General features: G+C 47.8%; 2 protein-coding genes across 5 annotated transcripts in view; one reads left to right on the top strand and one right to left on the bottom strand.

Moving 5' to 3' along the window:
- Positions 1-8,994: 8,994 nt before the first annotated feature.
- On the bottom strand, positions 8,995-42,836 carry Grid2ip (Grid2 interacting protein). 3 transcript variants are annotated; one of them, XM_004629618.1, is made up of 22 exons: positions 42,441-42,836; positions 35,127-35,281; positions 26,868-27,116; positions 26,567-26,652; positions 25,691-25,760; positions 25,101-25,195; positions 24,687-24,870; positions 21,812-21,966; positions 20,071-20,220; positions 19,253-19,350; positions 18,939-19,056; positions 17,894-18,249; positions 16,745-17,161; positions 14,560-14,647; positions 13,692-13,769; positions 12,925-13,121; positions 12,240-12,395; positions 12,002-12,088; positions 11,347-11,476; positions 11,149-11,267; positions 9,446-9,610; positions 8,995-9,066 (listed from the first exon to the last, which is right to left on the bottom strand). In XM_004629618.1, the coding sequence occupies exons 1-22, from the start codon at positions 42,834-42,836 to the stop codon at positions 8,995-8,997; spliced, it is 3,621 nt and encodes a 1,206-aa protein (XP_004629675.1). The 3 variants fall into 3 exon arrangements, with proteins under 3 accessions (XP_004629675.1, XP_004629676.1, XP_023569283.1); XM_004629619.1 differs by lacking the exons at positions 35,127-35,281; positions 42,441-42,836 and adding an exon at positions 34,098-34,111; XM_023713515.1 differs by lacking the exons at positions 35,127-35,281; positions 42,441-42,836 and adding an exon at positions 29,659-29,693.
- Positions 42,837-64,003: 21,167 nt separating this feature from the next.
- Zdhhc4 (zinc finger DHHC-type containing 4) overlaps positions 64,004-67,065 on the top strand; it is an 18,157-nt gene continuing 15,095 nt past the window's right edge. Inside the window, exons 1-4 of one of the 2 annotated variants that reach the window (XM_004629617.2) lie at positions 64,004-64,083; positions 64,893-65,078; positions 65,676-65,800; positions 66,796-66,869. In XM_004629617.2, coding sequence (XP_004629674.1) covers positions 65,684-65,800; positions 66,796-66,869 — 191 coding nt within the window. In that variant the 5' untranslated portion in view covers positions 64,004-64,083; positions 64,893-65,078; positions 65,676-65,683. Of the gene's footprint in view, positions 64,084-64,892; positions 65,079-65,675; positions 65,801-66,795; positions 66,870-67,065 lie in introns of those variants that run through there. The other variant, XM_023713553.1, reaches the window with a different exon arrangement.

The following is a 67,065-nucleotide window of genomic DNA, read 5'->3' as shown; positions in this document are numbered from 1 at the left end:
AGAGACAGAGAGAGACAGAGACAGAGAGAGACAGAGAGACAGAGAGACAGAGAGACAGAGACAGAGAGAGAATTCGTGAGATCCTGTCTCATAGTTTGATCTATAGAACATCAAAACTGTCTGTATTCATTTCAATCTGCCATGTAATGTGGGGATATAAAATGATATCTTTTTTCTCTTTTCATTTCATTTTGTGAAATAGGCTGCTGCTAAAGTGTAAGCCTCTGAATTTCTATGAGGTTTTACCTAAGATTACTTCACATATGTTGAACATATACTATCTTCAGAAGGACTGAGCACTATTTTTTGCATGTATTTATACATACACATTTCTGGAATAATATTCAATTATTTGAAAAGAATATTCTGGGGTGTCCTTCATCAACCAGAATCAAATTGGTGATTGCTGAAAGACTCATGACAAATTGAGATTAATTTTCTTGGGAATCAGAGTAAAAGGCTGGGAGCAGATACACAGAAATGGCAAGGCAAGGACAGATGAAATGGCACCAGCCTCAGTCTTGTCAGTCACCCTGGAATCTGATTTCCCTACCTCTCAAGTCTAATTAGCAAGGTCTCATGTCTTCTAACCCAGACAACAGCCACAGCAAGGCTGAAATTTCTAGGTATTTACTTAAAATTGAATCAGAAGGGATTCTGATTGGCTCAGCTTAGGTCAGGGACCTCTTCAGTGTTAAAGCTGGGCTAGATGAGCTGGGGCACTTTGTTCTAAAAGATAGAGTCTCCATATGTAGTTCAGGCTGTCCTTGAATTCACTATGGAGCCTAGGTTGGCCCCAAATTCATAGTGATCTTCCTTCCTCAGCTTCCCAGTTGCTGGGATTACAGGCATCACCATATCCGGCAGGGAGGGAGGCACATTTTTGGAAACAACTGCTGATAGTCTGTGTGGACTGGGAGGCATGATATTGTTTTGTTATCACCCTTCATATGTTTATAGTTCTTGTTAGGTCTCTGTAGAGTTTAAGTTCGCAACCCTGTTTTAAGAGCTTTGGGTATAGCTGAGTGTGTAATCCCAGCACTCTGAGAGGCTGAGGCAGGAAGATCACAAGTTCAAGTAAAATTTAAAAGGGCTGAGGACATAGTTCAGTGCAAACCCCCTGAGTTCACTCCCCAGTACTGGGCTGGATATTTCAACTACACATTTCCAAAGTATTTTGTAGCTTGCTTGTTATTTTCTTGAGTGACTTGGTAGCCTTGTATCTTGACGCTAATTTGGATTGACCTAATTGGCAATTATCGAGCTCTTGCTGTATGCAGTACCCAGAATGGGAATGAAGGCCAACGGGAATGAAGCTGACAGGGTTATCAGAGGGGAAATACCAGGTGGCTGAGCCCTGGGTGTGTGTGAATTTGCCAAGGGAGGGTAAACAGTGCCCAAGTGTAAAGGTCAGGAAAGATAAGGCCAACAAACTCCCTGTGGCTTCCTATCGTTGGCCACAGAAAAGTAGAGGATAGAGACAATGGCTGCAAAAGTTTTGGCTGGGTTAGTGGGAGGGCAGTAGCCAGTAGAGCCTAGTACTGTTTTGAGGGTGTGGAGGCAAGGCTGAAAGAGCCGGTGAATGTGGTCCTGACAACTGAGAGACACGTGAATGGTACAGAGAGAGAAGTTGCTCTGCATTGGAGGAGGGAAGGAAGGGCCTGAATGCCATGGGACAGACAGATGCGTAGAAACTTGCAGAAGTTGAGGAGGGGGGTCCTGCCTGGTAGACTACTTTCTCCATGAAGCAGCAGGTTATTCAGAGTCTTTGAGGCCTCACTAGGACCAGGACAATTATCTCCTTGGTTCCTGGTCAGGGAGTTCGTGGGAGTGAACTGTGCCCTCCTCTCCTCAGTTCAGATGTTGAAAACTAACCCTCTCTACTCCAGACTGTGAGAGTATTTGGAGACAGGGTCTTCAAAGAGGTAAAGAAGGAGCCTGGGCATGGTGACATGCACCTGTAATCTCAGCACTCTTAGAGGCTGAGGTAGGTGAGCTGCAAAATGAACCCCAGTCTGAGCAATTTAATGATTTATTGAGCTCCTGTCCCAAAAATTAAAAATTAATGGCTTGAGATGTTACTTTATGTGAAAGACCTAGGTTCAGCCCCAAGTACTGTTAAAAAATATATAATGTTAAATGAGGTCTAATGGGTGGGGCCCTAATCCTACCCATGTGACTGGCAGGCATCCTTACCAGAAGAGGAAGAGAATTGAGAAGGTGGGAAGAAGATGAACCTCTTCAAGTCTGGAGAAACTCGACCTGCTAATGTATCCTATTACGGTGGACTAGTAGGCTAATACAAGGAGGAGCAGGAGGAGGTAAAGGAAGAGGGAAGAGCTTCAGGTCCATATGACCAGCTTCTACAGCTTTTAGAATGCATATCTCTATCTATCTATCTATCTATCTATCTATCTATCTATCTATTTATCGTTGTTAGTAAAGCAATTTCCACTCAGTGGACAGGCTATAGATTTATACAAGCTTGAGTTTTAGATCCAGAAAGTCACATATCCTTCCTGAGTGGGCTTTTGGGAAAGGAAAATGAAATGACACAGGTAAACATGTTGAGCATACTGCTCAGAAGACATCAACTGATATCACTATTTGGAAAGGAGCCACATGACCAAGCTTTATTATTCAGTAGTATCACTGAGATATAAATAAGCTTCTGGGAGAGGGAGATGAGAGAGAAAATGAAAAGAAAATCAAGATGTGTTATGGCAAAACACATCTATGTCTAAGATGTTTTATATTCAGATAGATAGATTAAGCTCAACTGCCTATGTTATAGGGCAATAATATCATTAAGCTTCTCTTCTGGAGAGTTAACAACTTAAGTTTGCAGACCAAAAAATTAGAGAAAAAGAAAGGCTGCAAAGACAGCCAACATTTTGGCTCTAGCCATTCAAGGTCAGTGAGGACTCAGGACAGAAGAAAACCTGTACTGTAACATCCTGTAACTCACTGGTGTCCCAAATTTTCTGATCAAGGAGATTATGGGGCCACAGAGGAAAGTGATTGATAATGCATAATGTGCTTAAGGAGAGTCACATGGAGAGAAAACATTCTCTCAGGCTTTCACAGAGAGCAATTGATCAAGCAATGGTCGTGACTCATCCACAGGGCTGACACTGAGGAAGGATCTACAAACTGCGGTACAAGGCTTCAGGGTACATCCTGAGGGGATTTGACTGACATTGTCATACATAAAAGTTACATTTCTTGTTATATAGGTCTTGCTTTATCTTGGTCTTGACCATCCAGCAGAAAAGTATAAAAACAAGGTATAAAAAGTAAAGCTATATTGATATGCTGAGCTGTAAAAGGCTCAAGTCAATAATCTCTGACACTGTCAGTCCTACAGATAACCCACTACTATTATGGACTACTGAACTATATTGGATTATTTTGCTGAATTCACACACCTACAATATTTAAATGACAATGGAATTCCCATATATTAGTTAGGATAGGGGCTGGGGAGATGGCTCAGTAGAATAAGCACTTCCCTGGCAAGCGCAAAGGCCTGAGTTCAATCCCCGGTTCCACAAAAAAAAAAAAAAAAAAGTTAGGATAGATATACAGCTACTTTCTTTTAATTCACTGAGAAGGAAGATTTGAACTAATAGTGTTTGGACAGGATATCATGTCTGCATCTTGTACTATGAATAACTACTACGAAGACAACAATATGCAGTGTATTAATTATTGTAACTGTCTTACTAAACTGTTTTGAAACCATTCATTGCTATTTGTTTCTCAATAAAATTAATAGAAAAGCAAAAAAAAGATGTGTTATGTACACGCACCAAGTCCCTACAATGAATGCAATCATTATGTACTAATGATCTATTAGTACATACATGTACTAGTAGAAATAAAGGATACCTTTAAAAAAAGGTAAATTCCAGGTAGCCCCAAGGGTCTGCATTCACACTTATCATTTGGTGAAGAATCAGAGGAAGGGGAGACAAACTGGTTCACAAATAAGACTGCACTGATCTGGGGTAGAACTACCCTAGCAAGCAGAAAACTAAATGTAGAGATGCTAACCTGTAAGATTTTGGCACCCAGCACTGAGCCTGGCACACATCAGAGGTACTGGTGTGCTGGGTGTGGTAGCACACATCATAATGTGACCCCAGCATGCTGGCAGGCTGAGACAGGAGGATCCCAAGTTTAAGTTGAGCCCAAGCAATTTAGGAAGCCCCTTTCTCAAAATAAAACATAAAAAGGTGTTGGAGGTATAATTCAATGTAAAGGCGCTGGGTTCAATCCCCAGTACTATTAAAAACATATACTGGTGACAGGGGCTGGGGGTTTGATCCCTGGGCCGCAGTGCCAGCCCTACCCCTGGGGTGCGCTGAGTTGGTGATTGAGACTAGGCATGGTGGCACATGCCCGTAAGCCCTGCACTTGGGAGGCTGTAAGCAGGAGAATCACTACAAGTCCCATCTAGTAGTGAGACCCTGAACACCTTGTAGATCCTTCCCTAAAATACAGAAAAAAAAAAACAAACCACCATACACTGGTGAATGCAGGTATGAATAAAAAGAGATCCATGAGCATCCTCAAGGCTGAACATTTATGAGCTTTGGTTGATGGATGTGTTAACCAACCCACTTAGGGCTATGAATGACAGAAACCAAAACAGCCTAAACCAGGAAATTAAAATCAAATTTTAAAATTTTAAATGAAGGCCAACTAGATAGCTCAGCAGACTAAGCATCTGCTTAGGCAAGCACAGGGGCCAGGGTTCTATCCCTTGTACCACATGCCACGCTGGCCCCATCCTCGGGTGTGATGAGCTGGTAACTGAGTCCAGAAGTCAACTTCAGGTCTGACTGCATCCAGGGACAGAGTTGTACATGGTGATCTTTTCTCTGTTCTTGACTTCACAGGAGACAGCTCCTTCCAGGTTTCCTCCAGCTACATGGAGCAATTCCAGGAGATGGAGCTTCTCTTTTCCAACAGTCCTGACTTGTGTCTTAGATGAACTCTGAACTGGCCAGCCAGACACAAGATCATCTGTATCCGGCCAGCACAGCTCCAGGGGCTGAGAGTAGGGGAGGGATACTCTTCCAAAAGAAAAATGGAATTTTTCTCCAAAGGATGGGACAGATTGCTAGGCAGGCAGAGCCCATTGCAATGTCTCAGGAAAGGAGTCAGATAACACACAGGTGACTAGGCGAGGGAAAGGTGCTACCTGGAGGACACATGGGTAACCTGTGTGGTGCTGGGTCCAGGTAGGACCAGGGCTTAAGGGTCTAGGATCTGTACCTGAGTGCCTGGCCAAGGAGATATATATAATCACATGCAAAAATGGCCTTGATTCTTTACACATCACTGAATCCACACCATGTTCAATGTGATTTTTGTAGTATCTCTTATTAAGAATGGTATCTCCACTGTAGGGGTCTCAGGTCAACAATTTCTGACATTGCCAGTGAAGCGGAAGACCCAATACTGTTATGGACTACTGGACTCTTTTAGAATACTTTGCTGAGTTAACACACCTATAATATTCAAATAATGGAACTAAAAAAAAAGGGCATACAGATGAATGTCCATTTTGTATTTGTGTATTAAAATGGCTAGAATAGATATATAGTTACATTCTCTTAATGAATAGAGGGATTTGTTCTAATGGTGTTTGTAAATAGGATATCAAGTCCTCACCTTGCACAGAAATTAACCACTAGGAAGAATGTATGCAATGTGTTAAAAATTGAAACTGTCCTACCAATTTGGTTTGAAACTGTCTCGTTGCTATTTGTTTCTCAATAAAATTGTGGGGAAAAAAACCCAAAAACAGAGGTTATCCACAAAAGATGAGCTTTTCTGGGTACTCTTTTTTTTTTTTTCAAAGTTTTATTGATAAACAGATAGCAATGAGACAGTTTCAAATGTAATCGGAAGTACAGTTTCAACAAATAACACACTGCATATATTCTTCTCAGTGGTTAATTGCTGTACAAGAAGTGGACTTGTGATCCTATTTACAAACACCATTAGAACAAATCATTCTATTCATTAAGAGAATGCCACTATATCTATCCTAACCACTTTGAATACACAGATACAAAATGGACATTCATCGGTATACCCCATTTTTTCTAAGTTCCATTATTGAATATTATAGGTGTGTAAACTCAGCAAAATATTCTAAAAGAGTCCAGTAGCCCATTATAGCATTGGGTCTTCTGTTTAACTGGCAATGTCAGAAATTATTGACCTGAGTCCCCCACAGCTCAACATAACAGCATGGCTTTATTTCCTATATTTCGTCTTCATACTTTTCTACTGGATGGTTAAGACCAAGGTAAAGCAGGACCTATGCAACAAGAGTTGTAGCTTTTTGGTCTGAGAAGGTCTCTGGGTACTCTTAAAAGGAAGAAAGGAGTGCACAATCCCCACTAAGCACACAAAATTAAATTTGTTGTGACATTTTATATTTAAGTTTCTATAAAGAGGTCTGGATCCCATCAGAGGCCCCTAGGGGGAAAAAATCTGGGTGTCTTTGGGTCTTTCTCTCTCTCTCTTTTTTTTTTTTTTTTCCGGAACCAGGTATTGAACTCAGGCCCTTACGCTTGCCACGGAAGCATTTATTCCACTGAGCCATCTCCGCGGCCCCTGGGTCTTTCTCATTTGAGAGAAAGAGAATTTGACTTTTTAGACTCATAAAATACTAAGAATCAAACTGTCAGTGCAAAATTTACAAAATGTTTCCTAGATATAAACCAATTAGCATCTGTCTTAAAAAGAAAAGAAAAGAAAAGAAAAGAAAAGAAAAGAAAAGAAAAGAATGGTGTCTCCTTCCCTTTTCTTAGGACCTGAGGTGCTTCAGTTACTGGTGTTGACCAGAGAATGTGATGAAAGAGATGGTGAGAGTCCAGAGTCTAAGCTCAAGGGATCTTCAGTGGTATTGCTTGCATACTTTCTTGGACCCTGGCTATCCTAACAGGATGAGAGAGTGCATAGGGCTGTTCCAACTTACTTAACCAAGGCTCCAAATATGTGAGAGAGCCCCACACCATCAACACAGCTGCTTAACAGACCACAATGACTGCAGCTCAAATTAGAGTTTCTTTGTTGACTGGGCAGGGTGGCACATGCCTGTAATCCCAGCACTCAGGAGGTTGAGGTAGGAGGATCACTGTGAGTTCAAGGCTAGCCTTGGCTACATAGTGAGTCCAAGGCTAGCCTGAACTTCAAAGTGAAACCCTGTCTCTAAAAACAAACAAACAAAAAGAACTGCCTGCTTGACTCGTAGATTTGTGATTCATTTTAAGTTTGGGATGGTTTGTTATACAGCCCTGCTGGAGGAAATAAATAACAGATACAAGGCAATTTAGGAGAAGCCTTAGAGAGTCAGACTGAGTTTCCTGGAGAGGCATGTTTCTAACTTTCAGAAAAATGCCATTGGGTTTAGTTGGGCCTGGTGATCATGCCTACTGAAGTCTATATTTTCTACAGATCTCCCACAGGAATTTTAATAGACCTAACATGTTTCTCACAGATGTGGGCAGTAGGAACTTGAGGAAACCATCCAACATGAGCTGCTGGGGAGACATACATTTTGATGTCCAGATTTCTTTTTGAAGTATTATTTTCATTTAGAGGTTTTTACATGGGGCTGTGAGTAGGGAACAAAGAAGTACACACGTGGAGTCAAAAAGGAAGACTGTGGAAGGTGAGAAAGAACCCAATGGGTTCAAAGTTCTGCCCAGGAGCCACACTAATCATTCAACTGGGATGGGAGAAAAAGAAATCCAAGAGAAAACAACTTGGAAAACAAGTTGCTTGTGCTCCCTGCTCATTTCTCCGCTTGTTCCCGGCATCCAGGGCACACTTTTCTCTGTCTCCAGACACACAGACAGTAGCCTCTGAGAGTCTGCTCATATCCTAGATTGTGTTGTCTGTCCTGCTCACACAACCTGTTCCAGCTAAGAAACCTGGCAACCAGCTCCCCTGCCCCCCGTGCCACCTAAGCATCTTGCTCCCTCTGCCATTCACTGCCTTAAGGATCTCCTTCCTGTGCTAAGCCTCCCCTGATCCAATCACTACTAAAATGAATTTGAGTTCATCCATGGGATCAAAACCTCAATTCTGAGGTGCTGGGATGTAGCTCATTAGTATAGTGCTTGCCTGACATCTGCAAAGCCCTGAGTTCTAGCTCCAGCTTGGCAAAACAAAGCTGGACTTCCATCTTGCAGTCTGATATGAGAGTTCTACTCCAGTTTTTCCCTGGCTCTCTTGCTGATGGCTCTCCTCCTGACATCCTCCTCAGTTGCAGCCAAGGGAAGCTTCCAAGACCTAGGTCTGAAGCTAGGTGTGGTGACGAATGCCTGTAATCCCAGCATTTGGGAGGCTGAGGCAGGTAGATCACTGCAAATTTGAAGCCAGCCTGGTCTAATAGTGAGTTCAAGGCCAGCCTGAACTGTATAAGGACACCCTGTCTCTAAACAAAAACAAACTAAACAAAAAACCAAATGGGCTCAGTTTGGCGGTCCCAGGACACCAGACTGAAGGCTCTCCTGCCTTTTTCCTGGCTGGGCATGGGGCCTCCGGATGCTGGCTTGGTAGGGTGAGCATTTCCTGGCTCATCCGCTCGGGAACCACTCTAAGCAGGCTCAGAAAGCAGGTCCTAGCACCCCTGGGTTACAGTCCCTTAGCAACCAACTCCCCCGGGACACACAGTAGTACTTTATTCCACCTGCTGGGAGCGCACCGCAGAAGCCTGCAGGACAATGCAATGCTGGGGCTGTGGATCCCCCGGGCAGGCACCCCCAGCTTGTGCAACCCACAGACACACCAGGGCATGCAGAGGCCCTGGTGGCTGAGGTAGCTGGAGATGTGTGGGGCGACCAGCCCGCGGCCAGGCCTGTCGCTCTGTAGATCAGCACCCTGGACCTCGACGGCGTCCCCACCGCCCTCTCCGGCGGCATCTGCCTCTTCGCTTAGGCCGCAGAGGATGCGGCGTGGCTGCCGTCACCAGGCCAGGGGCGAGGTCATCCCAGAGCTGCGGGGACCCTCCCCGGCCTGCAGGTCGCTGAGTGCTCGCTGCAGGTGGGAGCACAGTGGGCAGTTAGTGTTCTAGGAGTGACCTCGGACCCCTGTCCTGCCTCCTTCTCCCACTCCTGGCTGCCAGCACAGAGGTCAATTATTGGGACCCTTTCTTTCTTTTTTTTTTTTTGTCTTTTTGAGGCAGGGTCTCGCTATGTAGTTCAGGCTGGCTTTGAGCTCACTTTGTAGCCCATGCTGGTCTCAAACTCATAATGATCCTCCTGCTTCAGCCTCCCAAGTGCTGAGATCTCAAGTATGAGCCATCAGGCCCAGCTCTGGGACCCTTTACAAGTCAGCTTCTAGGAGGATGCCCTTTGGAGACCTCTGGCCTTGACCTCCCTAAGAGGCTTTCCCCAAATCCTCCACTGTGGCTCACCTCGAACTTGCTCATGAACTCTGCAAAGATGCCGAAGAAAGCCTCAGAGGTGGTGGCCTTGGAATCCTCCCCGAAGAAGGCCAGTGCTTTGCCCAGCTCTTCCATAGCCTCGCGCTGCAGCCCATCCAGGGCCCGCAGTGCAGGCTGGGCTGTCTCCAGGAAGGACTGCAGGGCCTTGGTTAAGGAAAGGGCCAGCCTGCCTGGTGCCCTCCCATCCACCTTGTGTACATTTGTGCCCTCCCATCCACCTTGTGTACATTTGTGTCAGGGGAGGGTATTGGAGATTGAACCCATGACCTTCATACTAGGCTACATTTCCAGATCATTTTTCACTGAATTTTAAGATGAAGTCTTGCTAAATTGCCCAGGCTGGGACTGAATTTTGGATCTGTCTGTCTTAGCCTCTCAGAGGGTGGTGTGTAAGGCTAGGTGTGATGGCAAACACTTGTAATTCCAGCACTCAGGAGGCCAAGGCAGGAAGATTGCCACAAGATCAAGGCCAGCCTGGGTCACATAGTGAGTTCAAGGCCTGAGCTGCATAGTGAGATCCTATTTCAAGCCACCCACAAGAAACTAAACCAAACAAAACCCCCCAGAGAATGGTGTGCATGAGCATGCCCAGCCTGAGTCAGACTTTGAGCCCAGGCCTGTCTGATCTGTCAGCTCAAGTCCTTCTGCAGATGCAGCCCTTGAATGCTCATCCACTCTTTCTGAGGACCTCCATCTGAACCCATGGAAGCAGGGAGTCCTTTCTCATGCTACAAAGGGGTGCTACAAAGAAGACCCATATTTGAATAGGCATTATCTCCACATCTACAAAAATCTGGGTGTTATAGGGGAGGGCAGCAAGAAGCACCTTGTACAACCACAGTATTTGCTCAGTGATCATGTATAAGTGAGTAAGTAATCCCTCTTGGGTCTCTTGCTTGATAGGAAAGGGGAGGAATCCGATGTCAAATTCCTACTTTAAGTCAGGGGTGAAACTTGGTAGTAGAACCCTTCCCTAGCATTTAGAAAGCATTTGGTTCTATATGTAACACTGATGACAATAACAAAATCTGCCTTGAGTACTCAGCCTCTGCAAGTACTACACAATGATGTTAGGGATGCATGACAGGTGCTTTCCAGGTGGAGGACCTGGCCATACGTATAGTCCTCAGAGCCTTCCTCCTTGACTAGAGCTACCATCATCAGGAAAAATCTTGTCTTCTTCTCCAAGGGGTACTGGGGTCCCAGAGGGATACAGAGAGGAAGCGTCACATGCCCTTACTGCTATCCTCCCCGTCTGGATTAGTTTCCTCCTCTGGCCTTGATATTGGGTCACCCAAAAAGAGATCTGGCCTTAGTTACCCAGATTTGGCATAAGCATCAGAGTCTAAGTGACCCAGAATGGCTGGGCTTGGTGGTACATACTTATAATCACAACACTCTAGAAGGTTCAGGCAAGAGAACTGTAAGTTGGAGTCCAGACTGGGCAATTTAGTGACTTAGTAAGATCCTACCTCAAAATAGAAAAAGACCTGGGTTTAGCCTGCAGAAAAAGAAGACCCAGAATGGAAACATTTTTTTCAAGACTTCTGGACACACAACAGCCTGTTTCCAGAATCACTACTGGTGTCTTCAGTGGCCAATGGAGTCACAACCAGGTCTACTCAACCACCTATGGGTCCAGCATGAGGCTCAGCATGAGTATCAGAGGATACTGCCATGACCACAGCAAACCTGTCCTCACTGGAGGGGGACATGCTCTGGCAGGCAGCCTGTATCTCACTGATGGTACCATGGAGGTCAGCCAAGTCACCGGTCAGGGCACGTTGGTTCACTGTACAGAAGGAGAAGCCTCATGGGCCCACATTCCCAATCCAGGACATCCTGCCTCCCTACCCATCCACCTAGCTTACCTTTGGCAGCCAAGGGCACAGTGGGTAGGTCCTGAGCAAAGCCCAGGAGTTCAGGAAAGTGCTGGCTCAGTGATTTGGCAAGTATGTGAAGAAAGGTGGACTTCCCATCTACCGTCTTGGTGGAGTTCAACTGCAAGCGACCCCCAGCACACATCTTCAAGAATCCCAGACTCCTGAGTATATGGGCCCAGCCTCTCCTTCACTCTGGCACAAATTCCTGCCCTCCCCCACCCCACCCCTGGCATTACTTGGATGAACCCAGGACCTGAAACATTTCCCCAGTTCATTTTTAAGTTTTTATTTTGAGATTGGATCTCAAGTTGTTAAGTCACCCAGACTGGACTGGAACTGGCCTCAATCTCCCAGAATGCTAGGGTTACAGGTGCTACTACAATTTCTGGCCTTTAAAACTTTTCCAAATCTCCTCTTCCACTCTACTTTTTCAGAGTGTGAGGCTGACTTGAGAAGTCACCTTTGCCATCCTTATCCCCACCCTTGCTGTAGTCCATCCTAGCTTCTGTGCAGCCAGCTTTGCCCCTGGGAGGAGAGCCCTCTTAGTCACTTGTTTTTTTCTCCCCTCTATCACAGGTTGAGTTAGACTTGGCTTCCAAGCCTTAAGAAGACTGAATTCCTAGTTACCTCTGAATGTTCTCACCTCTGTCAGAAAATTGATCTTGAAGCCTGTGGTCTTGTTGGTTTTGGGCTGGCTGTCATTGAGATAGTTGCCCATGGCCAAAACAAACTGTGAGAAGGAAGGTGGGTGGATGGTGCCCAGGTGTTCATAGAGATCCCCCACCCACCCATCTCAACTCCGGTATTAGGGTGGGTCTCCAGGCTGGAAGCCCCAGGACAGAGGAACGGGTGAGGCAAACCGGGAAGTGATGTACCCTGACCTCCAGGATCTTGGCGAGTTTCCGGCTGTTCTTGAGCTCCAGGGATGCCTGGCGCAAACACTCCAGGCTGCCTCGGATCTCCTCTGTTTTCTCCTGGAGGGTGGCCTGGAAGTGGAGGCTTCGAAGACGGGTCTTGTATTCAGGGACTGACAGCATCTGCCACAAAGGCAGGATCAGGATTCATTCATCCCTCACCAGCCTGTCATGGGGCTCTGCTGGGTGCCTGGGGCTGGTACACTTTTAGGAAGAGTAAGCCTGGTCTTTGGGGGGATGATATCATCCCATCTACTTTGTCCTGGGTGGGACCTGATTATTTAACTTGTTAAACTAACTAGGTGCAGTGGCAAACATCTGTAATACCAGCACTCTGGTAAACTGAACCAGAAGATGGAGATTTTGAGCCCAGAGTGGGCAGTTTAGCTATTTAGTGAGACCCTGCCTCAAAAATAAAAGGTGGGGAAAGCAGTGAGGAAATAGCCCAGTGCCAAAGCCCTGGGTTCAATCCACGACACCGAAAAAAAATAACAAAAATAAACAAACAAATAAACAAAAAGAAAACAACAAATGTGTTAAATTGGAACTCGGGCCTGAGCGCGGTAGCGGTGCCGAGCCAAGGGAGCAAGAAACACAGGCAGCCGCGGCCACAGCGGGAGCCCTGACCGAGGCGGGGTCGCGGGCGCGGCACCTGCAGGACGAACTGGTCTGGCTCACTGAGGCGGCCAGGTGCCTCACGGAAGGCCTGGTAGCGCTGTTCCTCGTCGGCATCGGGCGCGAAGAGCAGCAGCTGAGCCAGATGTGCAGGTTCCAGGCGCCGCGACTCCATGCTCATCAACACCTGCCGCAGCTCGGCTGGGCTAAGCTTCAGGTGCGCGAGGAGGATAGCTGTGGGCGGGACCGCAAGTGAGCGGGACGGGGCCACTGGGCAGGGCCAGGGAGAGGGCGGGACTCGGGGCGGGGTTATTGGGAGGAACAAGGAGAGAGAGAATAGGAAGAGGAGGTGGGGTCTGTGATATTCTCAAAACCCTTCTAAGACTGATTAAGGGGGTCTTAACTTTTATTTGTGGTACTAGGAATTGAACCCAGGACCTTGGGCACGCAAGGCGAGAACTCTAGTACTGAGCCACATCCTTTAGAAAAAGAAGCTAGATGGAGCCAGAGCCTAGGAAGAGGTCTTGGAGAAGCAGAGGATGTGGTTGGAGGCAGGGCCAGAACTGGGGAAGATTGCAGAGGGCAGAGCCAAATGCAGGGTGGAGCCAAGGCTCACACCTGTGGCCCGGTGGGATTGAGGTAGTGTTGGGGTTAGGAGAGAGTTTTCAGCCAAGCAGGTGACAAGTGTCCAGGCCTCCACAGCCTAATGTCTGTCATCCACCCAGGTGAGTCTGAGGCTTTGTGCCTAGAGAGAAGAGGCACCACCCACCCCGTAGAAATCCCTAGGATTCTCTGGCCTCTTACAGGTGTTATAGGCCTTCTTGTGCGACAGGATCTCCACCACTTCCTTCTTCCTGAAGGGCTCTGGCCTGGGCACAGCCTCTGAAAGAAACCAGACAGGTTAGTGTGTAGGCTCGGGACCACCTTGACAGGGCCCAGGAGAGGTGTGGCCTCTACTGATGGCTGAGGTTCCCTTCTCCAAACACCACCTTGTCTAAAATCAGCTCTAGTGTCCAGACTCCCCTCATTCTTCGGCCTCCCACCTGTGCAGGCCTATTTCTAATCCAATGCACTTAGTGGGAGAGGGGTCCATGCCCCCATGGCCACCTCCTCAGAGGCTCTCTCTCCTCTGGCCCTAGAGACTGAGTTGGCAAAGTAATGAAAACCAACTATCTCTTGACTTTTTAGGCAACTCGTGAATGGACAAGCCTATCTCCTTTATAGTGAGACTACTGACCACATACAATAACCGTGGCTGCATGACATCCACCCAACCACTCTAGAGAGATACTCAGAAGGGGAAAGGGAGACCAGAAGAGGTATTTGTAGATGGCTTCTGGCTACCCTGTTCTGGTTGAGTGACTGTGAGCAAATCACCCAACTTCTCTTCGTTTCCTCATTAGGAAGTGGAAGTGATCTTGGAATCCTCTGGTAGAGTCCTCAAGGGATTAATTTGGGAGTGAGAGCATCTGGCATTTGGTGAACACACTAAACAACTGCCAGCCATTTTCACAATCTCCACTTTAAGATGTGAAAAACTAAGTGAGGGCTTAAAGGCTTGGAGACATATTAGGTAAACACTAGCCAGTGCAGCCCTTGGGACTGTTAGCGACAGGATGGCATGGACCTTGGTATCTGGACTTGCCCCAGAACCTGATATGAGGCCACTCACTGACAGGTTTCTGGGTGCCGAAGTGGAGCTCCAGGTCGAGGTATTTCACCATGTCACTCAGTTTATCATAGTCCGAGTCTTCCCCGAGCTATAGAGAACATGGGAAGCTCAGTCAGAGGAGCAACCACAGCTAAAGTGCCCTTTCCTGCCCAAAGCCCTTCTGAGGATTGTCTTGGGAGGTTCTGGAGAGAGGATACCCATCAAACCCAGGGATGAAGCCAAGAGCAGGAGGAGACTACAGGAGAAGCTAAGTCATTGAAGTTCTCAGGTGAGGGGCCAGCTTCTCCTGAGGTCAATAATGCAGTCAATCTTGGAGCCCTATCCATGCAGAAGCAGGCTGCAGAGCTGGGAAGGGGCTGGAGGCAACCAAAGGGGCCAAAGAGGGGTAGCTGAGGGGTCTAGCCCTGTGTGGAGGCTTCCTTTGCAGCCTGGGAGGGTAAGAATAGCCTGGGACAAAGAAAAGGCTGATCCAAGACCAGGTTGGTGGGGTGGCCTCAGGCAAAGGATGGGATCTTCTGTGAGCAGAGCTGGCATTGAAGGACTTGAAGCAGGAAAAGGCCAGGATCCAGACTCTGGATAGGTGGCTAAGATAGTCTAGGTGACAATCTAGAATGACTAACTAGGGCTTGGAGAAGGCTAAGGAACAGGAAATTCCCAAGGGAGAGATCCCAAAGGGAGAGAAGAGAGAGAAATGAAGTCTATGAACACGTCTGCAGGGCAGGGATGCACGATGTGGACTGGGGATATGGCCAGATGTGTGGCTAGTGTCTCTGTGTCTGGCAATGGGACCACTATACTGTGAAGCAACCCATGCAGACTCATCTAAATCTTGCAAGAGTGGGGTCTCAAGGATACCCAGGCTGTGGGTCCCTGTTCTTGGCCTTGATCTGCTAAGAATCTGTATTAGCAACACAGAAAAGTTCCTTCAGATACAGGTTGATACCATTTTATTGGGGATCAAACTCAGGACTTCACACTTATGCCACTGAGCTATCTCCCTGGAGTAGATATCATTTTATCTGGGAGAGAAGACAGAATTAGAACTTAGCAGTTGGCAACAAGGAAAAATGACAAGCACTCTCCCTTCCTCCACACAGTGTGGCCACATGAGAGTGTGACATTGGTCCTAAGATCAAGGGACTGAGGTTGAGGATGATGGTAGGCATGAACACTGGGGTAAGAGAACCCCAGAGCTAGAGGGATCCCAGGCCATATTAAAATGAATATAATGTCTAAGTCAAAGGAAGAGAGAACTCTGTTCTCTCTTAGCTAATCAAGTCCTACTTGGAATTCCCTTGGGGCTTGCTCTTTGACACAGACGTTGCCACTGGAGTATGGGGCTAGAAAACACATTCTAATGACCCAAAGAACTGGTATGGGTTGAATCTTCATTTTACAGATTGGCCAGTGGTGGATACATGAATATAGTTGTTCTGCTTGGTTTCAAGGGCAAGACAACAGGACATCTTAGGAAGACAAGACTTCAGAGCAATACAAAGAAAGATGGCTAAAGCTGTGCAGTGAGGGAAGGATCGGTTGAGATAGCTCAGCAGACTAAGTGCCTGCTTAGGGCCTGGGGTTCAATCCCTGGTACCAAATGCCACACCGGCCCTGCCCCCAGTGCGCTCAGTCAGCAACCAAGTCCAGGTGTGGTGGTGGGTGCCTGTAATCCCAGCACTGAGGAGGCTGATAATAGGAGGATCACTACAAGTCCAAGCTGCGTAGTGAGACCCTTTACCAAATAAATAAATTTTAAAAAATAATAATAAAAAGATAAAGTTGTGCAGTGAGGAATGGAAGGTCTTGACAGATAGTGAATTCCTTGTCTCTGAAGATACTCAAGCAATAGATGGGTACTACTGTGTGGGAAGAGACTCAGGCGTTGAAGTGGAAGCACGGGAACTGGTATGTAGTCTAGATCAGCTGGCCTTTTAACAGCCTAAAGAATTAATCTGACCCAGAGAATGTGGCATTTCCAGATGTCTCGAGTATCTTTGGGTTGGGATACGGATTGGCTTCAATGCCTAGATAGATCAGCCAGGGTGGGTGTGCGCTGGGGCTTGGCCCTCACTCCTTGTTACAGATAGAGGACCAGGGAATGTTCCAGCTGATGTTTTTGTCTTCAGTGCTGCTGCCCAGGCCACCCACTTAAGATCAGGGCCTTCATGGGCCCCAGGTCACTTACCTGCCCCCAGATGGTGCCTTCTGAGTTTTCTACTTGTTCCCATCGCAAGCGCTTGACACTCATGTGGCTGGTCTCACTGCGCCGGTGACCCAGGCCCCGGGATAGCATGGGGGGTGCGCAGGGCACAGGTGGGGGTAGGGGAGGTGGGGGTGGGGGTGGAACTGGGTGGCTAAGCTGGGTAAGGGGCTTAGCCAGGGCCTGGGCGGGTCCCCGGGGAGGGTCAGAGGTGCGGGAACTGGGTTTAGGGTCGTGGAAAGGCAGGGGCGGTGGAGGTGGGGGGCTGAGTGGTGGTGGTGGGATGTGGTCTGAGATGGAAGAGTAGGTCAGGGAACTGCCCTCTTCGCTGCTGCTGATACACTCGCTAGCGCTGCTCCGCTCGTTGGTGACGAAGCTGCCTTGGTCATCATGGAAGCTCATCTGGGAGAGAGCAAATGAACACAGGGCATGGCTGTGCCCAGAGAATCCAGAGCAGGCTGATGGGGGTGAGATGCTGGCAAGGGAGGGACAGCAGGATAGCCTGGATTTGGGGTAAGTCAGTTAGCCTGAAGCTGTAGGTAGCAGAGTTTGCGAAGGTAGAGCATAGCCTGGGACCAGGAATAGGCTGATCCAAGCCAGGCTGATGGGCTAGCCTCAGGCAAAGGGTGGGCTCATCAGAGAAAAGGGGCAGCAGAGCCTGGTAGCTTAGCTTGGAGTTGTGAGTGTGTAGCCTGGGATGAGGAAGGGGTCACTTGAGACACACCGTAGAGAGGAAACTTTAGGCAAAGGGCAGGACAGCCTCTAAAAGGAAAGGAGATATCCTGGAGGAAGGCTTTAGGTAGCTCCAGCCAGGGCCTGACACAAACTGTAGGATGAATGGGAGCATGTAGCGAATTAACACAAGGCAGATCGGGAGGGAAGAAGGCCCCTTGGGGGAGAGGGGGACTGAACTCAAATCCTTCACCCTGAGCTACATCCTCAGGTCTGTTTATTTTTTGTTTTGAAATAAGGCTAAGGCCCAGGTTGGGCTTCAGTGGGCCATCATCCTACCTCAGCCTCCCAGAGTGCTGGAATTACAGGTGTGCAGCCTCACACTCAGGTCTGCAGTAGACCTCTTACAGCAATGGCGATGCTACTCCCCTCACAGAGTCCCACTGCTGTGCACATGCTCACCTCTTCATAGTCATTCTCGGGTGTTAGGAAATCATCCACGATGGTGACCCGGGGGCCCAGTTGCTCGCTCAGCACATCCAGGAAGCGATCTGTGTCTCGGCTCCGCATAGGGTGCGCAAAGGTGAAGAGCTTCCTGCGGCTGGATGCCCGAGCTAGGTCCGGACTAGGGGGGCTGTCAGGGCAGGCAGGCCCAGGGCCTGGCTGAGGGGAAGGAGCCCTGCTGCTGTCCAGGCTGGCGTAAGGGTGAGATTCAGAGCTGCTGGGGGAGGCCAGGCCCCCTGAGCACAGCGGGTCGTAGCAGGGGGAGGGCAAGAGCCGCTCACTGGGCCATGAGATGTTGGACAGGGTCCTGGGCACTGCATGGGAGATGTGAGAGATGGGATGTGAGGTTCCCTCTTCAGCCAACACCTGGGTTCTTGGAGCAGGCTGGAGGAAAGGGTCTCGAGTAGGTGGTCTCTGGGTATTGGATATCACCCTTTCCCTCCCTGAGGACAGAAGACCCTGGGTGACCTTGCCACCCATCATCTTGCCTAAAGGTGACTAGAGGCCAGAGCCAATGGCAGGAAAGGTACCATTGGTCTAAAGTCAGGCCAGACCCCAGCTCCTCTGGGAACAAATCCTAGGTGTCTCACCAGGGACCCAACTCAAAGGAGGCTTTCTCTAGGCCCCAGTAAGGGGTAGAAGGCATCTCCCACACCCAAGAAACCATCTTCCCACCTGGGGCACTCATGGAGCATTGCATGCACATCAGAGTTTATTGAAGAGCCACCAGCTAACCCGGGCACTTTCTTGGGGGCAGATCTCTGCTTTTCCAGATCCATAGCTAGGGTGAGGACCACAGGGCACAAGAGGCTGGGACAAGCCTGGCCACAATGACTCCTACCCATGCCAGGAAGTCTCTGGGGTACTTCATAACCCATTCACAGAGCAGAGCAGAAGCTCCAGGGGTGTGCCGGGAGCGGGGGGGGGGGGGGAATGACACTCAAACAATCATAAAGACAGAGGCCAGTATACCTTGAGGACCAAGGGCTGGCTGAGCCTTTACCTGCTGTGCCCACCAGGCTGGGGACTGGTGGGGAAGCCCGGGATTTGGATACAGTTCCCATCTTCCCCTTGAAGCTGCTGTTGAGTCGAGACTCCAGTTCCGCATAGACAGCTGACATCTGGGGGAGGTGCGTGCACCTAGCCAGCTCTCATTACCCCTGACTGGCCCCAGCTGGGCCTCAGAGGCCAAGTCTAGGTATTTGGCTCAAGTCTGAAGTAGTCATGAGGGTACCCTGGCCTGAGGTGAGCACTACCCTGTAGGCCACCAATCCCTACTATATTGATCCCACCCAGAAGGCAAGGAGAATGTCTCACCATCTTGGGGTTAGGGGTCTCGGGGAGAGATGTGCCATCACCAGCCTGGCGCTCGCCTGGGATCAGAGGAAGAGGCATCTCAGGGCAGTCGCTGGGACCTGCCAGGAGGGTACCATGGAGACCTGGTTACCACATCTGAGATTTTCTTTTTCTTTTGTGGTGTCACAGATTTAATCCAGGGCCTGGCACTGAGCTACAGCCCCAACCTGCTCCCATCCCTTTTTTAACAAGGTCTTGCTAAGTCACTAAGTTACTCCGGCTGGGAATGAACTTGTGACTCTCCTTCCTTAGCCTCCCAATGCTAGGATTACAGGTGTGTGCCACCATGCCCACCTTCCACATTTGAGCTCTAAGGCTCAGGCCTGCTCCAGACCCAACAAGCCCAGAAGACCCAGAGAGGCCACTGCCCAGCCCTGCTGATTCCTAGTCCCTTCTGCTTCTCATCGCATCATGCCCATTTTGCAAATACATTTTTTTTTTTAATTTTAGGGAATGGTCTACAGGTGTCCAGGGTCTCACTACTAGATCAGACTCATAGTGATGCACCTGTTTACAGCCCCCAAAAGCTGGGGTTACAGATGCGTGCAACCACACCCAACCTCAATCTCACACCCAACCCAACCGCCATCTCAGTGTGCCCCAGGGGCGGGGGCAGCATGGCAAGCTGAGGGATTGAACACCTGGCCCCTGCACCTGTTTGCAGGCACTTTAATCCACTGAATTATTTGGCCAGCCCTTATCAAGCCCATTTTGGAGGTGGTAAAACTGAGCCTCAGTCCTACCTCCTCCCACTTGCTGTACTTTCATTGGGGCCTTACCACAGCTGAGGCTGGTCTCCAGGCCCTGGGATCTGAGGCTGCGGCGGCACATGGAGGAGGCTCTCAGGGAGCTCCGTGGCTGGGGCTCTGGTGTTGGCTCGGGCTCCAGCTCAGGTTCAGGCTCTAGATCCAGCTCAGACTCAGGCTCAGCTGTGGAACATGGAGGGGAGATGTGACCCTTGTCCTTTATGCCTGCACAAGCAGGAGGGTGAGGGCAGAAGTCATGTGTAGCCATATGAGCCCCTTCCCTGCTGGTGCCAGGACATTTCTCTTGGGGAAAAACAGGGACCAGAAACCAGGGGCCTGAGGATGAGGGCCTCAACTGAGGGAGTCCAAGCCCTCTTCACATACAGGGTTCATCTCAGGACCCCATGTTTCCAAGGTCTTAATGCCCAGCGCTGGACCAAGCTTGTTTTGTTTTTTCATTTATATTTTTGGCTCAGTGTCTCAGTCACCATCTCAGTGAGCCCTGGGGGCAGGGCTGATGCAGCATGTGGGAAAGGGTATCAAACCCTGGTCTCTGTGCTTGTTAAAGCAGGTGCTTAGTCTGCTGAGCTATCTCACAGGCCCTGGACCAAGCTTGTTACTGTGGCTCAGTGGAGCTTGTTGGATAAAATGAAAGGTTTCAGGTCTAGGCAGATGTATGGGACATGTGCTGCCTAGTTTGGACCCTGAGCTTCCTGCTGAAGCCCTCACTCTCTTCAGCAAACTGTGGCCACCTAGGACTAGGGACATTGGGCACCAAGGGTTAGCAAACAGCAAATCTGCAGGGATTGCCATAGCAGGTGCAGAGTGCCTGTGCAGGTAAATTCACAGGATTTAATGTCACTTCCTTTCACCAGGTGTCAACATGGTTTTATGGACATACTCTCAATGTGTGTGGTGTGTGCTGGAGCCCACCATCCACCATGGCCCAACCATGTGGTTGGGATTCAGGTGGCATGGGGCTAGTATACCTACAACAGGGATCATGTGAGTTTTCTCCTGTTCTGTTCCATTCCATTCCCTTCCTCTCTTTTTTCTCCTTCTTCTCTTCTCCTTCTTCTTTCTCTTCCTCCTCCTCTTCCTTCCTCCTCCTCCTTGTTCTCTCTCTCCTCTCTCTCCTCTCTCTCTCTCTCTCTCTCTCTCTCTCTCTCTCTCTCTCTCAATAGGATCTCACTGTGTAGTTCAGGCAGACCCTAAACTCACTATGTAGCCCAGGCAGGCCTCAAACTCATGGTGATCCTTCTTCCTCAGGCTCCCAAGTTATGGGATTACACGTGTGCATCACCATGCCTGCCCCCCCTTTTAGTTTTTATTTCGAGACAGGGTCTCACCAGGTAATTAAGTGACCTAGGAAGGGCTGGAACTCACAATCCTGTCTTAGCTTCCCAGAAAGCGAGCATCAATATGAACTTCTCCATCCATTACTTACTTGCCAGGGTGCACAGCATAGCCATTGAGATCACTCTCATTTTGTGCATAAGTCTCCTGAGGCCCCAGGAAGTGAGGCGGAGGAGAGTCTTAAGTTTCAGATTATGTTACATGGAGGGCAGGCTATGCAGGCACATCCTCAAGGCCAAGCATGGAACAATCCCCAGTGTGCTGAGTGTATATTTGCCTGGCACGTGGGCACATCTATTGCAGGAAGAGCAAGGTGAGCTTTGAGACCTTGCAGGTAAGAACAGGTATCTGTTTACCTGACAGGCTGAGCAGCTGGCAGCTACCTGCAGAGGAGGGGGCGGGAGAAAGGGATGCTTACCTGTCATGGCCGTGTAGCCCAGAAAACATGCAATTTTCTCCTGGCAGAGCTCCTGCTCCTCATAGGTCAGCAGCTGGTAGATGAACTGCCACAGCACCTGCTTGGCAGGTGTGTCCAGCACCGGGTAGACATCGACAATGAGGGTGTCAATGTTCCTGGGGAGAGCGCAGAAGCAAGGGACTCGACCCAGGGGTGTCTGGTGGTATTGGGGATGGGTGAAATGGCACTTCTGGGCCACAGAATTTAGCCTCTGCTCCCACCTTAAAAGATATTGTAGTGGACAGGGTAGGCAGATTCTGGGAACAGGCTGCCTAGCTTTAAGTCCCAGCTCTGCTGTTTACCAGCTAAGTGACTTTTCTCAAGTTACTTAACTTCTCTGTGTCTTAGTTTCTTCATCTGTCAAGTGAGGATAAAAATAGCATCTATCATGTAGAATTGTTATGAACATTAAAACACAAAAAGTGCATTGGGAAAATGAACTTACTGCATCATGGACTAGCAGGAAATAGCCCAGGGGCTCAAACCTGGTCCATTACCTGTTTTTTGTCTGTGTGTTTTGAGATAGGGTCTTGCTTAAACCCACTATGTAGCCCAGGCAGGCCTTGAACTCACAGTAATCCTCTAACATCAGCCCCTCAAGTACTAGATTACAGATGTGCACCACCACACCCAGCCAGAAAGTTTTACTAAAATACGATCAAAGCCACTGTTTATAATTTGTCTTTGGCTGTTTCCTAGCTACTATAGCACATTTGAGTAGTTGAGATGGAGGCCCACATGGACCATAAAGGCTGAAATACTTACTACAGAATTTGGGCCTTCATAGAAGCATAATGGACAGGGATATGGCTCAATGGCATTAGTGCCTGCCTGGCAAGCCCAAGATCCAGCGTTCCATCCCAGGTGCTGGGGGATATGGAGGGACATACAGTTGATTCCTGCAATCTATGGGAAAATAAAACTGGACTTGTTTTTGTTTTTGTTTTTTTAGAGACAGAATCTTTCTATGTAGTTCAGGATGGTCTTGAACACACTCTAGCCTAGGCTGGCCTTGAACTTGCAGCGATCCTCCTGGCTCAGCCTCCCAAGTGCTGGGATTACAGGCATGTGCCACCACACCCAGCTTCTAGAACTAGATCTTTATCTAACACCACATAGAAGTTGACTCTGGTTGGATGAACAGTAAAATTATGAAATTAAGAGAATATTTTTGTCCCATAATCAGAAAAGGACTTAAAGTGTGGTGAGTTTGATTATACAAAATCAAGGACATTTGTTCAAAGAAGTACAACTTAGACACAAGCAGAAGCAATGGAAATAACAAATGGGATAAGATATTTACCATGTCCAAAATCAAGGAGCTAGATGTAGCATAGGCCAAATTCATGTTTGATCCTACCCTTGAGTAATTTAGTGAGAACCTGTCTTAAAAATTAAAAGTAAACAAACAGGGACTGGGGATACAGGTCAGTGTAAAGATTCTGGGTTCAATTTCCAGTACACTGACCCCACCCCAAAGAGTACCAAAAATGGAAAAGATGGATGGTACTGCAACTGTGCAGGATTTTGGACACAGTCCTATACATGGACAGAGCTACACACACTACTTGGTGTAATAGTCAGACACAGACAACAGTACAATAATGCAAAGCAACAATGATACAAAAGAAAAATACATCATATCTAACAGTAACACATACTTTACAAGAACATTTTCAAACAAATCTCCAGGAAACTTACCAGACTAGTGGAGAGAATTGGGAGAGAAACTATACCCCCAAGGGAATGAGGTTAGAACTACACACGTCCATCATTAGACGGATGAATAAAATGTGGCACATCCATAGAATGGGATACATAAGGGAAAGAAGTACACTATAATTCAGATAAATTGAACGCATGTTGCTAAACAGAAAGAAACAGAAAACAAAAAAAAAAAGAAAATATGATGCTACATGAAAGAATCCAGGCAACAAAGTCCACATGTTATATGGAAGTTGAAGAATAGGAAAATGTACAGAGACAATAAATAGATTAGTGGTTGTTTAAGGTCAGGGGCTAGAGATAAGAAAGTGTTTATGGAGGTGTCATAGTGAAAGGAACAGGCTTTTTTTTTTTAATGTGATGAAATTCTAAAATCAACTGGCAATTGCACATAGTTGAGTGTTTTTGTGTGCATGTGTTTGTTTGGTTGATTTTGGTTTTTGAGAAAAGGTCTCACTATGTAGTTCAGGTTGGCCTTGAACTCTATGTAGCCTGGGCAGGCTTTGAGCTCACATCAATCCTTCTGCCTCAGCCTCCTGAATGATGGGTTTACAGACATGTGCCACTATGCATGGCATATATTTGTGAATGTACCAGATCATCTCTGAAGTGTACATTTAAATGGGTGAAGTGTATGGTATGGAAGGGCAGGTGTGGCTTAGTAGTAAAGTACCTGCTTAGTGTGTGTATGTTGTGGGGAGGCAAAACAAAATGAATGAAGGAGTGAGAGTCTTGGCACAGACCATGATAATAACTCCATGGGCTGAGGTGGGGTGATAAATGCAGCCTTCTGCAGCTGAGGAGTAGAACGATCCCTTATCTTCACTCCCAGGGCCTAGCCTATGGCCAATACCATGGGCGAGGCTCTCTTGAGGTCTCACACACTGTCCCTGACTACCTCACTATCCAGAGAAGTCTGTGACTTCCCCAGGGTTTGTCCTAGGGAAGCCCAATGCCCCCCTCTCCCCTGGAGGCCTGGTACCAGCTACTCCTGAAGCTTCCTCCAAGAGAAAGAGCTAAGAAGCCTCAGTCAGGGAGACCAGGATAGTGAGTCAGGTGAGGATCTGGGGCCCAGCCAGGACAGAGCCCCACTCTCATTCTGCCTGGCTACCTGTGCTGGAAGAAGCTCTCCAAAGCTCGGCAGACCCCATAGCGCTCGGGAGGCGTGAGCAGGTGCTCCAGCTGCTGGCTGAATGTCCTTCCCTGGACCCGGATGCTGGATGGCAAGATCTCTGCCACCCACTGCAGGGAGGTGAGTGCTGAGGATGGGTTGGGGGAATCCAAAGAATCAGAGTCTGCTGGGGCCAAAGACAGAGAAATCATGGTTGAGCCAGAGTCCCCTGTCCAAGGGCAGTTTCCCTGGCAGCTGGGAACAGGATGGAGGGAGAGCCCTGGGCATTGTGGCTCTATAGCATCACTTGGGGGCAGTCCTGGGAAGGGAAGCTGCGGGTCTGGGGGAAGAGCACAGTGCTCTACAGACTGGTGATTCACAAATCTGTGGGCCAAGGAAGTATGGGAGTCTCACCGCTGGCGAATGGGACGAGCCCTTCCTCCACCACCAGTGTGGGCATTGCGCCACTGCCCTGCAGCATGGACACCACCTTGTCATGGGAGCAGTTCCTGCCAAGCAGAAATGGCCCAGAAAGGCCTGATGCATAAGCCCTGTCCATGGCCAAAAGCCAGACCTCTCTGTCCTGCCCATAGTGGCCACACAGCAAGCTGGGCCAGACTAGCCAAGACGGTATCCTGCTTCATAATCTCCTGCGCAGGAGAAGCCCCAGGCCTCAGCCAGCCTAACTTGCTGCTCCTCTGGGCTTCCTGTGCATTAAGGAGGTATGCTTATGTCATCCCCAGGTAGAGTTCACCTCCCAGAGCAAGATGCAAATGGTGCCTTCAGTTCTGTATCCCCAGCATGGAACTGTAGTATTTTCTGGTTGGAAGGATGAACTGAGGTCATGACCAGGTGGGAAGGGTTTGATTCAAGAGTTCTCAGTGAAAGACCAAAGTTGGAGGTCAAAGGGTCAGAGGAGTTTGGGATCCTGGCTTGGGTCCCATGGGCAAGAGTCCTGGGAGATAGTTCATTATCAAGCCCTCACACCCCCGATAGCCTCTGACCTCATGTCCAGTCCATTGAGGAAGAGGATCCGGTCACCTGACTTGAGGGCCGCATTGTCAGCTGGGCTGCCTGGAAGTGAGGAGAAGGGGTGTGCTGGTCAGCGGGGCAAGGCCACATGCCATTCTGTGGCTCTACAGGTAAGAGAGGACACTCAGGGAAGGGTGGCAAAGGACTTTCCTTTAAGCACATCTTTCCTGACCTGTTGGTCTTGTCATGCCTGAGTAATAATAAAACCCGTATTTTAACACTTGTGAGAGCATCTGGGTGTGATGGCACAGGCCTGTAACCCCAGCACACAAGGAAGGTGAGGGAAGAGGACTGTCAGTGCAAGCCCAGCTGGTGTAACTCAGTGACTTAGCAAGACTATCACAAACCAAACACAAAAAACCTACGATGTCACTCAGTGTGAAAACCTTGTGTTCAATCTCCAGTACCTCAAAGAAAACAAAATCACACACACACACAAAGTCTGGTGTGGTGTCACATGCCTATAATCCCAGCACTTGGGAAGGTGAGACAGGAAGATTTACTGCCAGTTTGAAGCCAGTGTGGGCTACAAGTGGGTCCAAGGCCAACCTGAACTACACAGCAAGACCTTATCTCAAAAACTAAAACCAAGCCAAACCAAATCATATTGGAACAGCTAATTCTCACTCTCTGTCTTGGTCACCCTGAAGGGAGGCTGGTAAACTGGTTTAGAGAAGTGGCTCTGGGACACTGAGAGAGCACAGGCTACATGAAATTGGTCACTGCTAGAGGGGGTAGGGCACTACTGAGCAGCAGTCTTCACAGGTAGAATTACAAGGAGTGCTACAAGATGCCTTTACTTTGTCCTGGGCATTAGGAACTCTTAGGACAACCTGCCCAGTCCTTACCAGGCAGGACAGACTCAATCCAGACAGGACCATGGCCACGCAGAGTGAAGCCAAAGCTCTTGTTGCCCTTGTAGACTCGGACAGTCCTGGGAAGAAAGAAAGGGCAGGGTGGTAGGCAGGAGCCAGTTTCCAAGAGGCAGGGGATTATGATGTCCCTTAGCCCACTCCTCTCAACCTCCTCTGACCGCCCCCAGATGCCCACCTCCCATGCCCACTGCCCACTCCCCCATCCCCAGCCTGTGCCAGAAGGGCGTCGGCGTTCAGTGCCCGTACCCTGTCTACCTGCGTGCACCCTGTGTACCTGCGTATGCCCCCCGGGCCGGCGCGGCCACCCAGCAGCGAGGCAGCTTTGCGCGGGGGCGGCTCGTCGGGGCGACGCGGCGCGGCGCTGGCGCGTGTGGACACCAGGAGGCGCTCGGGCCGCTCCTCACTGCGGCTCCGGCGCAGCCTCTGCGCGCCCTGGGTCCGGCGGGCGCGGCACAGCTTGCCCAGCAGGCCCTGTGACACCACCTCGTCGAAGCGCGCCCGGTGCTTCTTGGGGATGAAGATCCTGCCAGCGAGGACCGCAGAGTTGGGGCGCACCCCAGACTGCGTCCCAATTGCAGTCCAAAGTCTTCTTTTCACGGGGCTCCACTCTGCCCAAAGGTGGCAGGGGAATCTGTAGCGGGCATCCAGTCTCCCACTCCGTGTCGGGATTTGTGTTCCCAACCATCTTGGGCCGCACCACGTCTGTGGCGACCTACTTGCTCTTCTTCAGGAAACGAGGGTCATGCTATCTTGTATGACTCTGGTCTCTGTGGGGCCTCAGTACTCGCAAAGCCAGTCCATGGACCAGATCCTCTCTAGCTTCTTTCTCCACCAGCCTCTCTCCCATTCCCTCTTCTCATGCTTTGGCCTTTCCAGGCCAAGCCCCAGGCACCTCCTGTCTTCCTTCCTGCCTCTTTGACCAGCAGGGTCTACAGCTGTGTACTGGGAGTTTGCTGGAAATATCACATTGTCAGCTGCAGTCTCACCTCTAAGTTTTTGCTCAGGCTCTTGCCCCTACCTGCTCACTCTTTTTGTACCCTTAGCTAAGCAGGGCTGCCCTCTCACACCCAGTCCTCCCTTCAATTTCATCCCACATGCATTTAGTGAGCCAGGCTCTGGAGCTCAAAAATAAAGGGCCTATGGCTCCTCCTCTCCAAAGTCATCCTGGAACTGGTGGGCAGCGAGAGATAGCCCCCATGCAAGATCACACCCTGAGATGGATCCTAGAGTCTCCTCTGTGAAGGAAAGCACTATGAAGGCTGGGTCTGCAGCTGGGCTGTGAGCCACAGTGCTAACTAACCAGGGCTTGGCACCTGGAAGGGACTCACTACCCAGCACATCTGCCAGCAGCACTACATCTCTGCAGAACAGCAGCAACTAACATCCTGGTGGACTCTGTGATCCATAGCAGAGGATTCTGAGGCGCAGAGGGAATCCATAACCTTCTAGGGTTGTACAGATGGCTGGCTCCTGGCACAACTGGCACAAGAGCCTAGCTTCCTGAGCATCAGCACTGCGCAGGGATTCTGAAATTAGCAAAACCTCCCTGGCTGCATCCCAAGGCTCCCTTCTTCGTTCTTTGTAATAAGAGCCAGTGCCAGCGCCAAGGGCATGATGGGTAGGGGAGAGAGAGAAAAGTAATGGCCTTGTAGCCAGCTGAGGCACACCCCCCTCTGAGGTTGCCCTGTTACTCCACAAAGTCCCCCCTCCTCTCCATGGGTAGGATAAATGAGGCCAGCCAGGCAGGACAAGCTGCCTGGTGTGGAAGAGGTGTAGATCTTCCCAGAGAAGAGTATGCTAGCCCTGCCCTCAAGCAAGGTCTGCTCCGGGTCTGGACACTTCAGACTAGGACACATTCTGACCAGGAGGTCAGAATGATGACCCATTCAGTTGTGCCAAGAGTCCATCTCTGCCCACCCACAGTGATTCCCACAACCTTCAGCCCCAGCCTCTTTCCCCAGATGGTCACTGAAGGTCTCTGGAAGTCTCTGGAGCCTGACATCTTCATCTGCCCACACCCTCCTAGTCTGCCTGTCTCATGCCCAGCAAAAGAAGGATGAGGAACCTGAGATTGTCTGTCCTATATTTGGGGCTTTAGGAGACAGTTCTGCAAGGCATCAACCCCATACAACCAGCCCCTGAGTCCAGTCCAGGCAGGTGTCTGTGACTAGCCCTGCTTCTACCTCCAGTACCAAGACTGGTCTCCCTGATAGGAACCAGGCTGTGTCACCAATTCTACAGGTAGACTAAGGCTTGTTCTCTGCTTGGCATCCTTGGGGATGGGCCAGAAGCCAAGGCTGCCTGGTGAACCAGACCCCTGCCCGGCTCCTGTGGACACTCCATGCAGCTCAGCCTGGCTCACTCACCCAGCCTGGGTCTGCTCCAAATTGGCTGCTCCAGCAGAGCCAGGTGCAATGGGGCTGAACTGACTATTGCAGAAACATCATTCACTGCCTCTCCCTTCTATGCCAGCAAGGCTTCCTCCCGGAGGCCCCCAGACTCTTCCAGGAGCCCCACAATGACCTGCATCCAGAGGCTCTCCTGGAGTTCTTTCCACCACACTCCCTGGCGCTGTCCAGCTTTCTCCATCTTGACCTTGATCATCATTCATCTAATTTGTAGGAGTGTACGTAGGGGGAGGGTGCCCTGTGCCCTGGTTCCCTGGGTAGCTTAATCTGGGGTGCGCTGCAGCAGAGGTCATGGCTTCTAAACTGGGGACAAGACATGCTGGATTCTCACCCAGAGCACCTACCGGTAACCTGTTTTCTCTGCCCTGTCCCTTCATCTAGCATAGCAAGGGAAGAGTACTTTTCAATCTCAGCTTTCTTCTGACCCCCAACTCTTTGAGTTGCGCGCGAGTTCCGGGCACCCAACATTCAAACCTCACCGCCCTTGTACACACCCCATTTATTTCCAACCTCCCCAACGCCCAGGCTCCGCCCAGGCTCTATGGGTGCCCACCCAGGGCTGAGAAGCCCCTCTATGCCCCCGCCCCACCCCTTTCAGGCTGGCCCGAGGTGGGTCCGCCGCGTCCAGTTCCAGGGGGAGCGCGGTGGGGAAGCTACCTAAAGTGCCGAGAGAAGCCCTGGTCCTTCCCCATCTGGAGTCGGGACAGCAGCGCGGCAGGTGCCGAAGGGCTGGGGGTGGCCGAGCCGGCGAGCGGAGAAAGGGCACAGCGACTCCACGCGCATCTGCTGGGCCAGCGCGCCCCGCCTCAGCCCCGCCCCTTCGCAGAGGCCCCGCCCCGTCCCTCTCCTCCCACCAGGGGATACTTGAGCTAGTAGGGGGCTGGGTCGAGGTCGGTTCAGGCAGACAAAATTGCTCCTCTTGGCTCTCTCCTTTATTCCCTCCGCGAGCTCCTCACTTGCGGCCTCTCTGGTCCGCCCCGCTGCACTCCAGCGTCTTAATATTCAGCTGCTGCGGAGACGGAGCAGTCCAGAGGCGCCCAGCAGTTCACAGGACTCCTTGCCTGTCTTTTGCAGAACATGGGAAGGCTTTCTGGAGGTGGTGGCCAATGCGCTGGGCCTCCAGGGCTCAGGAAGAGTCGCCTGCAAGAACTCCCCCTCACCTGCCTAGGGGAGCTCTGGTGGAGAAGAGGTTGGAAAGGGGGGCCTTGAAAGGCACGGTCAGTAGCTGAGATTGCACCCTACAGCCACGGCAGGGGTAGGGTGTGTCATACTGAGGTCTATGGATTTAAGGCGTAGAGAAGGGACTCCTGTAGGTTTTGGTACAGGGAAGGAAGGAAGTGCTGGAAGGGACACAGGAAAAGGTGTTGCATGAGACAAATGGCTGGAGTCTAACCCTAAAGGAGGGAGAAAGAGTCTAGGGCTAGAAGTGAGCATGGGGTGGCCAGGATGGGACGCTGACAGACAGTGTCCTGCAGGGAGAGGAGAGGTGAGGACAGCCAAGGAGGAGGAAGAGGTAGCATGAAGGGTTCTGGACTACCTCTCCAAGCATCTGGGCCTGCCACTCCCTGGAAGTCATAGCACACGCAGATGCCAAGGCCTGGCTCTGCAAGCCCAATGCCACTGATCCAGAGTCCTGGCTGCTGGAGAGGGGTAGGATCTGAGATCTGAGAGCAAACGATGGATTCTGGTAGCCAGTGCAAGGTACTGGGAGGGGGCTGGTCAGAGACAGTCTCAGTAGGAGACAAGAGCATGAGGTTCCCTCTTGTAACAGGAGGCAGCCACCACACACAGAGGCAGGAAACCCTGGGATTGAAGTCCGTCTCCCTTAGAGGACCCAATCATGGGGCCAGTTTTAGGATTGCTACAGTCAGTCCCAGGAAGGATCCTGCAGGGCTGATCATCAGACCATGCTGCTTACCACACTATACCTCAGCCCCCACTTCCTGGCCCCAGTGAGACTGTCACCTTACTATGACCTCCCAGGGCTACTTCCTCCCTGGCAGCAGCAGGAGACCAGAACCAATGCTCCCTAATGTCATGTCCTCCTCACACTTTGTCCTCAGCACTTCCAGCGAGAGAAAGGGCTGACCACCCTCCCAGTGAGCATAGCTCCCTGACATCTGCAGGGCCACAGTTGTTCCACCATGACAGAGTCATTTCTGATTGCCTCATGCCAACCAGCACTGGCCCAGAAACAGGCATGCCAAAGGCTATGGAAACTGTCCTCCATGCACATCATCTGCAGAAAGGCAAGAGTGGTGCAAATACCCATGCTGGAGTCTAGACATGCTGCTTCAGGACTGGTCCCTATTAGCACAGGAAAGGCCCCTGGTGGGGCCAGCCACTGACCACATGACCCAAGGCAGCACAGGATGGGCCAGATGACAGTGGAGCAGAACTTCTCTGATGTTCCTACCTTCACCATAGAGCACTGCCAGAGATCATTCCAGGGCAGTAGTTCTCAGCCAGGGGTGATTTTGCCTTCTAGGAGATGTTTGTCTGGAGGCATTTTTAGTTGTCACAAGATGACAGCTAGGAGTAGGGTGTACTAGTGAGTAGAGGCCAATGCTGCTTCTATTAAAAGTCTTATAGACACAGGCCCATTCCAAACAACATAAAAAGAATGGATCAGAAATGTCAATAGTATCATGCTTGAAAATTTTGCTCTGAGAAAAAAGAGACCCTCCTTCAGGGAAACCAATACTAATTGAGACCATACAATATGTTTGACACTTCTATCCAGATTACTTCATAAAAATCTCCCAATAACTCTTTATTGTGGTGTCCCTGACACTTGTCACCAAGGTAGAAGAGGCAAAAAGGGGACAAGAGGTCCCTGACATTCCACCTCCAGGTTCTTAACTAATCTCTTTTCTGTTTACAGATGGCACACTTCATTTATAAGGTTTCTTAAGAACAATCCTGCTTGGAACAAAGCTTCTTTTGCGGGGAGGTTGTTGAGACAGGGTCTCACTATGTAGTTCTAGCTGGTCTAGATCTCACAAGATAGCCCAGGCTGGCCTGCCTCAAACACACTGCAATCCTCCTGCCTCAGCATCCCCAGTGCTGGGATTACAGGTGTGCACAATCACACCTAGGATGGAACAGGTAAGTTTGACTACCCTTATTTTTACAGACAAACTGTAAAGGTCAATTAATCTGCTTTCTGTTGTACTGTCAGTGAGGGAAGCTGGGGTTCCAGGTCTGTAAAGTTTGCGAATTGCAGCTTCTTCATCACCTCTGCTGCTTCTTTCCCACTCACCCATCAATTGCCCTTTTCCACCTACTCCAGCTCCTCATAGTCCCTGAAACCAGCTCACTGCAAAACAAACTGCTTTCTTGTTCCCTCATGGCCACGTCACACTTTCCAAACTGCTTGTCTTGTCCTAATTAGAAAGACATTGTACCACTTCATCAGCTTGGGATCCCTTTGGGGACAGACCCAAATTAGACTCTGTGTGGAGTGGCAATGTTCACTGCCATTGTAAAGGGAGATGATTCATTTATTTATGTGGATCTGGGGATTTCATCCACGGGTGCTCTCCCACTGAGCTATATTCCCAGTCCTTTTACATTTTTATTTTGAGATAGGTTCTTGCTAAATTGGCCAGGCTAGCCTGGAATTTGTGATTCTCATGCCTCAGTTTATTTTGGTGCTGAGATTGTGGAATGGCTACTAAACTCAGCTAAGTTGATTTCTTTTGCTTAGGTTGGACCCACTCACCCATCTCACCCTTTGCCTGTTGCCTTTGACTGCCACACTGTACAAAGGAACTTGGACATGTTCTTTGCCCATGTGGCACAGACAGTCAGTGGCTGTTATCTATACATGGCTATTGAATGCTTGATGTACTGCTTGTGAGGTTAAGCTGTACTCCAAACTTTATTGAATATTAATTAAATTTTAAATAGCCACATGTGATGAGAGGCTACTGGTCCAGATGGTCTAGGGTCATGGTCTCACTTTTCCTTCCTTGCATTCCCAATGCTTTTGTTTGGTCACTTGGGCCACTGTGTGCGCGCGCGTGCGCGCGCGTGCGCGCACACACACACAAAAATATAGTTCTTCACCTAGTGCCCCTTTAGCTGCCCAACCTCTCCCTGTAGCCTGTCTCCACTTCATGTGGGGTCCTTGGAGACAGTGACTCCTGGTGCCTTGCCTCATCCTAAACTAAGCATTGCTGTGTTCCATGGGCCAATACCCTCACCATCTGTGACTAGATACCTAGCCTTGGCAGACTCCTTGGGGACTGTCCTAACCTCTCCAAAGGGCACAATGCCCAACTCCTGCAGTCACTATCTGAGCCACATCTGCCTGGATTCCCCCAGGAGTCTGCCTGGATTGCCCAGGGCTAAGCTAGCCATGGGCTGCCCCTCAGCTGGCACTCAAGCCCCCAGGATCACAGCTAGCTGTGGCCATGCCTTCTCCATGCCCAATCTCAGCTGTGTCTGCAAGTGCTGTGCTCACTCTTCAATCCCTGCTGGGTTCTTAGAGCCCAGCACGTGGTGAGGCTGCTGGCAACCAGCCAGGCTTCTGAAGGGAGGGATTCTCAAGTTGTGGGGGGCGCTAACCCCCCTGCTGCCAGTGTAATCTTCTCTCTACTGAGCCCAGCTGGGCGTTGCCCCTCCTCTAACAGCCTCCCGGATTTTCCTGTCGCACTTGACACCCGCTGGTAACACAGGCTGCCGCTTTGCACACACCCCCTCAGCAGCACCCCAGGGAGGCTGGGAGGCACCCGGCATCACCAGGTGGCCTGGGTTCCCGCTTCCCAGAATCTAAATGGAGCACCCCACCCCCCTTGACCCACTGGTGGCTTGGGGCGGAACAGCAGCCAGGGAAGGCAGCGGCACTGAAGCCGGGCAACATTAAGGGGAAAAGGGGGACCCCAGAGGGCTTCCAGTTGATTCAGGCAGCTGGGAGCTCAGAGACAAGCTTGCCGGGCGGGGCGGGGCGGGGTCGGGGATTGCTATCTGTCACCTCCCAGGAAGCCCTCAGCAATAGGCAGCATCTCCACAGCAATTTCAGCTCTAGAAATAACTTTTTTTTTCCTTCCCCTTGCTGCCTTTTCTTAGCGAGGGACAGGCCCCTTACTCACCCCAGGCAGCTCATGGTGGCCTCTTTCGGTGGCCTCCTCTGCTCCACTGCAGAGCTGAGAAGCGCGCCCAGCTGGTTGGGGCGGAGGGGGGGGGGGAGGTTGGCCAGTCCCGTCCCTGACATTGGCCAGGCCCAGAGGGAGGGGCAGGCTGTGGGGTGAATGGCAGCGAGAGGAGGGAGAGGGCTGAGCCCGGGAAACAGGAGGGCCAGGAGCAGGCACAGAATAGGGGGCAAAAGAGGCCAGGCAGGATTGGGGAGTAGCAGTCCCTCTATCATGGAGAAAGCTGAGCAGGCAGGAAGTGGGGTCCAGAGAGTTCTGGGTCACCAGGGGTCTTTCTAGGTGAAGATTTACAGGGAATTTCTTCTGCATTGTGATAAGCAAACCTACAGGCTGAGCAGAAAGTGTCTGGCCGACTTGCTTTATGGTCCTGTTACTGCCACTAATATGCTGTGAGACTTTGGGCCAGCTCCTGAATCTCAATGAGCCTCAGTTTGCCTTTGTAAAATGGGGCTATAGTGGCACTGAGAGATTCCATCCAGAGAGAGTTCCTTTAGTTGATGAGGTCCTTGGCACACACCCATTATCAACATCAAGGGTCAAAGGTCAGAGAGCAGTTGATGCCTGTAGGGTGGGGTAGGGGGTACGGGTCCATAGCACAGCCTAAGTTTCCTGTATGCATATTGTACCACTGCCCCCTCATTGGAGAACTAGGAGTGTCTTGGCATCTTTTGGGGGAATTTTCCCACATAGATTTGTGATACATCAGAAGATGTGTCCTCTCTAAGCCCTGGCACAGTTCAGCAGACTGTAGCCCCTGCCATCCTCCTGCAATGTGATGTCATGGCAGCCTTCCTCTGGCTGCCCTTCAAGGTCCCTGGGCCACCCTTGCTTTGGGTTGAAGGTGTGCTGGGGCCAGTTTAAGATCAGACTCCCATCTCCCAGCTGGGTTGGCCTGGTGTCTCTCGTGGTGAGAGGCCAGCTATGAGGGAAACCCACCTGGCATGGGCATCCTGACCCCAACAGAGGTACCTGAGGTTGTCCAGGAGTGGCCCGCGGGTCTCGTGGGGCAGCACCAGGGTGAGGGCCCACACTAGGTCATCCACCCGCTGCTCAGCTGCAAACTGCTTCAGTGCACCAAACACCTGTTTCTTGGCAGCTGGCTGGTCCCTCAAGATTTCATCCACCTGCACAAAGGGGCCCAAAGGAGAACCATAGAGGATCACTCACCAACTTCCCTTCTTCCCTCAATTTACCTGCACAGGGTAGCCGATGCGGAGAGTGCTTTGCACCATCACATCATTTCAAAGCTCACAGTTGCCCTAGGATGGGCATGGTTAGAATCTTCATTTTACCTCTAAGCAACCTAAGGTGATAGAGGCAAAATGACTCCCAGGACAGAAATTTGTGGTGGGAAGAAAGAAAGAAAGAAAGAAAGAAAGAAAGAAAGAAAGAAAGAAAGAAAGATGTTATGGGACAGTTCAAGGAACGGACATAGGTTACAAGGTTAGGGGGTCAGTATTCAAACTCTAGGGAACTGTTCTAATGAATATTCTAAGAACCAAGGGAATCAAAACAAGAGCTTGAAAATGTGCCAGGCACTCACTAATTGCTAGTTACTATTATTATAATACTATGTTCGGTTCCACGCACTGTTCACTGAGAGAGCCCGCAGAGAACATTCCAGCTTCATAAAAAAGCATGTGCAGTTCTAAATTTTGACAACTTCTGTTCTCCTCATGGATTTTTGTTTTCCCCTTTTTTGTGCACAAACAAGTGTACACTAAACCAGGCACTTCTCCTCCAAGGAGTTGGCCTGCAGATGCACATAGTGTGCATCTACTTTTGGAAAATGGTGAAGTGTTTCTAAAGCCCATTCTTTTTTTTTCCTTCCAGTACTGGGAATTGAACCCAAGGCCTTTGCACTGACATCTGTCTGTCTGTCTGTCTGTCTGTCTGTCTGTCTATCTATCTATCTATCTATCTATCTATCTATCTATCTATCTATCAAGACTGGGTCCTGCTATTTAGTTCAGACTGGCCTTGAACTTGTGGCAATCCTCCTGCCTTAGCCTCCCAAGTGTTGGGATTACAGGTGTGTATCAATACATCTGGCTTTTTTTTTTTTCTGAAACAGGGTCTTACTAAGTGTGTCTAAGTTCCCAGCATGGGCTCAAGCATCTGAACCTCCTGTTTCAACCTCCCAGCATGCTGGAATTACATTCTGTCCTCCATGCCTGGCTCTAAAGCCTATTCCTTCACCCAGTGACCTGTTGTGTAGGAATTTATGCTAGTCATGTCCTGACAAGACAAGGGCACAATGATGTATGAGTGCAAAGGTTTGCCTGTGTAGCGTTTATAATCCTCAGATGTTAGAAGCAATAAAAATACCTGACAATGTTGTCTAAATAACTGCAGCAATCCACATGGGAGATATTTGTAGTTTCTTGGTTACTGAGGTGAGAGAGAGGAAATCCTACGCCAAATGAAAAGCCAAATCCTGATGTATCTTTGGCCAGTTGGAGAACCTGGCTGATCAGAGACCAGATAAAGATCAGGACTTTGGCTTCTGAAGAAATGATACAAAAATGCAAAGGTTCTTCAAGGTAGTGCCAGAGCCCTGCAGCACACTCGGAGTAGATCTTTCCTGAAAGGTGCGTTGGGACAACACTGCTCCTGTGTGGCAATCCGTCCTTGGTTCTAAGCCTGAGGCTCCAGTGCTCATTCCATGAACTGAAAATTCTTTTCCCGCCTAAGTCAGTGGAATCAACTTTCATTACTTTATAACTGAGTGCACAACAGACTATCAACATTGTATATCGCTGATTCTAGGATGGACTTTTTTTCAGCTTTGAAACGGTTTGACTTTCTAACAGCTTTGAAATCAGGGTGAGTTTTACTGCTGGTTACCATTCCTATGCATGTGCATATTGGGTTGTAAGTGCTCATATTGTTACTTCTGCTAAGTTATGTGCATTCCTGGTATTAAATATGTTTAAGCAACAGGGCTTCCAAAAATTACTAAATTAAGTGATGAGAAGATGATAAAGAAAAAAGAAGGTAATAAAGAAGCGTGTGTTATGGGTTAATCAGGAGAGTGCTTTGTTTCTTAGTATCAAATAAACAACAGTCATCTTGCAGTGGATGGTGTTTTAGATTTTTTTAAAATTTTATTTGTGTGTGTGTGTGTGTGTGTGTGTGTGTGGCCAGCTCAGCCCACCAGGGGGCGGGGCTGGCTGGCATGTGGTGCTGGGGGATTGAACTGCGGTCCCTGTGCTTTGCTAAGCTTGTTCTAAGTAGGTGCTTTAGACCACTGAGCCATCTCACCAGCCCCGGTGTTTTAGATTTGATGCAATATAATTTCATTTGCCCAGTGAGAATGATGGAATGATGCCGGTCATCTTTATTTAAAACCATGACATGGGAGTGATAGCTAAGAGTGACAGGATTCACTCTACTCCAAAATTGATGGTAAACAAATTGAAAGAAGAAAAAAGTTAAATAGCACATAGTTTGTCTTATATGAAAAACAATATGTAAATAAATAAAGTATGAAATAAAGAACAAGTAATAGGAAAAAAACAAGAAAAAAGTTATCTTAATCCATCATGGACATTGTACCTAAATGTATGACAACTTAAGATACCTGTCTTACATATTTCATGGTTTTTGATCAATCAGTCTGATTTTTAATCTGCATAGGGTACCATTGCTTTTATAAGGTTTCACAAGATAAATGAATCTGATGCTTGAAAAATACAGGAAGAATAGAAGGAAGAGGAAAAAGAATTGAAATGTGTTGTGCTCATGTACCAATCCCCCGCAATGAGTGCAACCATTATGTACTGCAAGCATGTACTGATAAATTAAAAATAAAAGGAAAAAGAAAGATAAAAAATAAAAATAAAATAAAATCGATGGTAAAAAATAATAATTGATTGTAGCTGGGTGTGGTGGTGCATGCCTGTAATCCCAGCACTCAGGAGGCTGAGGCAGGAGAATCTTGAGTTTGAGCTCAGCCTGGACAACCAAGGAGACCCTGTCAAATAAATAAATAAATAAATAAATAAATAAATAAATAAATAAATAAATATTCTGTCCCTCTCTTCTCTCACTCTGTTTAACTGCCTTGCTTTAGTTTTCATTATATGGAATTGCTTGTCCATTGCTGTTTGTTTTTGGTTTTTGAGACAATCTTGTGTTGTAGTGCAGAACGGCCTTTAACTCACTATATAAGCTTTGAACTCGTGGTGATCTGTGTGCCACCACACCCAGCCTCTTCGCTGATTTTGCTACTTGCATCTTGTCTCTTTCCCACAGGAATAGCAGTTGTAGGAGACCCGGCTACTTGTACATCTTGTTGGTCATTTTGACTGGGGAAAAGCCCCAAGTCACACAGTACCAGATCCCACAGATAAGGAAGGTGAGGACTCACTGTCATCTTTTTATTTGACAGAAACTGCCGCAAATGACTCTGGGGGCCAAGGACCCTATATAGTGAATGTCAGAGCTTGATTTTGCAACCTGACTGTGCTCTTGAACTTCAGAGCTATAGATAACATTACTCCCTAGATGGTCCTTTTGGAGGATTAAGACAAGATTAAGGCCAGGGCAGTGACCCCAGAGTGGATGAGTAAGCATTAGTAGGGGGCTTAGAGGGATTCCAGGCAGTGGCCACTTTTCCTGAATGTCTGAGTCCTGGTACATGGTCACCTCCACCCTGCACATGTCACTGTCCGTCTCCCCACCAGACATGCTAGCCGACTGTCTGATCCCTCTCCAGCCTCAAGCATGGGGCTTGGTGGGCACATTTAGGGAACTGAATCAAAGAGCAGCATGGAACTGCATTTCCTGCAGGCTGACAGCTGACCCCTGCTGCCTTCTGGATGTAGCAGCAAGCACCCCTTTCCCTGCACTTGCTGTGCAGCCGAGGGTGGAGAGTTTGCAATCAAAGTCAGCAGCAGCCTTGATTCAAAGGAGAACATGGCTAGCTGCAGAGACATTTTATATAAGAAAGAGGAAAAAATAGTTCCCCCTCCTGGGGCCTGTGCCACAGTGTGGTTTCGGTGTCAGTTATTACCTAGATGTTCTCAACCTACATCCAGGCATGAGGCATCATCACGGGACACTAATGGCTTTTCTATTAAATATTAGCTCCTTCAAGGAGGAAAAACTGGGGCAGGCTAAATGCTGGCAAGAACCAGGGGGCTGATTATTGAAAAGCAATGGGGGTTCTGCAGAAGCCCTTCATCTTCCAGAGATAATCTTACTTGGGGATGCATTTGGCTTTTCGGGGTACTTGGTGAGCCCTAACCAGAATCCCTTTTTCCATACTCCTCCTCATTAGAAAATGTACCACAGCCAGCCTGACAGATTCTACCCTGGAAGCCCTGCCTCCCAGACAGCTCTGTCCTAAGCAGAGCTCTGAGCATGCCCCTTCCAACTCTGCAGGGATTACATGGCACCAGGGACAGGTTTTTATTTATCTGGCAAATTATGTGGGATTATAGCAGACATTACTAATTCCCACCAATATTTCTAGTTCTACCTCTTCCCAGACACATGAAAGACTACATTTCCCATCAACACTGGGGAGCAGCAATATAGCCAGTTCTGGCTACACAGCCTTGATGGGAGGAGCTATCCTAAGAGCCTCAGCGGAATCATCCAAGTAGAGATGGGGAGCTGGATTGCTGAGACATCATGGGGATGCCAGCCACTCTGGAAAGTCACTGGGACCTCTAGAGGTCTTTGTGCCAGTGAAGAGCACACTTCTTAGTGCAAAAGCACCAAGGTGCTGATTTTGTTATAGCAGCAGAGCCTATTCTGGGTATAGGGAGAAAGTCACTTTTTCTTTTCAATGCTAGAGATTAAACCCAGGGTCTCTTGAATGCTGAGTACATGCTTTCCCATGAGCTAAACCCCCAGCACAGAAAGTCACGATTTTTAGGAGCTGAACATTAGTGACACAGGGAACTCTGAGGTGAGTCTTGTATGTACAGGAGGAAGCATATGCACCTAGTTATGGAGGGCAGCCTGATCCAGGCCACAGGGCTCAGAGACCTAGGCAGGGCTCACCCCAGGCTACATGATGGAGGACAGGGTTCTGAGGGGTTGGATTAGAAGAGTGAGGACTGGACTGAACTTAAGCATCGAAGGTGCTGGGGTGGTGCACAGCTGATTCTTTGGGAGTGGGCCAGGAGCCATTTCTGCAACAGCCAAACTCTGACAGGGCTTCCAGGCCTCTTGCAATCCCAGTCCCAACTCTTGGGTCCTTCCATGGACAGGACTGAGCAATTCCCCTTTTAGGGGGGACAAGTCCCTAAATGCAAGTGTCTGATTCAGTAAGTAGAGTTTCTGGATTTGACTTCCACATGGGGCCAAAGCCTCAGGCAGGGAGCAGAGCATCCAGACTCCAGATTCTTCCCTGGCCATACACAGGTTCACTCTTAGTTCTGCTGCAGCCTCAGCCAAGTGTAAGACAAGCACACATTTTTGAAGGTCCTGGAGGATAGGCATATGAGAGTGAATGGCCTGCTATACTAAGACCTGGCCTATCTGTCCTCTGTCATTCTCCCCCAGCCTTGTGACTCTGCACTATACCTCCTTCTCTCTCTGCCTGTAATCAACTCTTGCTTCTGTCATGACTCAAGCCTTGGGCTCCTCCATGGTCTCAGGTCTCTGCGATTCCAGGCTCTTGGTCTTCAGGATCACCCTAAGTTTCCACAAGTGACACATCTAAGCTTATTAGTGCCAAAGCCTTGCAAGAAATGCCTTTGGAAGATTGTTGGACTTCTTATGCTAGCCAGCCAGGCAGCCAGACTGCCATGCTAGGCAACACCAGATTTTGGTTTTGTGGAAGCTCAGAACAGGTGAGCTCTTTAAAAAAGATTACTAGAGCAGGCCAAATAGCTTAGCAGATAGAAGTGCCTGCAAGCAGGTGCAGGTGCAGGGGCCAGGGGTTTGATCCCCAGGCCTGCCATGCCAGCCCTGTCCCTAGGGTGCGCTGAGACAGCAATTGAGACTGGGCGCGGTGGCGCATGCCTGTAATCTCAGCTCTTGAGGGGTTGTAAACAGACAAATCACTATGAGTCCGATCTAGCAGCAAGACTCTGAACATCCTATAGACCCTTCCCTAAAATTAAAAAAAAAATCACTAATTTAATACTAGAAATAGAAAGGATCCCTGCTCCTACACACAGTGTGGATGGAATTCAGCTACAATGTTGGGCAAAAAAAGCCAGGTAATAAGCAGTACATACTGAGTAATTCCATTATATAAGGGTCACAAACAGACAAAAATCATGGATAGAAATGAATGTGAGAAGATCAGTTAGTAATTGGGTGTGGTGGTGCCCACCTGTAATCCCAGCATACCGGCAGGCTGAGGAGGAACATGGCATGTTTCAGCCCAGTCTAGGCAACTTAGCAAGTTAGTGAGATCTGGTCTTAATTTTTTTTTTTTCACCAGGGATTGAACTCGTGACCTTGCACTTGCCAGGCAGGTGCTTGTGCCGCTGAGCTGTCTCCCCAGTCCCTGGTCTTAAAATTATAAATAAATAAATAAATAAGCTGGGGCTCTAGCTCAATGTGAAGGCCATAGGTTCAATTTCAGGACTTGGTAAGACATGGTGGAGGGTAGAGTCCTCTAATAGGGAGAAGAGACAGGAAAAGGGGCATGTGGGAACTTTCTGGGGTGAAGGAATTCTGCTACAGTCTACATTCTATCATTATCTGTGTTTTATTCTACATCAGGATCAGGATAATGGTTACAAGAGTGTAAGGCTGTATAAAATTTATTGGGCTGTACACGTATTGTTGCTGATTTTTTCCTCCTGCTGTGCTGGGAATTGGACTTAGGTCCCCCTACATACTAAGCAGATGCCTTACCGCTGAGCTCCAACTCCAGAATGGCACCTGCATTTTACAATTTATTTTGATATAGGGGTGTGTGTGTATGGGTGGGTGGGTGTTTCCCAGCCTAGTCTCAATCTCCTCTGCTCAAGCAATTCTCCTGCCTCAGTCTCCCAGGATCTGGGACCATAGGTGCCCCTATAAGCTGTCTGTTTAATACACTTTACATCTGCAATGCTTCAATCAAAAAAAGAAAGAAAATCCCTACAGAACAAGTGAACAAAACTATCAAAATTAGGTACAAGGCCTTGACGGCTGAATATCATTCTAACTTTGTTAAACTGTCTCAGGAAATCTTCCAGCTCCAGCTGTTGAGAGCGATGCTCTGCTCACCTCGCCCCTCACCTGCTAGCCACGTCTACCACCCGCCAAGGCCCGCCACTCTAACCACGCCCCCTAGCGCCCGCGCCCCGCCCGCGTCCTCCAGGGTACCTTTCTGCTGAACTCCTGGGCTCTGCGCCTGCGCTCTCGGTGCACGGCGTCAGGGCGCTTGCGGCCGGCTAGGCGCAGCAGCTCGCGGCCCAGTGCGAGGCCCCGACCGGAACTCGCGACCCGCGGTGCTGTGGGCAGAGCTGAGGGGCCGCCATCTGGACCAGGGAGCACGCCGAGGCTGGGGGGCACGCGAGGGCAGCGCCGAGCCAGGCTCACTAGACGCTCACGGCTCAGCCCACCCACCGCTACGCCCTCCACCTCCACGATCTGGTCCCCAGGCCGCAGGCCCCCAGCGTGTGCGCTGCTCCCTTCGGCCACCTCGAGCACGAAGCAGGGACCAGAGCCGCCCAGCCGGAAGCCGAAATCTTCGGGCCAGCCTTGGTTGGTGGCTGGCATGGGTGCGACTGGAGAGAACGAGAGACAGGGATTCCTTTGTGGCCCTGTCCTTCCAGAATGGCCTTGGCCCACCATTTCGCTCTGCCTCTTCCCTCAGACTCTTCATTCCCCTCCATCTGTGTGTACTTTCTCCCTTCTACCTGCCTGTCCCCAAACTACGATGGAAGAAATACCGAAAAGATGGAGCCCTGGGGCTAGGAAGATAGCTTGGCAGGCTAAGCTCCAGGACCTGGGTTCGATCCGCAGTACAGCCTGCCGTACTGGCACCTTGCTGGCCCTGTGCGGCACTGCCGCCATGCAGGCCACTGAAACGGAGAATGGTGGTGCACGCCTGCAATCCCAGTGCAGGGGAGGCTAAGACAGGAGGATCTCTATGAGTTTGTGCTGCATAGTGAGACCCTGTACCAAATAAATAAATAAATAAATAAATAAATAAATAAATAAATAAGGCAAGTGAGGAAAGGCGTGCAGCAGGCATCTGCTGGACGCAGGACAGGGTTCAGACCCCAAGATATCGTAAAAAGGCATGGGAGTTTAAGGATCTGTGATGGGGGGCTAGGATTAGGGCATGTGGCCTTTAGGATGAAGGACAGAAGAGCAGACTCAGTGGCCCCCAAAAGTCCAGGTGAAGATCTCTATAGATATTTGTATGCATTGTCCTTAGCTCTGGATTTCATAAATCAAAATTTTCTTTCTTTGGCTGTAAAAGAAAAATGATCTTTTTTCTTTCTTTCTTTTCTTTTTTTTTTTTTTTTAAGACAGGATCTCACTATGCAGTTCAGGCTGGCCTTGAACTTACTTTGTAGCCTAGGCTACTAGTCTCAAACTCACTTGGATCCTCTTGCCTCAGCTTCTCCAGTGCTAGGATTACAGGTGTGTGCCACCATGTTGGGCCACAAATAATTCATTTTTATTTTATTTTATTTTATTTTTTGTGGAACCAGGAATTGAACTCAGGCCTCTGCACTTTCCAGGGAAGTGCTTATTCCACTGAGCCATCTCCCTGGCCCCAGTGATTCATTTTTAAATCCTTTAAGTCCCTTGTTTTGTCTGCCAAAGCCACTTCTTTTCTTGGGAGCTACTTTACTATCTGGCTTCCATGGTTCACCCGACATACATGGTGCCCTCTTTCACTGTTCTCTCTCCTGTCATCCTTCTTACCCCTTCTCCATAGGCCAAAATCTCCTCTCAGAGCCCTGCATAAATCATATACCTTTCTAGAGCTTCAGAATGATGAGACAGGAAGAGGCCCTAGAAACTGAATCAAGGGAAGGTGCTTTGTAAACCACCTCATACTTCCCCAGGAAGTGGAGACACAGGCAAGCCCCCTCTCCAACTCAAAGAATGGCGGAGCCTCCCCATCTACTGCTCCTAGCACTGTGTTTTACTTCCCCACTATCTCAGGCAAGACCCTGAGCCTCTCTCCAGATGTCTCCTGCCTATCTTGACAATGAACACTCAGGCCTTCTCTCTTTCTAAGGGACAAATAGGTTGTCTGCTAGGCCATCCTCCCTCTCTTGCATGTCCAGGGCCCACGTGAGAACAAATAGTTAGGTATTGGCTCTGGTGGGGAAGACCTGGCCAGTCACTGTATCCTATCCAGTCTCCCTAGGAGAGTTCTTTAGAGCCCTTTCAGATATGACATGTTAGCCTGGGGATGGAGAGGGTCTTCTTCTGGGCCCATAGCAAATTTGGGGTTCCTGACCACATTTTTCCACCATATAGAGGATCTGTTCTTGGGGCATGGTGGCACACGCCTGTATCCCAGTACTTGGAGGTTGAGCCAGGAAGATCTCTGTGAGTTCAAGACCAGCCTGAGGGTTACAAAAGTGAGAACAAGGCCAGCCCAAATTGCATAGTGAGACCCTGTCTCAAAAAAAAAAAAAAAAAAAAAAGATCAGTTCTTATAATATCTTTTTTAAATACATATTTTAGGGAAGGATCTACAGGGAGGTGTTTGGGGTCTTACTATTAGATTGGACTCGTAGTGATCTGCTTGTTTATATCCTCCCAAGAGCTGGGATTACAGGTGTGCGCCACCTCACCCAGTCTCAATTGCCATCTCAGCATGCTCTGGGGGCAGGGCTGGCCCAGCAGGCCCGGGTATCAAACCCCCAGCCCCTGAGCTATTTGGCCGGCCCTCTGGTTCTTATAATATCTGAACTCTTGAATTTTACATACCTGAACTCCCCTCAACTTTCATTTGACAGTATAGGACATTCCAAAGCCAGGTATGTAGAGTTTCCCCACACCCAGCCTGGGAGTTACAAAATGTCACCCCAAAGGCTCATGTATTCAGATTAGGAGATGATTGGATCATGGAGTACTGACCTCATCAGTTAATTGATGCATTAATGTGTTCATAATTGAATGTAATGTTGGGAGGTGCAGCCTGTTGGAGGAAGTAGGTTGCTGAGGTAGCCTGGCCCCTTTCTCCCTCTGTCTTTCCTGGCTACCTTGAGGTGAGTGTCCTTCCTCCACCGCCCCTTCTGCCATAGTGCTCCTGGTAGCAGCTAGCTGACGATGGACTAAGACCTCTGAAACCATGAGTCAAAAATAAACCTTTCCTTCCCTGGCATGCCTGTGCTGTGCATGCCTTGCTGGGGCACACTGAGACCAAAACTGAGACTGGGCATTGTGGCGCACACCTTTAATCCCAATGTTTGGGAGGCTGAAAACAGGAGGATCACTACAAGTCTGATCTGTGTAGTGAGACCTTATAGACCCTGTACTAAATACTTAAGAAAAGCTTATGTATTTTCCAGCCCAGACTACATAAAGACCCCTCTGTCAATTACCCTTCCCTTCCCTTCAAAATGGATCTTAGGCTCTCCCAAATATAGTGCTAACCCCACCCCACCTATGCCCAGTGGACCACAGGGAGCTTATTGCTTTGGCAGTGACAGGAAGTGACCCTGAGGTTCCTTCCTCAGTGGCCAACATCACAACTTGGCAGGTGAGAAAGAGGATAAAGACTGATGCTCCCAGTCTCAGGTGCTTATGGACCCTCAACCCCACACAGTTCTCATGCAATGAGTTCTCACACCATGCCTGATGGTGGCCAAGTGGAACAGGCTTTTACTGGATGTCACCTAAGGACTTTTCCATTTCATTCTGCTGTTAGAGCCCTGGGCCTCCTTCCTTCCCTTTGACTCCATGGCTTCAAAGAAGTGTTCTTCAGGCCTCTTGGGGAATGCTGCTCCCTGAGAGAGGGAGCCTCTGGGAAGATGGCCTCATGGACAGATCTCCGAGCATCTGTAGGAGCTGAGGGACCTCTGAGTCCAGGGCCTTCAAAACCCAGCCCTGATCAGGCTTGGTGATGCATTAGTGTAATCTCAGCTACTCAGAAGGCTGATGCAGGGAGTGGAAATTCTCACACCAGCCCAGGCAATTTAGTGAGACTGTCTGAAAATAAAATTTAAAAGGACTGGGGCTGAGTTATAGGTGACATACACCCATAGCTCCAGCACTTGGGAGGCTGAGGCAGGAGGATTGCTGTGAATTCAAGGGGAGCCTGGGCTACATAGTGAGTTCAAGGCCAGCCTGAGCTACACAGCAAGACCCTGTCTCAAAAAAGGGAGGAGCTGGAGACGTAGCTTAGTGGTAGGGTGGTTGAGTAATGTGCCTGAGGCCTTGAGTTCAATCCCCAATGTGAGAGAAAGAAAAGGAGAGAGACAGAGAGAGAGACAGAGGCAGAGAGAGACAGAGACACAGAGGCAGAGATAGAGAAAGACAGAGACAGAGACACAGAGACAGAGAAAGACAGAGAGACAGAGACAGACAGAGAACAAAAAGAGAGGAAACCAAGGCAGTTGAAACCCAGCCTTCATCAGAGGTCCCTCTAAACTAGCACCAGGAGGTTTGAGAGCAGAAAGGGTCCACACCACAAGCTGCCTATAATGCCACAGACCCCCATAGTCTCTATTAGGAACCCCTGTATTAGTCAGCTTTTTATTGCTGTGACCAAATACCTGACATAAAAAAATTAATGAGGAGAGGTTTATTTTTGGATTTTTGTTCTGTTTTGTTTTTAATGTATTTAGTACAGGGTCTACAGAGTCTCACTACACAGATCAGACTCTTAGTGATCCTCCTGTTTCCAACCTTCCAAGCACTGGCATTACAGCTGCGCACCACCATGCCCAGTATCTGTCGCCCTCTCAGCATGCACTGGGGGTGGGGCCGGCATGGTGCACCAGAGATAGAAGCCCAGCTGCTGCGCTCTGCCTAAACAGCTGCTTTAGTCTGCTGAGCTGAGCTATCTGACCGGCCCTGGCATTAAATTTTTGAGGCTCCTGCCTCAGCCTCTGCAGCAGCTGGGATTACAGGCATGTGCCATCACACCTGGCTTTGAGGTCAGGTCTTGCAACAGGAGAGAAGCCGAGTGCAGCATGAATCATACCATTCCACAAATGCAGAATGTTGGAGCAGGAAGAGGCTCCAGAGTTCATTTGTATCCTGAAAGGGAGATTTATAAATCTCCCCAGACTAAGCCCAGTGGGTTCTAAACCAAGGTCCCCCCTCTGGTGAATGGAAGAGCTAGCTAGCCTCCCTTCAAGGTTACTGCCAAGCTGCTTTCCTACTCCCCATCTCAGGCAAAGCCCTCAAACTTCTGCTCAGATGCTTTGATTAAAAAAAAAAAAAAAACCTAGCTTGAGCTGGTTGTGGTGGTGTACACCTGCAGTCCCAACATTCCAGGAGGTAGAGGCAGGAGCACTGAAAGTTTAAGCCCAGTCTGGACAACTTAGTAACTTCATTCTCTACCTCAGAATAAACAAACGAGCAAGCAAACAAAAAAGGCTGAGCATGTAGTTCAGTATGAAGGCCCTGATCTCAACCTCCACTTCAAAAAAGGGAATGATGGCTGGGAACCAAATTTGGACTGGGACCCACAATCTCTTCTACCTGTGTACCTATTCTGAGCTGCACTCCTTGACAGAGTAAAAGGCTGTCTGTTAGAGGTCAGAGCAGGCATCTGCTCACACCTGTACCCACCTTGGGGAGCCCAGTGGGCCACGGGGGCTGCAGTACTAAGACCCTTAGGCCTTCTGAGCCAGCAAAGCCCTCTGAAGTGTCCCCAGAGCTATCTCACCACTCAGAGCCCCGAGTCCGGCCTCTTCCTTTATACTGCCCCTGGCTTGGCTTGCTCAAGGCACAAGTGGAGGCATCTCAAGACCCCATCCCAGGTTACTGGGTCCATACAGCTCCCCACATTTGCTCACCTTCTGCACTGATGACTTCAGTGATCACAGAGGACAAGGCACAGTGGTCTTGGAACACCGGGAACACTCCCTTGTTGCCTCTGTTGCTCAGGGCCTTGGCATCAGTTACTGATGCGACTGAGGGGACAGCTGGAGTTTCTAAGGCAAAGTGATCCTCTAGGTAACCTGAGCAGGTCCCCCGTGACTAGGTAGACCAGCAGGAGGGCTGGACACCTTGGCCAGGACCCAGCCTGGCTGGCCCCTGCTCTATGGATTAGGGGGCCAAGCAACAGTCTTCAGGCAAAAGTGGAGGCTCGGCTTGCCCATTCAAGGTTACAGGGCTGGCTGCGTAGGTTGGGAGGATTCAACTGGGTCATTTGGGAAAGGGAAGTGTCAGTTCAGTGGGACAGGTGATAGTTGAGGGGACCGGTGAGATCTAGTGGGACATAGAGCTCAGTTCTCATAGAAAATGTCACAGTGTGAGCAATATAGGCTGGGCTGGTTGGCAGGTGAAGGAGAGACCCAGGTAGAAAACGCAACTTGGGTTGGGGAAAAGGTGCTGACTTACATCATTTTGGAAATGAGTAGAGTCTGTAAAACTACAGGCAAAAGGAATAGTGGTTGATAAAATAGTCCCACAGGGGCTCAGGTTAACAATTCTGAAATCACACCATATGTGCAGACTGGAATCAAATAATTCAGTAAGTGTATGGTGAGAGGAAAGGAGGAGAAGCTAGAATGATGTGTGTGGTTCTGGGTGAGACGTTCTGGGCATCAGTGCCAGCCTGTATTTGGCTTAATAAGGTTACAGGTGGATACATCGAGGAGGCTTTCTAGAGGTGTGAAGATTCATGGACCGATATATGCACATGTATGTGCATGCTTTGTCCACTGAGAGGGCCTAGAAACAAAAATACACCAGTAGCAACCAGCACACGGGTCCCAGATCTTGATTTCCAGTATCATTCACCAATAACAGAATCCCAGACAACCTGCAGAAAAGACTAGGGCAATTTCAAATGATTTGTACAGCTACACACACCCTCAACTCTGCCCCCCCCAAGGGAGTGAAACTTCTCCTTGGTAGGTGGCAACTTTGTTTTTGGGAGAGCAATGTGAAGAAGCTGGCGCCTAGGCACAGTGATGCTCCAGTGGAGAAACCTGACAAATGCTACCTTCGGCAGTTGATGAAGATTAACCTCTACAGTAACAAGCCCCATGAATAGTACATATCCTTGACTCATGTGAAGAGAATGGGAATTTTCATTTCAGAACTAGTCTGAGAAAAGCTACAAGGAACTCCAAATAAAGAACATTCTACAAAACATTCATCTCTTTACTAATTTATTTAGAGACAGGATTTCCTATGCAGTTCAGGCTGACCTTGAACTCACTATGTAACTTAGGCTGGCGTCAAACTCTTGGTGATCCTCCTGTCTCAGTCTCTCAAGTGCCTGCACTATAGGAGTGACCCATCATGCCCAGCATCTCAACTCTTTATAACTGTCATGATTATCTGAAATAAGGAGTCTAAGAAATGCTCACAGGTTAGAGGAGCCTAGAGAGGTGTGATGGATAATTGCAATGTGGTATCCTGGGTGAGAAGATGACATAGGATGACAACAACAGGGGAGATTTGAGTGTGGGGATAGGGCAGGGTGATGAACCCATGCTATTTATGTTCTCTCTCTCTCTCTCTCTCTCTCTCTCTCTCTCTCTCCCCCCCCCATATATGGATTTGGTACAGGGCCTCACTACACAGCTCAGACTCATAGTGATCGTCCTGTTTTCAGCCTCCCCAGCTCTGGGATGACAGGTGTGCACCACCATGCCCAGACTCAGTCACCAGCTCAGTGTGCCCCGGGGGGCTGGCGCAGCATGCAAGGCCGAGGATTGAGCCCTGGTCCCTGCGCTTGCCAAAGCAGGTGCTTAGTACACTGAGCTATCTCACCTGCCCCCTCTCTCTTTCTTTTCTTTTTCTTTCTCTTTCTCTTTTCCTTTCTCTTCTTTCTTTCTTTCTTTCTTTCTTTCTTTCTTTCTTTCTTTCTTTCTTTCTTTCCTTCCTTCCTTCCTTCCTTCCTTCCTTCCTTCCTTCCTTCTTGTCTTTTTGAGGCAAGATCTCCTTATGAGGTTCAGACTGCCCCTGAATTTGAACTCACTGTGATCCTCCTACCTCAGCTTCCTCAGTGCTTGGATTGCACATACATGCCATCCTGTCTACTTGCTTTTCTTTTAAGGCAAAAGATGTTTATGTATGAGGGTTTTTTCTAAACTAAAACTTGGATAGCTCCATGGTATAAAGCACCTGCCTGGCAAGGGTGAGGTCCTGAGTTTGATCCCCAGTTCCAAAAAGAAAAAAAGAAACCTTGAGTATTCAGGATTAATTGTGGTGTTGGCTCTTTTCGATAATAGGTTGATTTGGGGTCCCACTCAGCTCTAAAAGGATGCCATCTCTGGTGCAGGGGATTTCATATTACATTAAGAGCTTTTTTGTGTATGAAACTAAAACTATTCTAAAATTAAAAGTTTATTTTAAAACTCCTCTCCTCAGGATGTGGGCCAGATAAAAGTTACTTGTAATAGGTCACCATGTTTGAGCTCTTCGTTCTCCATTGTTCTCCACACTTCATCTACTCAAAGGTGTTTTCCAAGATAGTGTGTTTTATGTGCGACAGATTGAATGTGTGTGTGTGTGCGCGCGCGCGCGCGCACGTGCAAGAGAGAGAGAGAGAGAGAGAGAGAGAGAGAGAGAGAGAGCAAGAAAGATGGACTTTTTGTATATGCAATCTCTCATTTCATGTATACTATATTGTGTTATAAACCAGATTATAAACTATGCTTGGGAGTTTAAAGTATATGCCCATGAATGAAAAAAATAACAATCATGAGTGAAAAAGAACAGCCCCAATACAGATGGAAGTGTCTCATGTTATAAAAGAATCCACGCAGCAGCACAGCTCTAACTGCTTAACAGGCTGCTTAATTGTGGTGCTGCATGGTAATCAGACATAAACAGTGACAGTCACATGGGTGAATTGACAAGCTCTTTTGTTTTCTCTTATTAACAAACAGTGTTTCTCCAAGATGGTAAAAAACCCTTCTGGGCCAATGTAAAATGGTGTAACCATTATGGAAAGTTATTTGGCAGTTTCTTTAAAAGTTAAGTGTGGGCCGGGGCGATAGCTTGGTGGTCTAAATACCTGCCTGGCAAGCGCAAGGACCCAGTTTCAATCCACAGTACTGCATACTGAGCTGACCCTGGGGTTCCCTGGGCACACTGTGCTGGCCAATGGAACTGGGTATGGTGGTGTATGCCTGTAATTCCAGCTCTGGGGAAGCTGAGACACGAGGATCACTATGGAGTCTGAACTACACAGTAAGACCCTGTACCAAATAAGTAAAAGATTAAAAAATAAAAAGTTAAATATATGGCCAGCCACTGTGGCACAATTCTACCACCCCAGTGCTGGGGAGGCTGAGACAGGAGAATCACACATTCTGCCCAGGCAACTTAGCAGGACCCTATCTCAACTTAAATGCACATAGATAAATGACTAGGGAGGTAGCTCGGGGCAGAGGCTCTGGGTTTAAGCTTTAGAACCACCACACACAAAAAGAGTTAAGTATATTACCCTCTTGTCTTTGTCTGTTTAGCATGCCATAACAAAAATACCAGACTGGGAAGTCAGTTTGTATGCTGTGTGTGTGTGTGTGTGTGTGTGTGTGTGTGTGTGTGTGAGAGAGAGAGAGAGAGAGAGAGAGAGAGAGAGAGGTGTTGAATTTGAACCCAGGATATCATGCATGCTAGTCAAGTGCTTTACTACTGAACTGCATCCATAGCCCCAGATTGGGTGATGCTTTTTTTTTTTTTTTTTGAAACAGGGTCTCAAAATAAGGGGCTGGCCAGATAGTTCAGACTGGATTCAGATTCATGGTAATCCTCCTGCCTGAGCCCTCCAAGTGTTGGGATTACAGGCATGCACCACTATGCTGGGCTAGGATCCACTTTTTTCTTTTATTTTTGGAAACAGTCTCACTATGTAGCCCAGACTAGCATCAAACTCAGGTAATCCTCCTGCCTCAGCCTCCCAAGCGCTGGGACTATAGGCATGAACCACCATGCCCACATGAATGTAATTTATATATAATAGAAAGTGATTGCTTATAGTCCTGGAGGCTGGGAAGCCCAAGATTAAAGTGTTTGAGCCCCATAACAAAATACTATGGATGAAGTGGCTTACACCACAGAGATTTATTTGACCAAGGCCCTGGGGGTTGCAAGGGCACAGCCAAAGGGCTAAACCGTTGAGTTCCTTGTGAGGGCTCCTTCCTGGTAAGTAGGCATATGTAAACTGCGGTGCATCTATACAGTGGACTTCCACTCAGTAATAAAAAGAAATGAACTATGAATACACACAAACACATGGCTGAACCTCAATAACATTATAATAAGTGAAAGAAGTTGCTTATAAGGGCTCTCTGATTCCATTTATATCAAATTCTACAACCTGCAAACTTTTTTATAACACCAGAAGACAGATTTGTTATTCCAGGTGCTGGGGTGGAGGGAGGGATTAATCACAAAGGAGTGTGAGCACTCTTGGTGGTGGGGGTAGTAAATACAGAATCCTGGGCTAGCGAGATAGCTCAGTGGACTAAATGCCTGCTTTGGCAAGTGCAGGGACCAGGGTTCAATCCCAGGCCCTGTATGCTGCGCCAGCCCCAAATCTGGGGCACACTGAGCCGGCATGTGAGTCAACGTGTGGTGGCCCATGCCTATAATTCCAGTGCTGGGGAGACTGAAACAGGAGGATTACTACAGTCTGAGCTGTATAGTGAGACCCTGTACATATAAAAAATATTTAAAGAGATTAAAAATAGGGGCTGGTGAGATGGCTCAGTGGTCTAAAGCACCTACTTGGAACAAGCTTAGGGAAGCCCAGGGACCATGGTTCAATCCCCCAGCACCACATGCCAGCCAGCCCGCCCCCTGGTGGGCTGAGCTGGCCACACACACACACACACACACACACACACACAAATAAATAAAAAAAATTTTAAAAAAAGAGAGATTAAAAATAAATAAATAGCCAATGATGAAATCAGTCATGGCTATAGAATGAGGTCTTTTTAAAAACTCTAAAGGCTGGGCTTCAGTGGGTTGGGACAATGGTGCTGCTGCTGCCTTGGGAACAGAAACCGTTATGCGCAGGACCCTGTCCAGCCATTCTCTACCTATCTTTTCACTGGACTCTTTATCTGTACTCTCTATTTTTCCTCTAGCATCTATATTAGTTTTAATTGATGCATAGTAATTGCAAAAATTGTGGGCATTTGTGTTCTTTAAAATATCTTGCCTGGTATGGTGGCACATGCCAGTAATACTAGCACTCTGGAGGCTGAGGCAGGAGGATCACTACAAGTTTGAGATCAGCTTGAGTTATACAAGGTCAGCCTGAACTACATAGTGAGATTCTGTCTCAAAAACAGAAAAAAAAATCTTTATATATTGTGGACCACAACTGTAATCCCAGCACGTAAGAAGCTGAGTCAGGTGAATTATCTGGAGTCTGAGGGCCGCCTAGGCTACACAGTGTGTTCAAGGCCAGTCTGGACTGCATATTTAAACCCTGTGTCAAAAAAAAAAAAGTGAGACCCTTTCTCAAAATAAGGGGCTGGCTAGATAGTTCAGTGGACTAAAGTGCCTGCTTAGACAAAGCACAGAAGCTGGGTGTTTGATCCCTGGCATGCTGTGCCAGCCCAGCCCTTAGGGTGTGCTGAGATGCGACTAAGACTGGGTGTGGTGGTGTGCACCTATAATCCCAACGCTTGAGAAGCTGAAACAGGAGGATCATTACAAGTCCGATCTGTATCATGAGACCCTGTAGACGCTGTACTAAATACATTAAAAAATAAAAATAGAAAACAATACTTTTCTCAAAATAAAAAATTAAAAAAGAACTGGGGCCATAGCTTAGTGTGAAAGCCCTAGTTTACACACACACACACACACACACACACACACACACACACACACACCCTTTGCAATAATTGACAATGGTCAGTAAAATGTTTCAAGAATTTTCTATGAGCCACTCCAACAAATTAATTGGAACCTAAGGAGGGAATTATAGGACCACAAAATTTAGAGCCATATGGCTAGAAGTATAGGTGGAACTTGCAGTTGATATCTTAGGCAGGTACAGGTCTTGTGGGTCTGAGCGCTCCACCTGTGGGATGTGAGTTGAACTCCAAATAGACATTGCCAAACTGAACTGAATTCTAGGACAGCCAGCTGATGTTTGTTGGAGAATTTCTCGGTGTGGGGAAACTCCACATACCTGGCTTTGGAATGTCCTATACTGAATATTTACTGACAGTGAGAAAGGCTGATTGTCCCCTCTCTTCCAGCCACCCTTCTGCTCTCAGTGGAACTCAGCATCTCATACTGCTTCTGTTGACCACAGAAGAAAGCATTTTGCTACAATCCTGCTTTTCCTCCTCCAACTTCTACCTTTTTGCCAGTGGATAGAGGGTCAGAGGTCAGGCCAGGGCATCAGGGTTATTAATAGATGTGGAAAAGGAATCTCTGGAGATTGCAGAGTGGGCACTACAGGGCTGGCATCCTTGACCCCTCTCTCCATTTTGCTTCTCAAAGTCAAATACCAGTAAATGCTCTAGACTCAGTTTACTGCTTTCAAATTATAATCAGAACCCCCACTTCTCTCACTCCCGGTGCCAGCCGCCACCATCCCTGTCCCGGACTGGTTTCTTGGCTTCCTCATGGGTCTCCCCTTTCCCCTTCAATCTGTTATTAACATGGCAACCAGAATGAACTGCTCATGGTTAGACACTATTTTGTCAGAGAAATCCAGGCTCAGACATACAGAAAAGGAAAACTATGAAGACATGGGTAGAAGATAGCTATCTGCAAGCTAAGGAGAGAGGCCTTAGAAGAAACAGACATGCCAACAGCTTGATCTCAGACTCGTGGCCTGAAGAACTGTGGGAAACACATGCCTGGTGCTTAAGCAGCTCTGTGGTATTTTGTTGTAGTGATCCCAGAAGACTAATAGCCTGCCACAGTGAAATTGCATCTGGGCATGGCTAAAAGGTTCTTCATTCAGGATGTGTTGAGAGGATGGGTATGAGACTGGGCCAAAAGACCAAATGATGACAGATAGAGTTTTATTGGGAAAACCAAGACATTGGTTTAAAATTGGCTAATATCTCCCTCTCTTTCTGCCAAGTCTTCTCCACCATGTCCAGCTATTTTGGACTGAGGAAACAGAGTCTGTGCTGAGGATTTAGATTCTTCCCTAAGCCTCTGTGTATAATTGCACTGGGCCCTTAAGGCCTTGAGTGACAAAGGGGAAGACCATCCCCATGACTGAGCTGAGTTTGACCAATGACACAATACCTCCCTCCTCTGCCCAGGACTGGGGATTGAATTCATGGCCTTTCCACTGAGCTGTATCTCTAGACTTTTTATTTTTTATTTTAAGACAGGTCAGATCTACTCTGGTTTTGATCTTGTGATCCTCCTGTGTCAGCCTCCAAGAGTGCTGGGATTATAGGTATGTGCCACCCTCTTGCCATGGCATTTTGAGGGCAGGTCTGATGGTTGGCACAGGGCCATGCTATGGTTTTAACAACTTGGTAGCATGTTAGTCAGTGTCTCTAATACTGGCTGTGTGACAAATAACTTCTGATTTCAGTGGCTTCACATAACCAAGGTTCATGTGTCACTTACCTCACAGTCTGGTGCTGCCTGTGAGCCAGTGTTTCCCTCCCTCAGCACCTCGCTTCTATCACAGGGTGAAATCGGCCCCAGGAGCACCAGCCTCTACCTCTGCTTTATATTCACTTCCCCTTCCTCTTGTATGCCGTCCCAGCCACCTTAAAGTTATTTTATTCGGTTTTATGTATCTATGCCTGCCATCCCCAATTCTGCCCACATGAAGATGAGATGATACAACATTCTGAAGTTTCTTTTTGTCGTCTTTATACTCATTGATTTCCTTGCAGTGGTCAAATAAGCTTCAGATGGAGTCATCAGAGCCTGGTGGGCTGGTCCAATCATCACTGGAGCCAGGACAGGGAGAAGGGACACTTTGCTTATGCCAGGGACATTTCATGGAATTTAAGGGGGCTCATTCCAAGCCCCTCCTAGTGGCCTGGCCTGTTTGCACCTCCCTGGTGAGGTCACTGGCTGTCATAGTGTCCATCTTTTCCTCATCTCCTAATTCTTTATTTTTGTTTTGAGTTTGTTTTCTTCAGTACTGGAGATTGGATCTAGGATCTTCACCCTAAAGCTACATCTCCAGTCCTTTTAAAAACAATTCTTACATTTTGAGACAGAAACTTGCTAAATTGCTAAACTGCCCAGGCTGAACTCAAACTTGCAATCCACCTGCCTCAGCCTCCCAGAGTGCTATAATTCCAGGCTTGTGCTACCACACTCCACCTAGAAGCTCCTAGTTCTTGGACAATCTGAACTTGGCCTTGTTTGCCAGCTCTTCTTTTTCTGTTGAGGAGCCTTGGTTCCTTCTCTATACTCTCTTTCATTTCCTAAGGAATCACGTCTGTACTGGGTGACCTTGCTCCACTGTGCAACTGCAGGCTTGTGGATAAAATTTCTTTCCCCTGCCTTGGAATACACATTTCCTTGAACCTGCACCAGGAGACAGCTGCCAGGAAGGGATCATATTAATAGATTTGCCTTTGAGTCTGGGAAGCGAAGGACATCTACCAGAAGTTACTGCTGTGCCCCAAAACATCCCGTATTGTTTTACTGTTTTATTATTTTATCCATCTCAGCTTAGTCTTACATTTTTGGAACATTTTTGAGATATACCTCTCATGATTCCATATATCACAATTTAATTAGATTTCCACTTACTGACTCCCAACCCTGCATCCCTGCCCTACCTTAGTATTACCCAGACCACCTTTCAGGAATTCTCCTGTTCCCTGAGCAGCTCATGTTCTGTGGGAGAAACAGATCTAAGCTGTGTCTTCAGCAGCGGACTTTGTTCAACTCAAGGTAAGGATCACATTCCACTTCTTTGGCTATGTCATTGGTTCAAGGGTGAACCTATAGCCTAAGTTAGCAAGGTGAATCAAGATGAATCTCAGCAACAACAACAACAACAACAACAACAACAACAAAAGAATCTCAGCATTCCTACTTGGAATGTTAGAGAAGACCTCCTCTCCCATCTCCTGTCACTGGATGTGAATGTGCAGACATGTGGTCTAAGCTATGGCTGACAGCCTTTCTACCACCAGGAGGAAAGCTGGGTTTTAGGATTAGGCAGATGCTCCAGTGGCAAACTAAGGAACAGAAAGAAACTTTGTTGTTGGTGATGCCAGTAAGCTGCTGCCTGAAACCATTCTTGAAATCATTATTGCTGGATATTCCGGTGGCAGAGGCCAAAAAATCTTCTTTTAAAATCCCGTTTGGGTTTACCATTACTTGCAATGTATTATTAATTTTTTTTTTTTTTGGCAGTACCACAGATCAAACTTGGGACCTTGAGTTTGCCAGGCAGGTGCTTATACTTCTGAGCTATATCCCTGGCCCCACTTGCAATGCAAAGTGTCCTGAAATGCCAAACCCTTTTACGCCAAAAATATTGCTCTTTTTTTATTGATGAAATTTATTATTGTTGAGGATGGTGCCTATATTATATAAGACCAGTGCTCTAACCCCTGAGCTATGGAGTCCCCTATGTTGCGCATATTACAGCTAATATTCATTGAAGTACTTTAAGGGCATTATCTTATTTAACCTTCAGAGCAGCACTAAGGTACATGCTTTCATCCTGACTTTACAGATGAAGAAACCGAAGCTCAGAGAAGTTAAGAAAGTAGCCTGAAGTCATTTAGTAGAAGAGATGGCTCCTTGACTGGATAACCATAAGTCTGATTCCCAAATGTCTGATTCTCTTAGACCCCACCTGACCTCCCAGTCAATATTTCACATTTCTTCTTAGAATTATGTTTCTGTCTGTCCTTAGCAGAGTTCAGCATCAGTCCTCATGTGCTGGACATCAGATGTATTAATACAAGATGTGATCCAAGGGGTGGTGGTGGTGTACACCTGTAATCCTAGTGCTTAGGAGGCGGAGACAGTGGGATCACTGTAAATTTAAGGCCAACCTAGGTTACATAGTGAGACTCTGTCTCAGAAAAAATACATGATTTTTACGGTGAATGTTTAATTTTTAAAATTACGACAGTAAAGAACTCATATCCTGTTAATCTCCCTCAAAATACTCCCCCTTGTTTAGCATGCACTTATCCCATCAATCTTGCCTCTTTCTTTTTTTTTTTAATATTTATTTATTTATTTATTTATTTTGTGTGTATGTGGCCAGCTCAGCCCACCAGGGGGCGGGGCTGGCTTTGCCTCTTTCTTTGCTTTTTCTTTTTTTTGGAGGGGGTAGCTCAGCCCACCCTGGGGGTGGTGCCAGGGATCAGACCGTGGTCCCTGTGCTTGACTAAGCTTGCCTAAGCAGGGGCTTTAGACTGCTGAGCTATTTCACCAGCTCCCTCTTGCCTCTACTTCTTTCTGAAGCAGTTCTGGAAGTCTTCTTTCATGAGTGTCTTTAATTGCAATATCATGGCTATCTTAATGTTCTGAATCAATTCAAAGTGTTCCCCTTTCATTGCTATTTTGACTTTTGGAAAGAAGCAGAAGTCACAGGACATCAGATCTTGCGAACAAAGTGGATGGGAGTACTGTAATGGTTTTATTTGAGAAAACTTGCCATAACATTTTGAATCAATCCAGGATACTGAGGCAGCCATGAGAGCACACATAAGAACATGAACACTTCTAGAGATGTTGCAGAAAGTGACAAGAATGATGGGATGAATGTGTTTGATGACAGGGGAATAGAAGGGTAGTCATGGCAATGTGTCTTTTATTGTAATACTTCAAAATTTTAAAAAAAATTTAAATCATTTATTTATTTGGTACAGGGTCTTGCTATGCAGCTCAGACTCCTAGTGATCTTTGTGTCAGTCTACCCAGTGCTGGGATTACAGGAGTGCATCGGTTTCAGTGGCTGCCAACAGTATGTGGTACTGGGGATTGAACCCAGGTCCTTGAGCTTGCCAGGCAGGTGCTTAGACCACCGAACTATCTCCCCCGCCCTAGTTTAAAATTTTAAAAGATTAAACATTTATTGCAGTTTTGACTGTGTTTTATAAGTAAGACACATGACTGCACAGTATCTAGAAATTCCTCTTCCTTTCCCCCCACAAGTCTCAGCAAAGTGTTTATAATACTGTGCTTTGCTTTTCTTCAGCCTTCTTCCGAGGGGAGATATCACACTTGATGGTGAGCAGAACTATCGGCAACCCAAGCAACAACAAAGCATTCAGAACAAGGATATCTGTGTGATATACAGGTGTAGGATCAGTTTAGACAGCTAGGAAGTAGGGATTCTACTTTAAAAGCACCCCTTTTTAATATGGCGTCTGAGTATGGTGTTTGAAGGCAAGTAGAAATTCAAACCTGTGACTGGAGAACCCGTATGGTGCACTCTGAGCCACTCACAGTGACACATTGTGGCCCCACCTACTGGCCAGAGCAATTTTTGGCTTGGTATTACCATTCAAGATTCCCCCAGGTACAATTCACCCTTTTTCTTTCATTCATTCAACACATTTTTATTAAGAATTTACTGTGAACTAGACATTAGAACAGTTGTTGTTGACATAATAAGCAAATACACATCCAATCCTTGTCCTCCAATAAAAATACTTTTGTAGGGGCTGGAGAAATGGCTCAGTAGAATAATTGCTTCCCTGGCAAGTGCAAGGGCCTGAGTTCAATCGCCGGTTCTGCCAAAAAAATAAAAATACATAAAATTGTATTTTTGTAGCTGGGCATATTGGTACTCGCCTGTAACCCCAGCTACTTGGGGGCTGGAGGCAGAAGAATCATGAATTTGAGCTGAGCCTGCGCAACAGAACAAGACCCTGTTACATTCTTGGTTCTCCTTTTTGTTTCTCCATTGTAAAATTCCTCATGACCAACAAATCACTGTAAGCAAGCATCCTGTGCTATGTGCCTATTGCAAGAACAGTTATGCATTCCTGTATCCCATTTCCTAAGTATTGCTTCAGTCGTTCCCTTGGGGACAAGTGATCATGGTGTAAAAGGTGGTTGATCGTGTCAAGTGATCTTGCAGGAGGTAAACAATTGATACGACAGGTCCAGTTTCAGGCTGACAAGAGGGTTTAGGAATGCTCCTAAGAGGAATTCTTTGTTACGTGCACCAAAGGTGATATAATCCTTTGTATCACGCTTGAATTACACTTCTAGTTTTAGGCTTCATAGTGTTTTCTCTTATGGCAGCTTATAAAATACAGGCATAATATTTGTGTTTGAAGATAGCGAAGAACAGAGGAAAATAAAATGGTGAAAGCACATGATTTTCAGAAACTGACCAACCACTGATAAATTCATCATGAAAAAATAATTTAAAAAAAGCAGTGAATAGTCTAGTTGCAGAACTACGCTTAACAACAAAAGAGTAAGGGAAAAAAAAAAGAGTAAGGGAAAATACAAATGTCCAACAATTAGAGAATGTTAAGGTCATTATCTTGTATCTCCAAGTAATAATAAAACTATCTTTTAGTGGAAAACACTTATGATAAACTAAAAAAAATCAAAATTGCCCAGATACTACAAAAGTGTCTAGATTATAGCCATTTAAAATTTTTCAGTGAATATAAAAGTTCACATTTTCTATGTATAAAAATACATAGTAAAGTAGCAGTTAAGATAGAAATTTTTTTGTCATTATTTGTACATTTTGGGTTTTTTTATGTGTGCAAGAGGGTCTTGATATGTATCCCAGGCTGGCCTTGAATTTACAGTGATCCTCCTGCCTCAGCCTCTCAAGTGCTGCAATTATAGGCATGTGCCACGATGCCCGGCTTTGCCATTATTTATATACTTTAATAAAAGTTAAAATTTGTGGGCCAGGGAGATAGCTCAGGGGTCTAAGTGCCTGCCTGGCAAGCACAAGACCAGGTTCAACCCCTCGGGGCCCCATTATTGAGCCATCCACCAAAACCAGGCATGGTGGTGCATGCCTGTAATCCCAGTGCTGCAGAGGCTGAAACAGGAGGATCACTATGAGCCTGAGCTGATAGCGAGACCCTGCACCAAATAAAGATGAAAAACAAAATTGTTTACAAGGAAATCATGAAATAGGGGAAGAGTTACAGGTAGCATATCTCAATATGGTTTGAAAAATGGTTCACCTACTCAGAAAGTCAAAGGTGGATTGAGCATCAGGCATGGTTCACTCGGCTCTATTTTTCTGTACCTGTCTCAGGTCTCACTCCTTAGTGTGTTGGACCTATCCTCATGCTCCCCTCCTTTCATGGTCCCTAAAGGAAGTGAAGTTCCAAGAATTCTTTAAGTTCTCCCTCCTCCACCTTCTTTTCAGTGCTAGAGATTGAACCTAGAGCCTTTACATTAAGCTATATGACCAGCCCTTTTATTTTCAGACAAGTTCTCCCTAAGTCACTATACTGCTCAGGCTGGGCTCAAATTTTTGATCCTCTTGCCTCAGCCTCTCAGAATACTGAGATAATAAGTAAGAGCCAGTCCATTTGGCCCTTTCATATCTTCATCCAACTTGGTGAGAGAGGAGAAACCATTGAAGGGGAATCCTAATCTTCACGGTGATTGATTCTTTTGCACTGAAGTCTTGCTATGCTCTGGCTGTCCTGATTTGAAAAAATTATTGTGGTAAGGACAGTACGATTACCCTGATTGACCAAGACTAATCTAATAGGTGGGACCCACCCTTAAGGTTGGAAATGAGTCTAATCCTATCTAAAAAATATGCAGGGAGGACTGTACCAGACATACTGAGTAGGAAACCTCAACTGCTTATAATGCAAGTTTCACTATTGTGCAAAACAGGAATGGAAGTAAGAGGATAGTTGAAAAGTTAGAAGATAGTCTTTGGATAAGCCCTTTGAATGTTTCCTTTCCCTTCTGTTATAAAATCCAGATTTACAAATGCCCTTAAAATCTTGGAATTCTGTATCCTTTGATTAAGGGCAACAATCCTGTAGTCTGTATAAATAGCTGCTTCTCCTTAGAACAAAGAAGGCCTACTCTACTTTGTCATTTAATTGCAGTGCTGTAGGCAGTGGAGTTCGGGACACCAATAGAAGAGGCATAATTCAGCTATGTAGCCATGGATGCAACACATTAAAGACAACTTTGGAGTGGTGCAAAAAGATCACCAAAACACAGAGCTGAGTCAAAAACAATCTCTGGAGAACCATTATATGTAAGTCAATGATTTTTTTTTTTTTTTGAACTGGGATTGAACTCAGGCCCTTGCACTTGCCAGGCAAACCCTTATTCTACTGAGCCATCTCCCCTGGCCAATGAGATTTTTTTGTTTGTTTGTAGACATGCTCTCACTATGTAGCTCAGGCTGGCCTTAAACTCACTATATAGCCCAGGAGAGTGTGGAACTCATAGTGATCCTCCCAAGCTTAGCCTCCCAAGTGTTGGGATCATAGGCATAAGCCACTGTTCTGGGGCTATTTCTGTTTTATCACCAATGTTGGTGTCTAGAACAGCACCTAGTATACATTAAGCACTCAATATATGTTTTGTTAAATATATATATATATATATATATACACACATACACACACACACACATATATATATATGCGCAGACAAAAGGGTTTTTAGGATACTTAATGTGTATCCTTATTGGGATTCAGGAGGGATGGCGGCCAAGGAAAATTTTTTATTTGGTTTTGGATAGTTTGACTTCTTTACTGAGAAATGTTATCATTGGCATTTATCTCAAAAATGAAAGCTAGTCCAGCACAAAAAGCCATAGGTGATCAAACCGAGGTTTAAAGTTAGTTTGAACTGAAACTATCCACAACGAAATGAAAAGAGATAAAAATAAAGTTCTGCATGCAAGAGGGAAAAAAAGCAATTTAAAATATTTGAGCCCCAGCTCAGTGTCAACCACCAGAGCGGTGTCAGCTGGAGACCCTAAAGATACCCACCCCAGTTCTGGCCTTGTGATGGACTCGATACACCGTTTCTCTGGTCATATCGCATGTTCAGATTCTGTGTTCATAAGTTTGGGAAGGTGAATGATGTACTCAGAAGGCGGCAAACTCAGGAAGGAGAGAAAAAAAAAAAAGGGAATCAAGAAGCTGAAGTAGGCAGCAAAGAAAGACAAACAGGAAAAGTACAGGCTTTGAAGCGGGTGTTTAGAGATCAGACATTTTCCTCTCAAAGGGAGGACAGGATCGCTCAGGCTTTCAGAGGCATCAAGAATAGACCTTTCTAGGCGGATCTGGAGGCATTTACAGCACAGGAACACCCCGCAGGAGCCTTCTCAACGCTATGTTTGGAAGCAGCTTTCTCACCCCAAGTCTGGCTATCATCAAAACAAGCCTTCTCTTTTATTCAGGAGGATTATTGGTCAGGCACTTGTCACTGACCCCCAGGGGGAGATGTTCAGGGCTGTATGCAAACAGCAGGGCATGAACACATGCAGAGCGGATTCGGACTTAGATGGGTACATATTGTGCCTTCTTCCGTGGAAGACTCTGGAACGGGCTGAACAGACTCCAACGATGAGGCCGGCGGCGAGCAACTGTACACGATGAAGACACACAGTGTATTAGCTTAAGTGTAACAGCCCCGGACCTCCCCAGACTCCTCTTGGCCATTAATCACACACGGTTGAGCTCCTCCCAGATCGTGCTAGCTTCACAGCCCTATTGGCCTGCTGTACCAGGCGCAGATCCGTCCTCTCGTCAGGTCTACTTCGAAACGGCACTGAAAACCCATTACCTGGACGAACTAAAACCAGCAACCCCATAGATCCCGGCAGCCTGCCCCACCTTCGCCGGAAGTCAGCCGACCGGCGCGTCGCGATGACATCACAGGCCCGCCGGAAGTCTCCGGGTTAGAGCCGGAGGCTGTAGCGCTGTAGCATTGGCGGTTGCCCCCAAACCTTGGGGTAAGGCGGCCTACGCGGGGCTTGGAGCTGCCCGTCTTCGTGTCTGAACCTCCTTCTCCCTAGTGCTACTTTTATTCTGCCCCGGGCCCCGGGCCCCGGGCCCCGGGCCCCGGCTCCCGGCCCCTCTGCCTGCGATCTTCTGAGTCAGCTAAGCCTTGCACGCTCCAGGGCTCCAGGCCCAGTGGGTTCTCCCGGTCTACTACAGACCAGCCCCGGGGTCCAGACCTTCTATAAGCTAGCCTTCCTGTCCTCTCGGAACCTGTTGCATCCCTCTTCCTACGCAAGGGAAAGCCCCGGCGAGGTCTTAAGTAGAGCGTAGACTCAAGGAAGCCGTTTGCCTGGTCTCCAGATAAGGGTAGCAGTAGGGACAGCGAGAGATCAAGGGGTTGGGGGGGGGGTAGTGCATCCTGTGATTCCAGCGCTGTGGGACGCTGAGGTCAGAGGATCACAAGTTCAAGCAGAACCTGGACGACTTAGCGAGACCTAGTCTCAAAATGAAAGAGAGACAGAGACAGAGTATGCTGGGGACGAGTTCAGCCTAAGGTCCCGGGTCCAGTCCCAATCCCGACCACATACCACGCACGCTCACACGAGGAATTAAAAATACGGAGAGGGATAGGAAAGGATAAGCCCAAGACTACTGCCTGGTTTTTTCCCAAGTAGCTGTTTCTTCAGAAGTCGTGTAACTCATTCCACCTGTTGGGTGTTCAGTATCCCCACTTCCGAACCTTTCCACAATGTATTCTGCCGCTGGCTCCTACTTTTACTAGGTGAGGGGTGAACTGATCTGTCTCTGCAATCACATCCAGCCTCCTGGAGGAACCATGCCTCCTGCTGCTGGGGGTGCCGCCAGTAGTGGTGCTCACACTACTCTGCCTGAGAGGAGCTGCTAGAGGAGCTGTTGACTCTGAATGTTGGGAAGATGACTGCCAAAGTTGTCGGCTGAAAAAGTAGCCAATCGAGAAAGATGTAGGCTGGAGACTTTGAATTACCTGGTGAGAATTGCTGCTCTGCATTTCCTCTTTTATGTTACTGAATAGCTTCTGGTTCGATTATCTTGGTTGGAATTCCTGGCCTTCCTGGCCCAGAATCTTATCTACCAAGGCCAAAAGTAAACCACTTTCAGTTTAGTAACATTAATGTATGCTCTCAGGTTTCCATGGGTGGTTCCTCACAGTTTGCCCTGGAGGAATGTGTTAAAGGACAAGGACATCTGATCCTGGGGACAAGTCTCTGGATTGCCACTGGGCAGTGTTTGCTCTGGTCACTTTATCAGCACATTCTTTTGGGTACTTCCTGCGTTGCCAAAATGTAGGGATGTTAAAGCAGGATTTGTTGCTGGAGGGAAAGAATATAGATACATTTTTCTTCACTTTATCCTAGCCTTACAGGAAGGTGATAACTCAAACACAGACCACTGGGTTCCCCTTGGAGGGAAGCACAAAGAGGCTTCTCAGAGGCCATAGTGCTCTGTGGCATGTGCTTGAGGTCCAATGAATTCTGTTTTGTAGCCATTTAAAGTGTTTGAGAATATGTGCCATTCAATACATATTTCAGTAGCAGCTAGTTATATTGTTTTTGTTCCTTGGCAGCTTCAGGGATGGATTTCCTGGCTCTCTTTTTGTTCTACCTGGCTTTCGTGCTGACCAGCGTTGTTATGATTTGCATCTGCTTAAAAAGTCATCGTCTCACAAGCCTGGTCCAGGGTGGAACGCAGGTAAGAATTATCCTAGCATGCTGAAGTTTGAACTCTACTGGTCTACAATAACTCACTAGTATTCCTGACAGGGAAGAAAACAATCCATTTGAATTCATTGGTTCAGTTAATCTTTCAATTATGGCAGATGTATGTTTTCATTTTTGTTACTGCAGAAGGTAACCTCGCTGTGATGCTTTGAGGTAAGATGACATTCTCAAGGTTGGCTCTTCAACCTGGATGTGGTGCCTGTTATTGGGCATGGATGTGAGCAGTATCTGCCTGACCAGGCTTGATGGGTGAAACTGGGATGGATGAATAGAAGTGCAACATGGGATTTCTTATCCTCCTTCAGGGTCCAAAGGGAGGGTTCAGAACTGGGGACCAAATTAAGTACAAAACTAAGCAAGAAAGGGATTGACTCAGGATGGGCCTAGCTTAATGCTAGTGATATGGGTATGGCACTTGAACTGGGATCAAACCCAGAAGGGGGAAGAGCAGCCTTCACATCATCATTTCCTGGATGTGAGGGGGATCTGGCTGCGACATCTGTCACCCCATTGGTCTCCAGTGTTGATTCAGCCGATCTGGATGGCTAGGCAGATGTCCCCTTCCCCCCTCAACGATCCATGTGTGTCCCTCCCAAAGCTTTGTGCTTGGTCTAAGAGGGTGACCATCCCTGCGAGAGGAGGACCATTCTTGGTCAAGGATATATGAATAGCTGCGCTCCCCTGCCAGAACCTCCAAACAAGCTCACATCAACATTCCCTTAGTCTCTGCTCACCTCTTTTTTCTGAAGACCATGACAAGTGCCCCCTTCGTAGTCAGGGTAGAAGTGGAGGAGTTGGCATCAAGAGAAGCCGTTAGAAGGAAATCCGTTTTCATCTTTCTTATTGGCTTCTCTATGTTTATGCTGAAATAAAATTTAGCATCTCTAAGACTGGCAGTGTGTGAAGCCTCTAATTTGAAAGTGAGACGAATGAGACAAAAAATTGAAATCTTTTCTTTTCTTTCAGCTATGTTCCTGTATAATTCCACAATGCCTTCAGAGAGCCATGCAAAGATGGCTTCATTACTTCTTCCACACACGGTATTTATAGTTCAGAGTTTAAATATGATTTTTTAAAAAAATTATTTGTTGCAGGGTCTTGCTACACAGTTCACACTTATAGTGATCCTTCTGCCTCAGCCTTCCAAATGCTAGGATTACATGGGTGTGTCACCATGCCGAGTTTTGGGACTGGCACAGCGCGAGGCATGCAGCACTGGGTATTGAACTTGGGTCC

The sequence above is a fragment of the Octodon degus genome, unplaced genomic scaffold (genome assembly GCF_000260255.1).
Source record: "Octodon degus isolate 3935 unplaced genomic scaffold, OctDeg1.0 scaffold00031, whole genome shotgun sequence".
NCBI lineage: Eukaryota > Metazoa > Chordata > Mammalia > Rodentia > Octodontidae > Octodon > Octodon degus.
The sequence above is the reverse complement of the archived record's forward strand: the minus strand, read 5'-3'. Positions and strand labels throughout refer to the sequence as shown.

Coding starts and splice junctions, on each gene's coding strand:
- Grid2ip (XM_004629618.1), bottom strand. CDS start 42,836: ATGCCAGCCACCAACCAAGGCTGGCCCGAAGATTTCGGCTTCCGGCTG. Junction 27,117..35,126: donor CCACTCCTGGACAACCTCAG/GTACCTCTGTTG, acceptor CCTCGCTGGCAG/GATCTTCATCCCCAAGAAGC. Junction 21,967..24,686: donor GAGAGCTTCTTCCAGCACAG/GTAGCCAGGCAG, acceptor CGCTCTCCCCAG/GAACATTGACACCCTCATTG.